Here is a 70,262-nt window from a genome sequence, read left to right on the forward strand (position 1 = left end):
TTTCCAACAGCATTGGCTCACTTCTAGTCTCTGCGTCACATTTTGGTAATTCTCGCCATATTTCAAACTTTTCCCTTACTGTTCTATTTGTTATAGTGACCTTTGAGGTTGCTACTACGACTCACCAAAGGCTCAGATGATGGTTAGCATTTTTTAGCAATAAAATACTTTTTAATTAAAGTCTGTACTTTCTTTAGACATAATGCTACTGCACAGTTACTACAGTATAGTGTAAACAGAACTTTTCTATGCAAGGGGGAACCAAAACGTTCATGTGACTTGCTTTATTTTGATATTCGCTTTATTGTGGTGGCCTGGAACTGAATGAACCTGCAGTGTCTCTGAGGTACGCCTGTACTCAATAGATGGAGGAATTGGTGTTTGAATAAATGGATGGTTAGATGGATGGATGGGTGGATAGGCAGAGGACTGGATGGGTGGTTGGATCAGTGGAAGAACAGTTGAGTGTTTCCATGCATGGATAGAAGAATGGATGGGTAAATTATCAATGGATGGAAGGAAGGAAAGATGAATGAAAGGAAGGATGGATGGATGGACGACAGATGGATGAACAGACTGAGGGACAAATGGATGGAAGACAACTTTGGGGACAAGGATCCCTTTAGTCTCAGGGCAGCTCACCATTGACCCGTAGGCCATACTGCAGCTCTGTGCTGCCTGCCACATTGGATGCCACACAGCGGTAGCTCCCAGCGTCAGAAAACTGGGCTCGCTCAATGAGGAGAACTCTCCCATCAGCTGACACCATCACTCCCTTCTGGGCAGAGACAGGCTGGTGGCCCTTGAACCAGGAGATATCTGGTGAAGAGAAGAGAGATGAAAGGGTCCCTGCCAGCCCTTCAGACTGTGCCCTGTGTCATGGGCATCCAGGAGAGGCTTCCGGGGTGGCCACGTGGTGTGCCTTTATTTCAGGCGCTGGAGAAAGCCAGTGTTCTCCAGGAAGGGGGGCGGGGCAGAACAGGGCGGCATTGTCTGAGATGGAACCGAAGGCAGAGAGGGATGCAGGCTGGGGCAGCCAGGAGCAAGGAGAGTCAAAGTCAGCCCAGCCCCTCACGTCCTCCCCCTGCCAGGAGACCACCCATGAGGGAGATCTTTAGAGGAGAACACGGCATACCCCAAAACAGCAGCCTCATAAATATGGACCAATTATAAAAAGCTACATGCGCCCCCATGTCCACAGCAGCACTATTCACAATAGCCAAGACATGGAAACAACGTAAACGTCCATCGACAGAGGAATGGATAAAGATGGGCGCATATACACAATGGAATACTACTCAGCCGTAAAAAAGAACAAAAGAATGCCATTTGCAGCAACATGGGTGGAACCAGAGATTATCATACTAAGTGAGGTAAGAAAGAGAAAGACAAATACCATATGATATCACTTATATGTGGAATCTAAAATATGACACAAATGAACCTATCTACAAAACAGACTCGTGGACACAGAGAACAGACTGGTGGTTGCCACGGGAAAGGGGGTTGGGGAGGGACGGAGTGGGAGGTTGGGGTCAGCATACATAAGCTATCATATGTAGAATGGATAAACAACAAAGTTCTACTGTATAACACAGAGAATTATATGCAATATCCTATGATAAACCATAATGGAAAAGCATATTAAAAAGAATGTATATATATATATATATATATACATATATATATGTATATGTATAACTGAATCACTTTGCTGTACCGCAGAAATTAACACAACATTGTAAACCAATATACTTCAATTTAAAAATAAATTTAAAAATAAAGTTAATAAAGAGATAATAAATAAATTAGTAACGACCGATTGTATCTTCAACTTCCTTACCTCCTGCCAGGGTCCAGCCCAGAAGAGGGTTTCCCCATGGCAGAGGGCAAATACCTCCAGGGCTCACCACCCCAGGCAAAGCAGGGTTGAGCTGGCTCAGATGGGGGACAGGAAAGGGACCCCCTTCCTGGGCCCATCCTGTCTGCTGGGCACCCACACCCAGCCGTAGCTCTCAGACCTTTGCTCAACTGCTGGTCTAGAGAAGAGGCCCAGGCCCTCCAGGTCCTGTTTCTCACCGCCAGCCCCGGGGCGGCCCCGTGAAGCCACAAACTCTGCAGAAACCCGGCAGGTTTGTTTCAGACACCAGTGCAAAGGCTCTGGGCCCTGGCAGTGACTGGCATGTAATGGGCATTGCATAAATGGCTGTTGACAAGGAAGAGGGGAATGCTGGGGAGGGAAGGGGAAGGCCTGCTGATCTCATCCTGCTTTGTCCACAGCCAGAGTGGTGCCTGTGGCACTGCCCCGCCTCTTTGGATGGGAACTGGGGTTGGCTGGAGGTGGCTTTCAGCCAACAGGAGGGGTCTTACTTACCAGGAGGGGGTACGCCTGAAGCCAGACACTCCAAGTTTACGGAGGCATTTTCCAGCACTGCCTTTTTGACCAGGCCCGGCTCGATACTGGGGGGCACTAGGGGAGACGAAGAGAGCCCCGGCTTGGAGGGGGTACAGGCTCTGGGTGGCTCATCTCAGCCTCCCCAGTGCCCCTCCCCAGCCTTCCCAAGGCAGGCTGGGCAACAAGGACAACCCTGGCGCCTGACCCCCCGGGAACAGCCAGCATCAGGCGCACCGGGGAGGTGGACCCCAGACAGTCAAGAGGAGTGACAAGGGCAAGGATTTGCCCATATACACAAGGACCTAAATGAGCCCCCAGATGAAGAGAACAAGCAAAGATAAATATGAATGAGAACAAGGCTGTCCACTGAAAATCGGGCAGAAAACAACCAAAAGCGACCACGGAGCAAATGATTTTCTACTTCTAAAGTTAAGTACGTGACATTAATTTCAGAACCCTCAGCCGTCCCCAACCCCCCACGGCAGCCCTGCGGGCCCTCAATCACCCACCACCCCAGGTCCAGGCTCCGCCTCCACCCACATCCTCACCCAACACCTTGAGCGCCACGTCTCTCCTGCTCTCCCCAGCCAGGTTAGTGGCAGCACAAGTGTAGATGCCTTCGTCCCTCAGGTCCACCTTCTCGATCTGGTGGAGAGGAGGAAAGGCAGGTGTCTGCCAGGATGCGGGTGGGGCCTGGGGTCAGAGCAACACGGACATGGCAAGTGGGCAGGCTGTTGCTGACCCCAGCGCAGGAGAAGTGAGGCAGGGGCACAAGCTTGGTTCCGGCTGGAGTTCTGAGCCACACATTCAGATTCCAGGGGATCCCTCTGGTCTTGGGGATACTCCCCTCCCCCCATTTTCTCCCTCTGGGAGCTCAAACTCCGGGGACCTCGACTAGGTTTAGGGCTCCCTTCCTTCTTCAGACCCAGCACCCCAAGGTCCACTGAACATTTCTAGGATGAGTGGACTCTGTTTGTCCTGCCCCCAGGCTGCCAGAGCTCCGCTTGGGCTCCCTGGGGCCGCTAAAAAGCAGCCCCTCCCCCTGTGCAAGGTTGGCCTGCCAGCCCTGGGGCCCTTGCACGTACCTGCAGGTTCCCCCCCGAGGCTGCCAGGGCCACACCATCCTTCCACCAGCGGAGGCTTGGGGTAGGAACCCCAGTCCCTGCACATTGGAGGGTCACAGGCTGCAGGAAAGGGGCTGTGATGTTCTCACCCCCAACTATGACCACCGATGGGAGCTCTGGGCAGAGGGAGAGGCAGGGAGGCACAGTCAGGGTCAGGAGGGGTGCAGTGGGCACCCAGAAACCTCTTCAATGCCTGCAGAGGGAGGGAGTGGCCTTGCAGGGCTGGCCTCTAGCTTCCCTCCACTCAACCCTCCAGATACCTGGCCTTAGGGTAAAGAGCACCAGACAGAGAGCCGGCAGAGCTAGTCTTTCCCTTTCAAATTCTCCCATTCATCATCCATCCATCCATCATTCATCCATCCATTATCCATCCGTATGTGCACTGAGCATCTACTCTGTGTCCCACACTGCACTATGCACAGGGACACAGCAGAGAAAGTTCTGTGCTGCCCTCAGAGCTCCCAAGCTGGGCAGTGGAGATGAACAGCCAAACGAGAAATCCCAATACAGTAGGTGGGGGGTTATGGCCATGAGAGGCTGGGCAGTGCAGATTATAACCATGGTGGAATCAAGGAGGGCTTCCTGGAGGAAGGGGTGTTTTTTAGGACAGACCTGAAAGATAGGGAGGAGCTAATCAGGCAAAGAGGAAGAATGTTCCAGGCAGAGGGAACAGCATTTGCAGGACTGGAGGCAAGAAAGCCAACGTATTTAAACAGTTGAATAAAATTCAGCGTGGTCAGCATAAAGAGAGTGAGCTGGGGTCGGCGGGAGGCTAGGGAGGGGATCAAAGGCCTGTAGACAAGTGTGGTGAGCAGATGAGACCACCCTCTCACACCTGTGTCTCTTTGGGGAGCTGGCAAGTCCAGACCAGGAATGCTGTCCAGAGAAGACCAGCTCCACGCCCTTCCCAGGTCTGTCAGGCTGGCTTCACCCACCCCAGCATCTCGGGCTGTCATTGCCCCAGAACGCCAGGCTGCCCTCACCGTGCACAGACAACTCCACTTCAGCCCCTGCAGTGCCCGCTTCATTGGTGGCCTGGCAGGCGAAGAGGCCCGCGTGGTCCAGCTCCACGTGGTCGATGCGCAGTGTGGTCCCCTGCGAGGTCAGCTGTACCCCGGCCAGCTCCTCGGCTGGGCGGCCATTCTGCAGCCAGCTAAGGTGTGTGGGGAGGGGAACGGGTCAGCCTGAGGCTAGAGAAGGTAGGCGCAACAGGACAGGCCAAGAGGCCAGGCAGCATCTCTCTCCTGTCCTCACGTCCCGGGCTCCATGGCCTCTTTCATGCTCCTGGGAGGGGAAGCATCTCCCGTCCCCACCCACCTCCAAAGCATGCTCTCTGCCTGTCCCCCAGCCCACCAGTTCTGGCCTCCACCACCCCATACGCACTGGATCGCGGGCACTGGGGAGCCTGAGGCCTGGCAGGGAAGGTCCAGGGGCTGTCCTACGAGGGTGGTCACCGGGCCCAAGCCTTCAGCCAACAGGAGCTGTGGGGGCACTGTGGGCAGGGGCCACCATTGGGTGTCTGGAGCTGAGGAAATCCCGGCCTACAGCCCTCCCAAGTCCCAGTGCCGCCAGAGCCAGGCCCAAGCTTCCCCTCACCCTTCAAGCACTCCCATAAACGGCCCCTTGTCCAGAAGGCCTTCTAGGACCGCCCAAGTTCAGCCTCCCCACAGGATCGGTCTGTTTATTCAATGTCTTCCCACCAGACCCAGGGCTCAGGAGTCCCGTCTCCCTGTTCCCTGCCTTATCCAGGGTTAATGGCTGTGAAGTGTCCGTGAAATGGAAGAAGCAGGCTAGGCGTGGGAGGAGGGGTCCACGGCCCAGGTGACTCGGGTGGGGCAGGCCTGGGCTCACCCTGCACCTCCACGGAGTACTGCAGCACGGCCTCCCCGGCAGGGCTGCTGGCCACGCAGCTGTACAGGCCTCCAGACGCCTCCCCCAGGCTCTCCAGGCTCAGCATGCCGCCGCCCACCTCCAGCCACGTCCCATTGCTCTCCGCCACGGGTAGCCCCTCGTGGTGCCAGGAGAGGGTGGGGGGTGGGTGGCCTCTGGCCACACACTCCAGCGCCAAGGGCCTCCCGGCCACGGCCTTCACCACACGGGGCCCTCCGCCAGCGCCCTCGATGGTGGGCGGGACTAGGGAAGAGGCAGGGGGTGCTCAGGGACCAGCAGCCTGGTTAAGTCCCTCACAGACCGCAACCCATGTGAAATGCCTTCTCCTCCCCTCCACTAGCTGGAACCCCTGTTCGGACATCACCTCCTCCGGGGCGCCTCCTCCCCCGCCCTGGCTGGAAGCACTCTCTCCCTCCTCTGCCCCTTGGTGTCATTCCCACCCCCCCGCACTGCCTGCATCCTCTCTCCACACCCTGCGACCCCCGTGAGCTCAGCCTGAGCAGGACGACACTTGTCTCTGTGCGTCTTCAGTATCTGCACACGGTAGGTTCTCAAGATCTGCTGAACCCAAAGGGATGGGTTCCCCAGAGCCCAAGACCAGAGCCTCTACTCCTACTACTGGTCCCCTCCCTGGCCTGAGGAGGCGAGCAGACCCTAGCCCAGACGGCCCGGCCTCTGGGGGCTCCTAACTCAGCCAGTGATGGCCAAGGGGGTAGCCAGAGGGAGGGCTTCTCTCTTCCGCTTGGGGAGGGCCCCCAGGTTGCTAAGCCCACAGAGTCATTGCCAGGAGACATGGGGCGATGAGGGAACGGGATGGGCTTCTCAACATTGCCTGGGTCACTAGCCCCACTGAAAATACAATGAAAACACACACGTGCATTTTCCATCCATTTCCAAGAGGTTCTCAGATCCCTGAATAAGAATCCCAGAGTTGGCTGCTGCCCGTAGACCCCACACACCTCAACTTCCCTTTGGGGTCCCCAGGACTCCAGCATCCAAGCCCTTTGTATCTTTGGGGACCAGAGCTCCGGAGCTGATTCCTCGAGAGGGACCAGAATGACCCCACCAGGCTGCACTCTGCCTTCTAAACTTCATCTGCTCAGACCCATCCCTGCCCTCCTACACACACCCTGTCCTCTGAGTTCTTCACATGTCCTCAGAGCCAAGCCCCTCCAGGCAGGCCAACGCTGAGGTTAACAGAGCGCACGTCAGACCCTGGAGGTAGGAACTGGGTCCTCTCACCTCCCAGCGGGGTGACCTGGACCAGCCCCAGAGCCCACCACGCTCACCCATGAGTGGGGGGACCAGGGCCCTAGTCCCTGTGCCGTGATTAAATTAGCTAGCGCTGTGACGAGCCCCAGGGGGTCTGGACCACAGTGCGTGGCTAATTAAGAGCAGTTAGTTATTAGCTGTGGTCGTGGGGGTGTGGGCGCAATTTCCTGAGAAGCCCTAAACCACGAGGGGGAGACCTGGATTCTCCACTCGGCTCCGCTGGGGCCCCGAGACAGGCCCTTCCCCTGGCGTCGGTTTCCTCACCCGCCTGAGGAAGGCTGGACGAGCTGAGATGACCCTTCTCCCTGGGTAACCCCTCATTCGCATTTTCCTGGGCCTCTGTCTGCTCCCTTCACCCACCTTTAGAGCCAGATGGAGGCCATCCCGGCCCAGACTCCCTCCCACCACTCGCCCCAGCTGACCACTGCTCCTGCTGTGACCCCGGGCCACTCACCAAAAACCTCCAGCCGGGTGGCCTTCTCCATGACCCCCACGGGGTTGCTGGCCCTGCAGGTGTAGATGCCAGTGTCCGAGCCCTGGGCCCTCTCCAGATGCAGCTGTCGGCCGCCCCTGGTGTAGACGGCCCCGGCACTTGGAAGCAGGGGGTCCCCATCCTTGAACCAGATGATGTCAGGCGTGGGCACTCCTCGGGCTTCACACAGGAGCCACATAGGGTGGCCCTCCATGACGGCCAACTCACTTGTCTCGTTGGAGCCCCAGATGGTGGGAGGTGCTGAGGACAATGGGGGGCGGGGGGCAATCACAGGGAGCCTGCCCAGCACCGAGGTGGCTGGTGTCCCACCCCTTGCAGCCCCATGCACCTGTCTGTGGGCCACAAGCACCGCACATGTCACAGGCTTCTACTGCAGGGGTGGGTGGAGGGGCAGGGGGCTCTGGGGACAGACAGGAGATACCGGCCAGGGACATGCTGACGTGGGGGGCAAGCCCGGCCATCACAAGGGGCGCAGAAAGTGGGGGAGGGGCCACAGGTCAGGCTCCGGACCCCACTTGGCCTCTGACTCGCTGTATGACCCGCATAGGTCACTTCCCCTCTCTGGGGCTCAGTGCCCCCATCTGTAACACGAGGGGCCGAACTGGATCCGGGGTTCCTACGGGGCAGGTCACACACCATGGGTGGTACCTAAGCTGACCCTCAGGGCATGTGGGCATGCATCTCGTAACAGAACAGCTACACCCTCCCCAAATCTCCTTCCTGCCTGATTACGACAAACGAAAAGGCTGTTTGGTGCGTTTGGTGCGACTATGTTCGTCACCTTTCTAGAACTTTCTACTCTGCCCTTTTTACCACATGCAGGCAGCTCACGCCTAAGGGTTTCCAAAACCCCTCTTTGGTTGCATCTGTTTTCACAGCTTCCTCCCGCGAAGGCCAAGCAGCCCCGGTTCCTACTTCCCTTTGATGTGTTAGGCATCCTTTTACATAAATGAGTTTCGGTGTAAAGAAAAGTGACTTGATTTAAACAATCATCCTGAGTGGTATCAGGAATAGGAAAACTTGTGAAGCTCAGATGGGGACAGTGGGATCTGGGAAACACTGGGCCGGATTCCCTCTGTTCTTTCCGGTCCACCCCACCCCACCGCCCCCCCAGCTTTACTGAACCGGGGGCTCGCTCCTCATAGGCCCCCGTTTGTGCCCTCGTCTTCCCTCCATGCAGTGGGCAGCCCGTGGTGGGGGCCGGGAAGGGGCTGGGCTCACAGTGGATTCTGAGCTGAAAGTCCTTGGCCTGCTGGCCGGCTGGGCTGAAGGCCACGCACTGGTACCACCCTTCATCCCCCAGGTGACTGGTGGTGATTCTGAGAACCTGGCCGTCCTCCTGCAGCTGGATTCGAGGGTCCCCCGGAAGGACAGGTCTGGAAAGATGGTCAAGATTGTCAGTAAGGCCAGCTGGCAGGGGCAGGCTACACAGAGGGGAGCCTGCTGCTTGGGAAACGGAAGCCTGGAAGATTCACAGTTGCTGATAGGTACCAACAACCCAAGGGCCCATCAATGGATAAACAGATAAACAAAAAGTGGTTCATCCCTACAATGGAATATTATTCAGCCATGAAAAGGGATGAAGTACTGAAACCTGCTACAACGTGAAAAAACCTTGAAAACTGTGCGCTAGGTGAAAGAAGCCAGACACGAAAGACTACATACGTATGACTGCATGAAATCTACATGAAATACAGGGAAATTCACAGAGACGGAGGTTAGTGGTTGCCAGGGGCTGGGGCGGGGGAGGAACAGAGCACTGAGTGCTAATGGGTATAGGGCCTCCTGTGGCGGTGATGAAATGTTCTAGAACCAGATAGAGGCGACGGATGTGCAACACTGTGGATGTACTTGTGTTTAGTACTGAACACAGCGTACTGAATTGTGCACTTTGGAATGGTAAACATCATATTGATTCCTTAAATTTAAAATACCTTAAAAAACGCCTTTGAAAAAGTTTTAGAAATGAAAGGAAGGCTGGCTAAGTGATGAGAAAACCCTGCCATTTGAAAGCAGGGTCTCACCTGGGCGATCTCAGGCTGGGGGGTGGATGTGCCCCACACCGCCCTCTGCCTGGGCCCTGGCTGGCTCGTGCAATGCCTGTCAAGCTCTAACCCTGCAGAGTTCCATCTCCCCAGAGGCCCTCTCCACCAGCCCAGGCCGAGGCTCCACCCCATCACTACCCGTCGGGGGTCACTCACTGCCCATCCTTGGTCCATTCCATCTGGGGCGTGGGGACCCCCGAGGTCTGGCACTCCAGCTCCACCCCTACACCAGCCAGGCCCAGCACCTCCTGAGGGGCCTCGGCTCCAAGCACGGAAGGTGGGACTGGGGGCGAGAAAGGGTGGGGGGAGAAAAATCCTCAACCCCTACAAGCCCCGCCTGCTGCAGGGCCTTTGCACGTGCAGGACCCCTGCCTGGTCACCCTTCCCTTCTCCTACCCGGCCCTCATGGGAAGCTCCCCAAACCCCTGGCTGGATCGGCCCCTGCTCTGTGCGTCCTCAGCTGCCGGCACCGCTCTTTCGTAGCACGTAATGCACATACATGATGCATAATGTAATTACAAGGCTAATGATGTGATTGTCCAATGTCTGCCCCCAGTTATGTGAAGACAGGGACCAGGTCTGCCACGCGCCCCTCTATGCCCCCGGCTCCCAGCCGGTAGTTTCCCTCCCCCACCCCACCTGAAAGGGGAGGGGTTGCAGGGCCAGACACACTTGGGAGCTGGGAGGGCTCAGCCTCACTCACTGAGCACAAGGAGATCGAAGTCCCTCTGCGCAGTCCCAGCCTGGTTCTCGGCCCTGCAGGAGTAGAGGCCAGAATCGCCCTCCCGGATCCTGGGAAAGTAGAGGGCCCGGGCCCCGTCCAGGAGGCGGTGGCTGCCCACCTCGGGGATCTGGGCAGAAGAGGGCAGAGGGAGCTCGTGAGCGGGGTCTGGCCACCCCGCATCCCCCATCAGCAATGAGGAAACTGAGGCCCAGGGAGCTGATTGGTGACCGGAACCCAGGGTTTCTGATTCCCATAACGGTGCCGTGCCCTCTCCACCAGGCAGCCCCTCAGGCTTCATCGTGGGCCCACGGTCTTCCATGGCCCTGAGTCCCAGTGCATCCCCAAAGACACCTGCCACTTGTCACACCTCCCCGCCACACCTGGCACATGCAGGAACCCATCCAGAAGGTCTGTACCCTATCCAAATCCCACCCACAGCCCATCCACCCCAGGGGACACCCACCTGCTGCCCATCCTTGAGCCACGTGATCTCGGGGGCCGGAAAGCCATTTGCGTCACACTCCAGCGTCAGGGACTGCCCGGCCATGCCTGACACGTTGGCCCTGTGCCCGTTCTCCCGGATGCTGGGGGGCACTTGGGAGCAAAGAGAAGCAGAGGAGCTGCCCCCTCCCAGGACAGCCACGGCCACCCGGACCCCTCCTGGGGCATTCTTCCCCACCTGGACGGGCAGCCCCAACTCCCGCCCTTCCCCAGATTCTGGGGTTCCAGGATGCCCGCCCCAGCCCCTGATGTGGCCATCAGGAGCCACGTGGACCTGGGAATGGCCACAGCGGCCTCGCCCTGGGACCTCGCGCTGGTCGTGCCCAGGAACTGTCTACGGGCTCTGACATCCAGCTTTGTAAGATGCGGGACCCCCGGGATCCATCTGGCTGTACACCCAAACTGCTGTCGTGGTCACCTAGGGGGGTACCCTCCCCCACCCCGAGTCAGAATCTCTGAAGATGGGGCCTAGGTATGTCTTTGAAACAAACTTCCCGGGAACCATAAAACTGCTTCTCCCATCCCCTCCATGAGCCCGTGTTGAGGAGAAGGGCTCCCCGCCCCCTGCACACAGCACCGGGGCGGGGGGAGGGGTACGGGCGGGAGCTGTGGGGAGCTCTTCCTGCTGCAGGGAAGAATAGGAACCTTGGGTAGTTTCAGCAGCTTCAGTGGGAGGTGGGCTCTGGGACTCTCATCTGCCCTCAGTGAGCCTTCTAAAATAAATTCACTAGACCATTTCAGAGCCATTTATGGAGTTCCAGGTTCTTCTCCTTACACTGTCTCCGTGGGGGTCTCTCTGGGGAAGGGGACGCCCATGCAACCTGCCACTTTCCTAACACCCTCAAGCCCTCCCCAACAAGCACGGGGTGGGGGAGGGCAGGGACCTGCGGCCTCCCCTGCGGTGAGCTCTCAGGCTGGGGAGCTGGCGCTGCCCCACCCAGGCATCCATGCGTACCACTGGGAGGTGTGTACAAGCCGTTCCCCAGCTCTGGGGTCCCTGCTCACCATGGACTACCAGCCTGGCTCTCCTGGATGCGGAGCCCGCCTCGTTGGTGGCCTGACACTCGTAGTCTCCACCGTCGGTGGGAGAGACCGAGGCCAGAAACAGAGAGCCTTCATCCAGCACTGCCAGGCCCGGCCGGCCACGCAGGGGCTCTGAGGACGGGCCCTTCCGCCACGTGATCTGCGGCTTGGGCGTCCCTGGCAGGGCACAGAGTCATCAGCACGAAAGCCTGTCCCCTTCCCTGTCCACACCCACACTGCCCCCACCCCCGTGCAAGTGATGCTGACCCTCGGGGTGGGGGGAGGTCTCAGGTACCTCCTCGCCCCCCAGGCTAGAGGAGCAGCAGGTGCTCACACACCTGCCACCTCCCCACCCAGTGCTGTGCGTCCACGTGGCCTCCCAGCGGCCCGAGGGCCACAGGCACAGGGGCCAGAGCCTTTTCTGGTTCCCCTCGCAGAGGCCCCACCTCATCTGCACTCCCAACCCCCTCACCTGCCCTGTGTTTTCTCTTTTGCCTGCCATCTCCAACTTTCTAATGTACCTTAGATGTACTTCTTTAGGCTTTTTTTTTTTTTGGCCTATTGTCTGTCTCCCCCCAAAAGGTCCAAAGTCTTTGCTTTGTTCCCTGCTGCACCCCCAGCTGCAAGCCCAGCGCCTGGCACACAGTAGGTGCTACCTGAATGAATGAGCCCGCCGTGCTCAGTACCCATATTGTCCCATCGGATCCGCGCATAAACGGTGGAGGCCCCAGGTGGACCGGGCCTGTGCTTCCCCTCACAGGCATGAGGCGGACACCGCTGGCCACACACCCCAGCCCCACCGTGAGCGCCGCAGTCCCCCTGGAGGCCCTTCTCCGACACTCCTCACACGTCGGACTGTGCAGCATCTGGCTCTGCCACCAGCCTGTCGGCTCACACGGCCCGGCGCACGGTGGGTGCGGGATGAACAGCTGCCCCACTGGGCCAGGGCACACAGTAGGTCCTCAGGTCGGTGTTGAAGGAATGACCCAGCATTCCAAGCAGCACACGTGCCCAAGAGGCATGGCGCCCAGTGGTCGCAGCGGGGCCTGGGTCACGTGAGCCCCAACTCTGCAGACTTGCTGAGTGATCTCAGGACAAGGGCAGCCCTTACCCACTGCCCTGCCTGCAGGGCAGGCAGCCTGCAGCCCTTCCATCACTCCCCATCGGGGTCATAATCGTTGCTAAATACCAGTTATCATGCACCACACCCCCACTTGATCTGCCGACTCCCCTGGCAGCTCAGGGCTCTTTGTAAGCACATTCTCTCTGCCTCACTTGCTCTTTTATTCTCACCTTTGGAGGGAGGGGTGAGACACCCCACCTAGGGGGAATGGGGCTGCGATCAAGATGCGGCACATCTGGGGCATCCTGGGTGTCGTCCCGTTCGGGAGGGCCCCTGCCCCCCCCCCCCACCCTGTACTGACTGCTCCTGCTAAGTTCTGGGGACTCTGCCCGCTGGTCCTGAGGGAAAAGGAGGGCCACCCATGCTCTGCGATCTTTGGGCTACTTAATCCCCTGTGTCTGTTTCCTCATAGAACCCTCTGCCGTTTCCTCTGTGTCTGCCCAGGATGCCTGCTGGAGTGTCCCAGCTGCTCCCCAGCATGGAGACACATGTGTGAACACATACACACAACACACACACATACAGCCCACAGACACACACATGCCCCTCCCAGTTCCTCATCTTTTCCCAAAGGCCCCAGCCCGTGCTCCCGCCACCCAGAGACCAGGACTTCAGAGCTGCCAGCCCTGAGGGGTATTGAGTTTTGAACCCTGGAAGCTTTTTTTTTTTTTTAAATGCAAACATCTAACCCCTAAATGAGCTCTAACCACACAGAACTGCACCACTGCTCTGTGATGGGAAGACTCCAGGGACTCAGGGCTGTTGCTAAAAAACCACTCATCTTGCCTCCACTCCCATTTTGCAGAGACCAAGAGAGGAGCAATGTCCAAAATCCTGGCCTCTGTCCCACCCCACGAGGAGGAGGCGGGTAGTGCCACCCACTGCAGGTACCAGGGCTCCCATGGGTCACGCCCTCTGTGCTCCAGGCTTTCTCCTTTCTCCCTCAGAGCCCTCCGAGCCCAAGGTCACATGGCTGGTGAATACCAGCGCCCAACACTGCCCACCGGGCAGCCACCTGCTTGAAAGAGAGAAGGCCGAGGGGGGTGGGGTGGGACGTGGGGCGGGGACAGGCAGTTGTGATGGAGGGGACCTGGCTTATGCTGACTTGGCTGAAGTCAGGCTCAGAGGACAGGCCCCTGGCTGACCAGGCTTGATGCTGGGGTTGTGAGTGACTGTGGGGTATCAGGGCAGGAGGCCGGGGCTGGTGGTCCCACCTCCTACCTCCCACGTCCCGGGAGGGCCCTACAGGTTCCTTGCTGTTACCAGATACTGACACAAGGTGGCGCCCTGGTCAAGAGCGGGACGATGGCCCCTCCAGGTGGTCTGCTCCCACCTGCCTCCTACCTGGCCCTAGCTCTGTCCCATTCCAAGGACTTCCCTGGATCCTGTGGCATGAGGAGGTGCAGTGCAGACTACAACCAGCTCTCCTGGCTCCTGCCAGGCTTTTTGTAAGCTACCACTTGCTTCTTAGACACCCAGACACCTGCCCTTCTAGAGAGCATCATCTATGCACAGGGGAGACATTTTGGCCATTTTGACCCAAAGCCAGAAGCGACTCTGGCAGCCAGTGGGATCCACTGGGTGCCGCAGGGAGATTTCACAGAACAGCAGAATCCACTCAACACATTTCCGCAAGCTCCTACTATGTGCCAGGCACGGTGCTGGGACCTAAGCTTCCTGCCGTCCACTGGGCCCACTGGGCCTGTGTGGAGGGACAGGTGTGACCCCACTGGACAGCTGAGAAAACTGAGGCTCAGAAAGGAGGTGTGAACTGCCCGGCACCGGGCAATTGACCCAGGGGTGGCTATCTCGATCCCACACTGTGCTGTAGCCCAAAGGGGTTCCCAAAGGACTGGTTTGCCCAGGACTGCGTGAAGCCATGCCCTGTGAGAAAGCCTGGGGCTTGGGGAGAGGCAGGGGCCACCAAGCACCGATCCTAGGACCCTGGGGCCTTCCTCAGCCCCAGCTGTTACAATCCCCAGGCGCAGAGGGGCCCAGGGTTTAACGGTCACTCGGGGCTGGGGTTAAAGCAGATTATACTCCCTGAGTTACATCACCTTCTGGCTGTGACCTCAGGCAACCCTCTTAACCGCTCTGGGCCTAAATTGCCCCTAATAAAAAAAAAAGAGCTAATGCTAACACCCATCCTATAGGGCTGCTGATGGGATGAAGTTCCTGGCATGGTCCTGGACAGGAGTGGGGACCCCACAAGCCTCCACACCCACGCGCACTGCCCACAGTGACCGAGGGCGCTGAAACATGGGTGGGTCTTCTCCCCCTCCCAGCCCAGGGCCCAGGGCCCAGGCTCACCTCTGGCAGGGCACGGCAAGCTGGCGTTCTCTCCTGCTACCCTCTCCAGCAGGCCACTGGTCTCATCGGCCCCCCAGTACGGCGGCTCTGGTGGAAGGTAACGCGGCCACAGTCACACACCCAAACCCAAGGCCTGGTGCTCCCCCGACCAGGAGCCCAGGGCTGGTGGAGGGGGCATTCCCATCCAGAACCCCAGCTGGAATAAGGGGGTACAAGCCCCGCGTTCCAGCCCGCAGCCTCGGGGAGAGTCAGGGCCGTGGCACCAGCTCACCCCCTGCGGGGTGGCCCATGGAACAGTGCCACGCACGACCCCGCGGGCTCGGGGGGCTGAGCTCAGGATCGTCCTGCCTTCTCTGAGTGTGTTACAAATTCATCATAGTGAAAATGCTAGCACCAGGGATCCAGAACTTTCTATGCACCGGGCACTTCACACACATTCTCTCACTGACCCCTCACATGTTACTGGACCCATGTTACAGGGTCAGAGTGTAAATGACTGGCCGATGGCTGTCCAGCTGGAAAGTGGGAGAAGCTGGCCCGTTGCTCTTCAATCACCACCTCACGGCGCCTGCACCCCACCCCGAGGACGGAGTCCCCCCCTGGGCTGGCAAAAGCGGCCCGACACGGCTTTGGGGGCTGGGAGGAAGGAAGGGGTCCAGCAGCTCAGAAGCCCAAGCTGCTGCTGGGGAAGGAGTGGGGAGGTAAGCTCTGGGGTTCAGGGGAGACTCACCCAGCACCCTGAGCTCCAGCTCCCAGGCATCCACACCAGCGCTGCTGGAGGCCTCACAGCGGTACGTCCCAGCGTCCGAGGTCCGGATGGCCACGAAGTGGACGGAGCCATTGGGCCCCCCGCCCCGCAGGGCCACCCCATCCTTGGACCAGGTCAGCTGGGGCTCCGGGTTGCCCTCGGCCACGCAGTTCAGGTCCAGAGCCTCCCCCACCAGTGCCTTCAGGAGCCGCGGGCCTGGCTGCACCTGGGGGGGCACTGACAGGGCCACGGGGAGGGCTGTCAAGGCAGGGGCCCCGGATGGGGGAAGTCACAGAGCCCAGACTTACAGAGAGGGCTCGGCCCGCTGCAGGGCTCCCCACACCCCTGGCCGTCGCCAACCAGCAGAAATCGTCATTGTGGGGGGCGACTGACAGTAGGACATCCCGTGTGGGCCCCCCCCCGCAAGAGTAGAATCAGCCTTTCCCTTGAACACACGTGTTGCCATCAAAAAATCGCTCCTTGGGCTTCCCTGGTGGCACAGTGGTTGAGAGTCCACCTGCCGATGCGGGGGACGCGGGTTCCTGCCCCGGTCCGGGAAGATCCCACATGCCGTGGAGCGGCTGGGCCCGTGAGCCATGGCCGCTGAGCCTGCGCGTCCAGAGCCTGTGCTCCGCAACGGGAGAGGCCACAACAGTGAGAGGCCCACGTACCTCAAAAAAAAAAAAAAATCGCTCCTCCGTGCTCAGCTTACTCTCCCCCCAGCCCCCACCCCCATCCCTACCCCCAGGCTTGCACCCAGCACCATTTGAGAACCACCAGCTGGGAAACACCAGCTCAGTGCTGGATGGGGACATCGAGGCCCAGGGGGCGGCGGGACTGACTCAGCCCAGGGGGCAGCATGTACAGAAGGGGAGGCTCAAATCCCAGCCCTGTCCCTCTCGGCCACAGGACCCCGCACTGGCTGGGGCCTCGGTTTCCCCTCCTCACAAAGAAGCCCTGGGATGGAATGAGATGCAGGACTAGAGCAGCCAGCAAGGAGCCTGCTCCACGGTGGCGCCTAAAACACTGCGGCTAGACTCACTCTCAGGGTTCCCAGCTCGCTCTTCCCCTTGCCTGGCTTGGGGAGGATAGTGGGTATTGTTTCTTCTGCATTTGTGTTTTTCAAGCAACTTTCCCATCCTCCATCCCAGTTGGTCCCTCCTATGGGGTGGGTGATGCTATGTCCATTTTGCAGATGAAGAAACTGAGGCTCAGAAAGGTTGTGTGACTCGACCAGAGTCACCCACTGCGTCGGCTCATAGGAGCTGGACGGGCCCCAAGGCTGGGTCTGTGTGACCAGGAATCCAGGTGGCTTCCGTGGGGCCAGACTGGATGAGCCTGGGAGAATTCTCAAAGACGAGGACAAGTGTCCTGGGCCCTCGGGGGAAGCTGAGGACACCCATTCCCTTCCCAGCTTCAGAGTAGGAGCCCAAAGATAAGACCATCTATGGAAGCTGGCCCCTGGGCAGAGATCAGCTCCCCCACCCAGAGCCCAGAGCCTCACTGTCTAGGAGCACGAGGGTATACATGCCCTGCCCACTACCCCCCTAAAAACACTTGCTGAAAACAACAGCAGTTTCCACTGTGCTGAGTGCCTGATGTCATCAATACCCTTTCTGACAACTATGGGACAGGCATTATTGCCTCCACTTTATAGAAGAAGAATCCAAGGCTCAGAGAAGCCAAGCAGCTGGCCTAAGGTCACACAGCCAGTCCGTGACAGAGTCAGCATTCGAACCCAGCTCTGCCGACTCTGAGGCCCTGCTCATCACCCTGCTTCCTGCTTCTCTGTTTCTCTCCCATGCTCACGCAAACTCATAGCGAAGCTTTGAGCCCCTCCCTCTCTGAACCTCAGCCTGTCCACCTGTAAAATGGGGAGTCAGCTTAGATCAAGGGTTGGCTTTTTCTGGAAAGGGCTTTTTCTGAAAAGGTTTTGCAGACCAGATGGTCTCTGTCTCAACTACCCAACTCTGCCATCACGGCGTGAAAGCAGCCACGGACGCTACGTAACCGAACGTGTGTGGTGGCACTCCAGTAAAGCTTGTATTTATGGACATTGAACCTGAACTCCATATCATTTTCATATGTCACATTATTTGCCTTTTTCCCCCCAATCGTTTAAAAATGTAGACATCATTCTTCACTCGTGGGCCACATGAAAACGGCATGTAGGTCAGTAGTGGCTGAGGGCTGCAGTCAGAGGACCCCTGTCTCAGACAACTCATCCCCGTGCTCCTGGAGATGACAAGGTCCCCGCCTCTTTGGTGGAGTGACTCCACTGGGTGGCTTCTGTGAATGGAACCTGGACACCCAGGTGAACATGCACTCCTGGGCCCCCACCTGAGCCAGGAACCAGAACCCCCTCCGTGGGTCCCCCTCCCAACGCCCAAGTCTCCAACGCCCAAGTCTCCAACGCCACGGGGCCCTGCCCTTTGCTCTCAGGGGGCCTCTGAACAGACTCTCCGGGCTCAACCAAGGAGTTCAGGAGAGGGGAAGAAGGGGGGTGAGGAGGAGAGATAAGGCTTGAAAAAGACAGGAAATAGAGTTGATGGAAGAAACACTGGAGGACCATGAAGAGGTGACAAAGCCTGGAGTGGAGATGGGGGAGGGGCACGAGAGGCCTAAGGAAGATGGGGGTTGGGGGGAACGGTGTGAGACAGAGGCTGCCAGCCAGGACCTTACCTTGCACCCTGAGGATGTAGTACCGAGCAGCGGACCCCGCAGGGTTACTGGCTGTGCATTCGTAGAGGCCGCTGTCACTCAACTGGGCCTGGGCCAGATGCAGGGAGCCTGATGGGAGGAGGCAATGCCTGTGGGAGTGAGGGGCACTGGTAAGACCCCAACCGACCCCACCTCTGCCAGAAAGGCCCAAGACCCAACTTGAACCAGCTGCCTCCTCCAGGCAGCCTGCCAGGACTGAGGCAGTGTCCGCCACCCACCCTTCACTCCTCCCCCTGCCCTGCCTCCACTTCCCCCAAACCACCAGGCCAAGGCCATGTCCCCTCCAACTTGCATAACAGACAAAGAGCACTAGGCTAGGAGTCCGCTGGCTGGGTTTAACTTTGAACCCTTCCCAGCTGGATGAAGCAAGTCCCTTCACCTCTTGGAGCCTCCATTTCCTCATCTGTAAAATGGGCATATTAAGAAGTTCTGTGGCCGAGGCTGGTGAACAGATTCCACGTGGGCTCAGCCCAGGGCCTGGTACCTAGTCGCCAGTAACTCTTCCTCCTCTAATGCACATGCCTACCGTCCCTCGACCCTGCCCTGAGAGTGGGGATGAGGCCTCATTTGGAGGCCCCCTCAATGGCTTCCAGGGAGAAGCTGCAGCCCAGAGACCCTCTGCGTCTAAGTGCCAGGTCTGGCCATGCTCTGAACCCAGGGCTTTTCAGTGTCCTGTTGTCCGGCGTTGTATTGGGCCCTCAGGAGGAAGTTGTAGAGGTCCCCCATCGCTGCGCTCCCCAACCTGGCCCACCTTGCTGAAGTCACCCGGCCCCCATCCCACAGGGATCTGGGACCCCCAGCCAGGCTCCTGCAGCTGGGCTGGACCCGAGGGGGCCTCTGCAGATATGATGTCACCAGCCCACATGTGCTGGCTCCGTGCAGTCCCTGCCCCCGTAGAACTGAGTGGGCAGCTGCGGCCAGTGGCCACAGCAGGGCCCCAAGTGCAAGCAGCTGGCACGGGGGCGGGGAGTGGGGGTGGTAACCTCCAAGGGCCAGCCCCCCCCCCCCCCCCCCCCGCCTATGCTCATCAGGGTACAGCTGGGCTCCAGTCCCGGTCTCCACTCCCGGCTCTGCTGAGTCTCAGATTCCTCCTCTGCAAAACGGGGATGACAATAGCCCCCATCTCCCAAGCAGGTGCAGGCCAAGTGCTGGACGTGCACTTATTAAACAGGTCAACATTGCTGGCAATTCACTCTCTGGACAACCACGGGGGACTAGCTGTGCTCTGCTGGTTTTCCGTCTCCCCATATGTAAAGTGGGCTTGTAATTCCCCTACCCAGCAAACCCTTCGTCCAGTTTGCCCTGAGCTTCCAGCAGGCACCTGGGGCAAGTTCTCTGAGGACACTTGTGAGTGATATACCAGGCAGTGGTCTCTAGAGCCCAGGCACTGGGCTGGGACAACTAGGTCCGACCCTGTTCTGCCATGTGCTTGCTGTGTGACACTGGGCAAGTCACTTAACCTTTCTGTGCCTCGGTTGTCTCCTTTTGGAAAAAAGAGACAACAGTGGTACTTAGCCCTCATAGGGCTGTCCGGAGAACGGAAAGACCTAATTCACAGCACAGTGCCTGGAACAGACGTACTCAGCAAAGGTCAGCTGTTATCATGGTGACGACAGTGTATCCATAACGATACGCAATGCAGTTTTGCATCGTTTAAAACTCTTATAGAAATGGTACCACGTGTATGTGCGTGGGTCTAATTCATTCACTCTTCACTGCTGTATAGTAGTCTGTTGTGTGATCGTACCACAATTGGATTAATTTGTTCTCCTTTTGGTGGGCATTTAAACATTCAGGTTTTCCTTTCCTCCCTCCCTCTCTTCTTTCCTTCCTTCGTTCTTTCTTTCTTTCACCACCAGAGTCCTCTGCACACTGATGTATGTGTCCCCACGCACAGGAGCAGGACTCCGGCGCCACAGGCTCACACACCATCAGCTCTCACAGGTAGAGTCCATCATTCCCCCTTGTAGAGCAGGGCTTCTTATAAGAATCCTCCAGCTATATGTGAAACATACAGATTCCCAGGCCCCGTCCAGAGACTCTGATCTGTGGGGGGAGGCTGGAATCGGGGTCTTACCAAGGTCCTCAGGGGGACCACTCCTTGGGAGTACTGCCCCAGGACACAGGGAAGTGCCCCTGCCCTGAGAAGCAGCCCGGCGGAGCAGATGGGAACAGGGCTTTGACAGCAAGTGACCCCTGCATCCACCGCCATTCGGCCTCTTGAAGGCTGACCTTGGGCCAAGGACTCCGTCTCCCTGAGCCCCGGTGCCCTCACCTGGGATCACAGGAGACGGCACGTATGGAGTGACATGGTGCACACAAAGCCCATGGTCCCTGGGACATAGTAAGTGCTCGATAAACAGCCCTGCTGCTAGTAAAAACCACGCCCCCCTCAACATGTCTGTGTTTCGCCCCCCAGCCCCCAATCAGCTGGGCAGCCCTAAGTAGGTCCCTTAATCTTCCAAAGTGGAAGAAAAAAGGAAAAAACAACACAGATGCTTTCTTGTCTCAGTGACAAGGAAACATTTCCCCTGTGTGGCTCCCCTCCCCTGGCTTGGCTTTTCTCATCCACAATTTTTTTTTTAAGTTAAATAACGTTGACACCCACCAAACACGAGCCAAATCAGTTTGAGGCTGAAACATACACACTGAGTCACACTTGGTGCAGGGACACGGTTCCCTCAGGGGACTTTGCTGCAAACCTCGACTAGCCAAGCAGGCACGCATGGGACAGCAAAAAGAGGTCTAGGCTGAGCACCAGAGTTCTGGATCTGAGGTCCAATTCTGCTACAGACGTGCTGAGCCAGCCCAGGCAGGGCAGACAACGTCTCTGAACCCCAATTTCTTCATATTTGAAAAGGCTGCTCTGGAATTCCTTTATCTCAGAGGTTGCCTTCTAGGTCTTCTAAGAACTTTAGAGAAGTTGTTTCCTCCCTCACCAAGCCCTTAAAAGGATAGGAAGTGGGAGCTTCTGGGATTAAAAAAAAATAATGAAAGAAACTTCCAAAAGTGGAAATAATTCTCAACAATAAATGTAGGCATCTTGTCTTTCTCATGATGACCCCCAGGTCATTTCCTAGAGAGGGAAGGCTGCTCGCTATACCACAAAGGAGGAAACGGAACGAATGGAAAGTCCATCTTATAAATGGTCAAGCTGAGGCCTGCAGAGCCCTCCCCATCACAACCCTCACCGCACCGGCTTGTGACCACCTGTCACCTGCGGGCCCTAAGAGGACACATCCCCAGCCATCTTATTTGCCTTTGTATCCCCAGAACCTAGCCCAGACCTGGCACAGAGCAAACCCCACTCGGACCAGATACAGGAAAAAGGTATGGGGCCTGGGGCAGACCAAACAGGACCTAGAGGTCTAGGGGTTGCGGGGCAGCCCTTCTGCACCGCCCCCGCCCCACGCCCCGGGGCGCTCTCTCTCCACATTCCCAAGGCTCCTTGGGGTTTGGGGGCTGCAGCCCCGGGAAGGATGTCAGGGGCAGGGGGGAGGTGGGAGGAAGCGGGGAGAGCGCTGCCGTGTGCCCCGTGCCTGTGGTGTAATTAGCAGCAGCCTCCCCGCTGAGGCGAGAGCAGCCAGATGGCTCCGTGTGGCGCCAAGATGAAAACATGGAGAGGTTCGAGGGGAATTTCCTGTTTATGACCTCCGCTGCACTGGAGGCTTCACTGTTGGCTGTGAGTGTCACACAGCCACGCAGATGACGGGGGACGGGGAGGGAGACCCACCTTCCCTGCCGTGTCCCCCTGGTCCTATGAGCTCCAAGGGGGATGTATCTGCCTGGAGAGACCAAAGGGCATCTGATAGAAAGTGCAAATCCCAGGCCACACCTTCGCTGTAACCCAGCTTGGGGTCCCCTCTCCAGCTCCTCTGTGGCTCAGGGAAGCTGCCCCAGCCAGACCCCTTCTCTCACTTACACACTCCTGGAGGCTTTACGGCATTTAACACACCTGTAATCACCTGTCGCTGTCTGATGGCTCGTGAAGGGAGCGGCCAGGTTGCCCAGGTGGTTCCTGCCATGTTCCCAGCGCTTAGCACAGGTGCTGGCCCACAACAGGTGCTTGATAAATATTTGATGGCAAATCCCAGCTGTCCCTGTCCACACACGCACCCCTTCCCCCCTTCGCTCACACTGTTTCCCACACCCCACCCTGTCTCAAGGCCGCTCTCCTGCCCCCAGACCCCGTTCAAGGCAGCACAGCCTCTAGCTCCTCCACGAACCCTTCCCTGACGAGCGCAGGCAGGTTACCCTTCCCCCGCTCTGAGTTCCATGGAGCCGAGTTCTGCCAATTTCTCGTACGTTCATTCATTCACTCACGTGACAAAGAGCCACTGGGTTCCAGGTGGGCCACCAGGGTGAAAGAAATGCACCCCGTCCTCTGGCTGCTCAGAATCTGTGGTTGGCCTGCGCCCAGGCCCTCTTGCTGTGTCCCATGCTCCCCCTGCTGCCCCCGTTTCTAAATGGCCCGTCCAACCTCACCGTGTGAGCAGAGCCTTCTGGGCGGAGGCTGTCAAGTGAATGAACAGCACCCCCTGCAGAACCAAGCCCACCAGAAGCTGATCCTCGACCACAGCCGGCAGAGCAACAGCGCTCAACAGACATCCACCACGTGCAGATACGTGCCGGGCGCTTGTCTGCCGGGCCAGGGTGGGATCTGAGGCTGCAGCAGGGATTGCCCGTCCCCCCTGCCCCCAGCACCAGTCAGCCTGGACAGCACCTTCAACCACCAGTGGCCGCTCTGACCCTGACCCACACCATAGACCCTTATAAGGAAGCCCCAAACGGAAACCCCAAGCTGGAGCAGTTTAGGAAGAGGGGCCTGATATCAAGGAAAGGGCCAAGCACAATATGTGAGCGAGGGGGAGAATACACATCCTCTGAGCCCGTGCAACATAAACCCAGAGGTGCTAACAGGTGACAGCTGTCTACACTCGAGCGCTTCCTATGCGCCACCGCACGGCTAAGCACTTCCGTGCACGCTGTCACTTGAAACCCTCAACAGCCAAACCGCAGATCCTACTATCATCACCCCTTTTGCAGAGACCCAGAGAGATGAAGTCCCGCTGTCCATGGTCACGCAGCCACCAGGCCAGGAATCAGATGAGCTATGAAGATCCCCCAAGGTAAAGACCCCACGAGGGGCCCCTGGGCAGTCCGTGCCATGCCACTCCCTTCTAAGGAGGAAGCAGCTTTTCTCCTGGATCGTCAGAACCCAGCTGCAGCCCCCCACCTCTCCACTGGGCCATGAGAGAGAGTGGGTGTGCCGACGGCCCTGCAGCATCCTCGGGGTGCTCTATCCTCTCCCTGTCCCCTCCCCTCCCCCGGATGCGGCTGGTTTGGCCCTGTGTGGGACCCTGGCCGGCTGCCCCCGGGAGCCAGTGCTGAAGCCAGGAGTACTCGCAGCTGTCCCAGATACACATCAGAACCAGAAACAAACATTGTTGCCTAGCAACACCACCTCGCCCCAGCATCCCTGGGCTGAATCATGGGACCAGAGCCACTAGGCACTCTCTGGCCACCATCGCCTGTCCAACCCTTTCATTTCTCAGGCGGGAAGACTGAGGCCCAGAGAGGGGAAGGGTCTTGCTCGGGTTCATTCAGAGAGTTGGGGGCAAGGCTGGGATGGGACCCTAGGTCTTTTGCTACCTGATGTCACACACAGCCAGAGCCCATGTCTTCTCTCTCCTAGACAGTTTCGGCACAGTCCTGGGCACAGGAGATGCTCAATAAATCCTGCGGACTTCAATTCTGAATTCACAACTCAAATGGTCCTTTCACAAACAGCAGTCCCACAGAGTAAGAGGCACCCGATAACCGTTCCCAGTCTTGGACTCGGCCATTGGCTTTCAGGGCTATACCCCAAGGAAATGACCCAGGAGATAAAGAGAAGCATTTGTGCAAAAATGTTCCAACAGCCCCATTTATTACCGCCCAAAACTGGCAACGGAGCATCTGCCCCAAACAGAGAAAGCTTAGCAACGATGAGGGCTGAACGCCCTGGAATGTTACCTTGCCCTTTAAATGGAAAGCAATGACGTGGGCCAGGATGAATCTAGAAAATGGGTAAATGTGGAAAAATATCAATGATAAGGGCAGAATGGAAGAGGCACTCAATGTAATTCTCTGGAAGCATCTACAAGAACACCCTGGAAGGGGTCGTGGACACAGGTGGGTGGCTTAGAGTTTCATGGGTACTCAAGCTCCTACTATGTTTTCTTTGCGTTAGGACTTTCTGACTCCGGAGGTCAAGGCTCCCTGAGTTCAGAATATTCTCTAAAATCTCCAGAAAGAGCAGTGGCCTGCCCGACCTTGGCCCAGAAGCCCGATATGTGTGTGTCCACGTGTTCTCATGTCTGCATCTCTGCTGTGTCTGTGTGCATGTCCACATGTGTTTGTATCTGTGTTTGTGTCAGTGTGCGTGGCCGTGTGTCTATGTGTGTCTGTCTGTGCGCCTGTCCACGTGTATTCATGTCTATATGTGTCCATGCATGTCTGTCTATGTCTGTGCATGTCTATGTGTATCTGTGGGTGTGTGGGTGTGCGCGTTAGGGCCCAGCCCGGGAAGTGAGATCAGGATCCCAGTTCCCCACACCCCATGACTTCTGTTTCCCCCTCAAGGCACTAGGCATGATGCCACTCAACACACCCACCTCCAGGATGGCCAACAGGAGAAGAGGGCCACCCCCCAACCCGAACAGAGATGCAGGAGGCCTCAGGGGCTCGGCCACGCTGGGGTTCTCAACCCTGATTGCACCAGAGTTACCGAGGAGCTCTGAAGAAGCACCAGTACTGGAGGTCTGTTGGTGACCCTGACCGCAGCCCTTGGCCAAGGTTGGCACAGGTTCGGGAGAGAGAGGCCCCGGGCACCCCGAATAGGTTCAGGCCTTCCCCCATCTAAGGACAGAGAAGGGGGCCACCACAGAAGAGGGGGCAGCTCAGCCAGGCAGAAGGAGCACAGAACCTGGAGGTAGACCAACACCCACGACTCATCAGAAGAAGTTCTTAAGCTTCCAGAACGGCAGCTTTGAAGCTGAGCCCTGGGGGTCCCTCGGAGAAGGAAGAGGAAGAGACAGAGGAGGTAGAGGGGAAGGGGAGCAGACAGACAGCACAGCTACCCCCGCACCACCACTGCTCCCTGCGTGTTTCCCATGGGTTTTTAAAAACCTGCATCTTCTGTCTGAACGGCTGTGGGACTAAGGGGAACCGTGTGTCCGGCAGAAAAGGGAGCTTTGTTCTGCGTGGGGAAGCTATCAGATGCCACAGGGAGAGGCCCAAAGAACGGCGGGGACCCAGAGCCCGCAAATGAAGTGTCAATACGATCAAAGGTCTGTGAGGTTATTCACCATCGCCAGCAAGTGGAAACAGCCCAAGGGTCCGTCAACTGGTGACTAAATTGACAAAAGGTGCTCTATCCAGGCAACGGACTATTATTCAGCCACAGAGAGGACCAAAGCCCTGACCCCTGCTCCAACATGCAGGCGCCTCAGAAACACGATGCGAAGTGAAAGCAGCCGGACACAGAAAGCCCCAGAGCGCACGATTCCATCTACGGGAGACGTCCCGAACGGATCAATCCAGAGACAGAGAGCAGAAGAGTGGGTGCCGGGGGCTGGGCTGGGGTCGCGCAGGGATGGCAAGCGGCTGCCAATGAGTGTGGGGATTGCTTTTGTGCAGGAGGTGCTGGAGATGTTCTAACGTTAATCGTGGACGGTTGCACAACTCAGAGTTTACTTAAAAACACAGAATTGGAAAGCATGCCATTTATATCTCAATAAGGCTTTTCCATTGAAAAGAGTTGGTGGGAATTAAATAACACATAGGATGATGATAATTTTTGAAAGCTGGAAATGATGCTTTAGTTTATAGCAGCAGCAGGAAAATGCCGTCGAAGTGATTTTCCACCACTGACAATGTACTAAGCATCGCACATCCGTCACTGTATCTTGAGAACAGGGTTTCAACCTCGTCCACTTCACAGATGGAGAAGCGGTCCAAGAGGAACCAGCGGCCACCGGAGGCCACACGACTAATACAGAACCAGCCGGGATCCACACTCGGGTCTGATGAACTCCAGGCTCTGAGCTCTTCCCCCCAGCCCCACCCTCCAGGCATATTTTCCCACCTAACGTAGGTGAACTCCTGGAATCTCAGAAATCTCAAGAGAAAGCCGTAAGCCAGCACGAAGTGGAGGGGGCCAGGGGAGAAGGGACAGAGCAAAACTCAGGATGGCAGAAGCAGCTCTCACAGATTTACGGCTCCCGGCTGATCTATTAACGCATCACAACAAGGAGGGGTGAACAAATGGGAAATGCTGTGTGCCATTTCAGCAGCAAACCATAGATAAACAAGCACCCGCCAGGCGGCTGCCAGCCGAGGAGCCAGGACCAGGCTTTCTGCGGAGAGATGCAGGCTCCCCAGGCGACCACTCCCTCCCACACCTACGACCTGGGCTGCAGAGACACCAAAGGGTGCACGGATGGGGGCAGCACAGCGCCAGCCCAGCCCCAGGACCCCAGCCGCGTGCAGGCGTGCAGGCTTCGAGGACAGGAGGGCGCACCAAACAGGTGTTCTGAGAGGTAGAGACCCACGTGTGGGTGTCAGGAGTGGGATCTTGCACAGCAGGCTGCTCTGAGACCTCCTCCATCTGGAACTTCTCAAAGGCCCCGCCAGGGCTTAGGTCACCGGCCAGAGCTGCCCCCTCGCCACAGCCCCACTCCTCGAGGGTCAAGGGTCCCAGGAGTCTGAGGCCTTCCTGTCTGGAACCACCCCACCTGACACCCCTGCCTGGGGAGGTGCAGCCAGGCTTTGAAGGATGCCCAAGCACCTCCTCCCTTTCTGCCCACTCTCAGGATCCCTGAAAGCCCCGCTGCCAGACACCTGGTCCGCGGAGCAGGCAAGGACGGCGCACGCGTCTCGTTCAGGAGGCTGTCTCAACCGTGGCGTCACTCTTTCCTAGCTGAGTGACCACACGCAGGTCACCCCACCTCGCTGAGCCTCAGTTCCGCTCAGTTCTGCTCTGCTGAGCAGACGGAAGGCGATCCTGCGCGTGCGCCCCTCGGCCGTGCGTGAAGCGCTGCGTGCGTGTTATTTCAGAGGCCTTCCCCCTCTGAAGGGCACCCGTGCTCCCTTAAAGGTCAATGGCCAAAAGTGCCGTGTGTGTAATCGGATGGCATGCCCCTGGGGGTGTCCACGGGGTCCCATACACTGGCCGGGTCACTGGTCCCCTGGAGGTCAGTTTCCTCAAACCCCAAGCTCTGTCCATCCCCAGACCCAAGGCCCCGCAACCGGGGTTACCTGTCGGTGACGGGTGGCACAGGGAGGGAGTCCTTGGCCCAGGTGACCAGCGGGGGTGGAGAGCCCTGGGCTTCGCAGTCCAGGGTCACCTCGTCACTGGCCTTGGCTGTGACAGTCAGCGGCTTGTCTGCGTCACATGACCCGTTCACAAGGATCCTGGGCTTGGCTGTAGGTAGAATCATGCAGGGGTGTGAACAGAGCAGGGAGTCAGGGGCCGCGGCCCAGAGGGGACCAGCACGGCTCCCCCAGGAAGCCGAGGTGGCACTGCCACCCCAGAGATGCAGAAGGTGGGTGGGCTCTCTTATAACGGCAGAGTGTAGGTTTCAGGGTGGGCTCGGATCCAATGGTTTCCCCTAGTCATACCCCACCCCCCACGTCTACCCCATCCTCCCGCTGGAAGCTCATCTTGCTTTGATGACCCTGACATGGTCCCTCCTGCCCCAGTGTCCCCCTCTTGCTTCTCTCCATCCTGCTTCCCTTCCCTGGGGACATTCTGGCAGGTTCTGTCCTCCCTCTCCTCTCTCTCCCTTATTCTCAGGAATAAACGGGATTAACCATCAGATGATGCCCAGTCTCCCTTTGTGCCAAGGGCCCCAGGGAAACACTGGTTCCAAGCAGTTCAACACACAGGTAATTATTTAATCACAGGTGTGATGGGCACTAAGAAAGGGACATTCCGGAGAGTTCACAGCAAGGTGATTTGACACAGCCTCAGAGATCAGAGAGAACTGAGATCTGACTGACGGGAGAAGTAGGCTGGACCAGGGAAGGGAAGGGCATTCCAACAGAAGGAACTGCACATGCAAAGGCCCTGAGGCAGGACGGATCATTTAAGAAACTGAAAGGAGGCCAAAGGGTCTGGGCACAAAGAGCTGGGGAGAAAGGTGGGCGAAGGGGGCTGCCAAGGTGGGAGGGGGTCCAGTGTAGGGCCCTGGGTCTTTCCAAGCCTTGTTCATGTGACACTTTCCCCCCATCCAGTGGCAAAGGGCTGAGTTGGAACCTCTCTTAGAGCATGCCCACACTACAGGGGACAGTGCTCTGAAGGACAGCTTTGGTCTACATGCCCTTCAGACGTGAGAAATTTAGAGGCAGGGTTGACGAGATGCAAGGAGGATGCAGGTGAGGTCAGACTGTCCATGACCCTGCCTCAGTAGCTGCCAAGCCCCTCTCCCAGGACAGGGGTGGCCCTCACTCACTGTTGACAGAAAGCTGCATCTCCTGGCTGGAGAAGCCCACAGCGTTGGTGGCTGTGCAGACATAGGCCCCTGCATCCTGGGCAGATGGCCGGGCGATGACCAGGGTACCATCCTTGCTCACATTGTAGTGGGGATCCCTGGAGGCCAGGGCATTGGTTTCCTGTGGTAGAGTCACAGGTGACATCAGCAGAGCCCACACCCCACGGCAATTTGCATCATTCCTCTCCCCATGATGCACTGGGCCTACCTCTCTGGTTACCTTTGTGGCAACAGGCTTCACCTACCTTGGTCCAGGTGACGGTAGGGGTGGGCACTCCTGAGGCTACACAGGGGAGAGAGGCTGGAACGCCTTCATTGGTGATATGGTGGGTGGCCGTGGGCTGGATTCTAGGTGGCACTTTTAAAAACAAACCAATTTCATAAACCAAAGTTCATAGCAGCATTATTCACAACAGCCCAAAGGTGGAAACAATCCAAACAGAGGGGATGGATAAACAGAGTGTGGTGTGTTCATATGGAATATTATTCAGCCTTAAAAATGAATAAGCATCTGATACACGTTACAGCATGGAGGAACCTTGAAAATGTCACCCTAAGTGAAATAAGCCAGACACAGAAGGACAAATGCTGTGTGATTCCACTTACACAAGATACCTAGAACAGGCAAATTCATAGAGACAGGAAGCAAAATGGTGGCGGCCAGTGGCTAGGGGAGGGGGAAATGGGGAATTGGTGGGTACAGAGTTTCAGTTTGGGAAGGTGAAAAGGTTCTGGAGATGGACGGTGGTGATGGTTGTGAAACCGTGCCCTACAGGGTTAAAAAAACCCATCCTGAAACTGTGCCCCATGGGGTTAACAGAAATTCCTGGCTTGTCTTACAGCTTGCTAAAAACCCCTCTGCTTGAGCCCCGCCTTCACTTAGCAAGTTCGCTTAATTGTTTTGTTGCAAATTGCAGACCCTCCAAGCTTCATGTAGCCTAAATAATAAGATGTTTGTCTGAGTTGTTTTCCAGGAACTTGGTGTCTAGTTCGAGCTCAAGCCAGCTAAGACTGCTTGGGACCACAGACCCTAAAACTGGGCCTGCACAGGTATCTGGTGAATGACCTTTTGACATCAGAGGGCCAAAGACCCCACCGTCAGATCATGCTAGGCGCCTCCATTTTTGAATATGCATCCCAGGAAGAAGCAAGTAACCCAGATACGCCTGCACAGAACATTAATTACCTCACCTTTTCCCTACCTGCAATCACCTTTCCCCACGCCTAAGACCACCCTGCTTCCTTATCCCATAAATACCCCAAGCCCCCGGCCTCTGGGGAGGTGGACCTGAGGCTTGTTCTCCTGTCTCCTCGCTAGGCTGCCTTGTGAACACATCCTTTCTCCGCTGCAAACCTCGGCGTCTCAGCCCTTTGGCTTGCTGTGCATTGGGCAAACGAACCTGGTGGCACAACAAGGTGAATGCCACTTACGCCACTTCATTTATGCCACTAAACTGTAGGCTTTTAAATGGTTAAAATGGCAAGTTTTATATTATGTATATTTTATCATGATTGTTAAAATTTTTTTATTTTTTGGCCATGCCATGTGGCCTGTGGGGTCTCAGTTCCCCGACCAGGGATCGAACCCGTGCCCCCTGCAGTGGAAGCACAGAGTCTTAACCACTGGACTGCCAGGGAAGTCCCTATTTTATCATGATTTAAAAAAAAAAACAAAAACAATTTTAACAGAAGAAGACAGCCACCACTGCTGTAAATTCATGCCCCAGACATAGGACAGCCTGTGTTTAGGAACCAGCTGTGCCGTTTCTTAACTGTGGGACTTTGGATAAACCACTTAATCTTTTGGTACCCGTATTCCTTGGTCAGCTAAAAAGCTAAATTAACCCTAATTCCCTGCTCACTCTCTGGGGATGGACGGATGAGAAACGGCAGAAAATAGTGTTCACAGGACACAGTGAACTTGAAAACAAGTGCAAAATCTGTCCTGGGCGCCATCCAGAGCTGCAGGCATTAAAACAGGGCGGGAGTGAGGGATGTCTCCAAGAGGAGCAGGGGAGGGGGAAACGGGCATGGAAAAACCAGAACCAGGAGGGAAAGCCAGAGGCCAAGGGCTCTGACGGTAACACTCAGTTCCTTTAGGGTGGGAAATGCCCTTCTGGATTTTCCCAGGTGGCAAAAGCCAGCAAGTCGATTAGCGTTTGTTGAACGGAAATGAAATTAGCCAAGAGAGATGGGCTCGATCTCCACTGCACAGAGGACGCTGTGCGCAGGGTGGGAAGTGAGGGCGTGAGGCTTTCTACAGAGGCAGCCTCTGCTGATCCTGTGACTTGGTGAGTTACCTCCATCCCGGAGCCTCAGCTTCCTTAAAGTCAAAGAAGCTGGAGTCTTTTAAACCCACCTCTTGGAGCAGTTAGGGAAATTAAGTGAAACCTGCACACAACCTCTCAGAGGTCTGGCACATGACACATGCCCAACCTTTGATCGCTCTTATTAATTGGAATTATGAGGAGACAGGACAGCTGGGTTCTAAACCCAGCCTCTTCTGCACCTCAGTTTTCCTCTACAAAATGGGGAATGATGAGTTCTTCCCGCTCATCCCTCGGGGTCTTAATAAAACAAGTGAAACAAACAAACAAAAAGAGGATATTAACATATGCGGTAAATGACAAAACATAACCAGACTTAATTTAAACTTCTTGTTTTACATTAAAAAGAACGGTGGTACCTGGTTGGGTGGGTGAAGGGAAACAGGGACTCTCCAACGCTGTGGGTGGGAAAGTAACTGGACAAAATACACGAAAAGCCCTAAAAATGTGCGATCTCTGTGAGTCAAAACTCAATTCCACAACCCTAGTTTATCCGCGGGAAAGAATTGGTCACGTGGGCACAGGTGGAGCATGAAGATTTTTTTGTTGCCGGACGCGCAGGCTCAGCGGCCATGGCTCACGGGCCCAGCCGCTCCGCGGCATGTGGGATCTTCCCAGACCGGGGCATGAACCCGTGTCCCCCGCATCGGCAGGCAGACTCTCAGCCACTGCGCCACCAGGGAAGCCCAAGCATGAGGATGTTTATCCCCAGGTGTTCATGCTGGTGAGAAACAGGACACTAGGGGACAGGTTAGACACTCCTGGCTCAGCCAAACAGGGGACATGCAGCCTTGAACCACTGCTTCTGAGTATTACTGACAGAAAAGAGTCATAAATATTGTCACAAGAAACACTCAGGTTGCAAGACAGTAATATTACCTGGTTCCAGTTGGTTTCTAACTATTTCTATGTATGTGTACACAAAGGATTTATACCTAATTTATATAAAGAATATATATCATGCAAAAATAATATACAACATATCTAAAGAGTATATATAATGTATATATTATATAAATATATACAGTGTGTGTATACGTACATGTGCAAACTCATGTGTGTATAAAGTATGAAAGATACACACCAAAACGTAAAATTATTCTGGTTCTTCTTAGCTACTGGTATTAAGGGAGGTTGCTTTTTGTTTGGTTGGTTTTGTTTTGGGGTTTGTTTTTTTTTTGGAGGCGGGGGGTTGTCCAATCTCTAAATTTCCTACAGTGAATATGTATTATTTGTGCAATTTGTTTAAACAGAGATGTTCAAGGTCAAGCTCCCCCCGGGTGCCCTCCCCCATCACATCCTGCCCCCACCACCCCGGGACTCACCCTGGACAACCAGCTGCACGTCCCTGTGCTGAGAGCCGGCCGTGTTGCTGACCAAACAGGTGTACCTCCCTGCATCCTCCAACAGCGCCTGGTCAAGGTGGAGACTGCCATCTGCTCGGACAGAATGCTGGCTGCCCGGTGGGAGCTGGTGAGGGCGAGGAAGCACCAGCTTGGGCCGAGGGCCAGCTGAGAGAGAGCACCCAGAAACCTCACCGCCCACCAGGCCAGCAGGGAGCAGCCTGGCCCAGGAGGCCAGGGGTTTGGAGAGGGTGGGGGAATCTGGGGGGGGTGGTGATGCTCCTACCCCTTCCCTGATATTCATCCACCCCCCCACAGACCCTCAGGGCCAGGTGGGCCCGACCCCCGGGCCCCCGCTGACCCCACTCTCCCAGGGCCAACTGGGCCAGGGCAAGACACCTGACCCGAGGGGACTGATGGGAGCCTCTCCCAGGAGTGCAGGGTTGGAGCCAGAGCCTTTACGAAGTCGGGGCTGAAGCTCCAAGGCCCTTGCACGCTGAGGCCACAGAGAGGAAGGACAGCCCGTCTGTGGGGAGAGAACAGAGCCATGCAGAGCGGAGCAGAGGTGTGGCCGCATCGGATGTGGTCCCAGGGAGAGAAGCAGAGAAAGCCACTCCTGATGGGTGCCCACGTCTGTCCCCATCAGGACCGGGGTGGGGCAGGTGGCGCTGGTCCAGAATGGGGCCTGGGGCAACCTCTATAAAGATGTCCAGCCGGTCCATCCTTGGTGAGGGGCCCCAAAACCTTTCCACCAGGCCTGAGCCCGCTTTAAGCCTCCCCGTCCCTGTTCCACGAACCCAACCGCACATTCTGCACTCCGGTTCCGGGAGAGGCTCCTGGGCTGTCTCGGTACCAGGCCCTTCCAGGCTGAGTGAGCTCGAGGGGGGCTCTGCTCCTCGCACTCGGCAGCTGGGCAGGCGCAGGTCCACCCAGTACTCCCACTGAACTAAACGAGCTCTGCGTCTCCAGCCACTTCCTGTCCTGGTGTGGACAAGGCCCAGGGCCACCCCTCCCCACGTGCCCATCGGAGTCTACTGAGGAAGGCTCCTCACTGCCCCAGCCTACGTGCCCAGGCACAGTCCTCCTCGGGGTCACATCTAATCACACAGGCTTTGCCTCGGCAAAGCCTCCCTGCTCCGGGAGCTGGACCCTGTCTGCACCGCATCAGGGACCGGAACAACAGGCCCGGGACCAGGGCAGCCACCGGGTCACATAGTCACTGCCTCTCCGGGTGTCCAGCGTCTGCTGTCTGCTGGGACAAGGGCACCTCTTTTATAGCTTCCAGGACACAAGGACCGCGGGATGTCTGAGGATAGGCCAGAAGGATGGAGGAAAAGGGAGAGGCGAAGGAGTGAATGGCAGAAAGGAAATAGAGGGAAATAAAGAAAACCACATGGATGGGAATGGGCGAAGCAGCCCCTGTGCAGCCAGCAGTGTGCCAGGGAGCCAGGCAGATGCTCAGCCGCTCAGGTCACGTCTCTGCCCTGGAGTCATCCGAACGGGGGTGGCGAATGCATTGCGTCTGTGCCCCCGCCCACAGCACTAACGGTGCACAAGCTCCTCTGGCCAAGGACTCTAGAGGGGGAAGGATGCTATCAGTGCGTTATCAGAGAAGGTTCTGGAAAGAAGCAGGAAGGAAGAGGACATTCCAAAACAGGGGAACCGCAAGCAGAGACCGAGGTGTGAACATGACAGCGCCCTCCTCCCCTGCACCCAGAGGGGCCCTGCACTCACGGGCTGGCCGGCCTTGAGCCAGCGCCTCTCGGGGCGGGGCCTCCCAGCCAGGATGATGCAGGGCAGGGACACGGGCTGCCCCTCCAGCACCCGGACGGTGGAGGCACTGCTGGCGATCTGTGGAGGTGCTATCGGGAGAGGAGACAGTGTGGGTACACGAGACTCCTGTGGGTGGGCATCCGGGGGACAGAGGCCTCCACTCCCCACTGTCTCCTCCCCAGGGAACCAGTGGAAGCATCAGGATTGGGGACCCTAAAGGGTCAAAGGACACACTTCTTGGGGCACACTGCCCAGGAAGTAGGGGTCCAGATGCTCCTCCTGGAGAACCTGGCTGTGGACACACCTGTCCCAAAGGATGGGTAGTCATGGGGGGGTGTCTCTGAGGGTGCCTGGTGTCCCCCCCAAACCCTCCTCTCCAGATCCACCAGCGAACCATGGCCAGTCACAAGGAGGTGGGCCTCTGCCTGGACCTTCCCGAAGACATTTTGAGCTTCACAGATATACGGGGCCTGGTCTTCAGGAATCACACCTGAGGGGCAGGAAAGAGGCAGGCCTGACTGTCAGAGCACATCACGGCTCCAGCCCCCACAGGCTCCAGCTCCCCAGGCGCAGACGCGCCCTTGTCACAGTCTGGCCCTGCGGGGGTTAGGTAGGAGGGCTGGGCTGGCAGGGAGGAGAGGGCTGGGGGATACAGCCAGTCCTTGGAAGGGTGAGAAGGCCTCGGCTTGTCCATGGGTAGCATGGGGATAACTTATCAATAACTGCACACTGTAGTGTGACTGGGAGGGGTCCATAGATAATGCAAATACAGCGCTCAGCACCGGCCTGGCACACAGTAAATAGGAGCTGTAGCAGTGACGATGATGATGGTGGTGAGGACGATGGTGGTGATGGTGAGGATGGTGGTGATGGTGAGGATGGTGATGGTGATGGTGGTGATGGTGAGGATGGTGGTGATGATGGTGGTGATGGTGGTGATGGTAATGATGCTGATGGTGAGGATGGTGGTGATGGTGAGGATGGTGAGGATGGTGATGGTGATGGTGGTGGTGGTGGTGATGGTGGTGATGATGATGGTGATGGCGGTGATGGTGAGGATGGTGAGGATGATGGTTACCACATATGACACTATGTGTCAGGAACTGTGCTAAGGGATTTACGTGTATTATTCACGCAATAGCTCCTTAAGGTGACCTGTTAGTAAACCCAGGTGGTACGTATTGTCATTATCAGTGCAGAGTAGTGGGATGACGTGACCAGAGTCACCCAACTGAAATATGACCCTGCAACAGCCTGACCTATGGTCAGCACTGGGGGTCAGGGCCCTGCTCCCGGCCACCCAGTCTGGGGGCTGAGGGTGTCGGAAGCCATTCTGTCTCCCCAGCCCACTCTCCCTCAGCCCCAATCTCTTACTTTCAAAGAACAGCAGTCCTGAATCGGGCCGCCCAGTCGTGCTGCCCCGCCCGGGCCCCAGTGGCTGGCCATCTCCACGGCGCCAGGTGACCATAGGGGATGGGCGGCCCGTGGCCCGGCACGCCAGGAGGGCGCTCCTCCCCAGTTCCACGGTGACATCCTGGGGCAGCTCTGTCAGCTGGGGCGCATCTGCAGGGAGGTGAGCGGTCAGCCTCACCCAGCCCCCAGGGCACTGTTTGGAGGCCTCTGCCTCCCCTCCGGTCGCTGGGGGCGTTTCCCTCTTCCAGCCGCGCCCTCATGAACCTGACGCATATCCAGGGCTCCCGGGGCCAACTTAAGTTTGGCAGGTCCACCCTGAAGAGCTCCTGAGGATGAGGAGGAGAGCAAGTGCCCTTTGGCAGGGTGAAGTCCTCACACCCTATGTGGGGTCTCAGGGACCCCACTTTGCCCAGCCATACGGGGGAGCAACATTCCTGCTTCTGCTCTTTGCACCTCCTGGGAAGCCCACCTCAGAGGGGCTGCAAGTCACCCTCCGCCCCAGGAGCCCCACCAGCTCTGCGCGTCACCTCCCTTGCCCTCTTCCTGGGCCACGGGGGCTTCCTTTCACGGGTCTCCTAGACTCCGGCAACCATTTCCCAAAGAGCCAACTTCGTGGGGAGGTTCTAGCTCATCTTTACCATGCTTCATCCTTCTCTGCTGTTGAACATGTTGTAAGAAGCACATAAATCTCTACCACAACATCAAAAGAAGCCTATAAAGAACTTGATCTTAAAAAAAAAAAAAAGAACTTGATCTTATACTTTATGGTCCAAATGGGACACTTAAGAGTGAAAAGAGCCATATTAATAATTACACCAGGATAACAGATGCAAACAAGGGCAGCCCTGCTCACCTGAGTTATAAAACATCCAAGCAAAAAAAAAAAAAAAAAAAAAAAAATCCAAGCAACACACGACGATTTATTTCTTTAACTTTTGCTCCACACACTCTAAATCCCGTGACCTTCCACAAGGTAACCACTGTTAATGGTTTGTAGTGTTTCTTCCAAACTTTTTTTCTAAGCATTGTCTTACTTTTATGATGGGGGGGGGGGCGGGCATGGAAATAGGTTATTTCCCAAAACAGAAGCTCATGATCCTTTCCACCTTTCTGCTGGCCAGAAGCAGGTCCAACACCAGACAGGTCCAGGCCCTGTTCCCTGTGGCTTCTGGGCACTGTCCTCAGGTCCCTGTCCCCAGACCCGCAAACAGGAAGGTCCCCGGCCTGTTTTGAACCCATTGCGTCCAGCATTGTGGAAAAACCTCCACCTCTTTTGTTCTTGCTGTCTCTCCCCAGAAATCTCCCCCATCCGTCCAAATCATGACATCAAATTTCCCTCTTGGCCTCAGGGAGTAGGGAAGTTCCAGGGAGATAGAAGCACAACTTGGAAAATCACTGCAAGGAGGAAGACAGTCTTGGACCCAACCTCAGACACCACCCGCGAGTTGCTTTTCTTCCTCATTTGGGGCCTGGCAGCTGCCTCGGCTCAGAATCCAAGAAAGCCTTCCATCCAGGTGCCTCAGATGGCGTCACTGGTCCTGCAGAGCCTTGGCCCTGGGGGCAGAGCTTTGCTATTCCCCTCTTCCCATCCTGAGCAGAGCCGTGGCTCAGCTCCAGGGCCAGGTACCCCCAGAGCCTGCCTCCCCGGCTCTGCCCAGCCCACGGCAGGGCACAGCTCAAACCTCCCTCCTCCAGGCAGGCCTCGTCCTGAATTCCTCCCCTGAGAGAGGACAGCTGACTTATAATAGTAAGCAAATAACATGTACAAAGGGTAGCATTTGGAAAACCTTCTAAGTGACAGGCATGGTGATGGTGCTTTTAGAGTTCATTCATGGCCTCAATAAACTCATGAAGTGGGTATTTTCACAACCCCATTTTACAGATGGGGAAACTGAGGATCAGAGAGATTAAGGAACCTGCCCCAGGTGCAGCTCAAAGTCAGTGGCAGAGCTGGGATCAGAGCCCAGGTCTGGCTGCTGCTAAGACCCAGGCTCTCAGCCACCGCACCCCCGTACCCCCTAGTACTCAGGGGTAACCTGGCATCTCTTCCATCTTTTTTCAGAGGTGAATCCCGACTTACATCCTGCCCAGAAAACTGTGACTCCGTCTCCTGTGCAGCCATCCCCCTGCTCCTCATTGAAGTCCCCCAAATAAGGCGGGACCTCAGAACCCTGTACACCAGAGCTGAAGGTGCTCTGGTCTCCTCATTGTGCAGATGGGAGAATGAAACCCGAGGGAGGGGCGGGGCGGGGGCGGGGCGGGGGCGGGGCGGGGCCCACCCTGATTCTGTGGGGACGGGTTCCCAGCCCCATGCCCTTTCCAGGGTCCCATCGCGAGGCTCAGCCGCCTCTGCTTTCAGGCTCGAAGACCCCTCCTCACAGACTCAGGTGACCTTCGGCAGGGAGGGCTCGTGAGCTGGCCTCACAGCCACCGGATTTCCCCGTGCACAGCCCTTTCTGCCTTGACCTTGGGCAGGTTTCCGGGTCAGGAGCTGCAAGTGCCCAGAGACAGCCAGACATCACAGCAGCTGCCGCGCCCCCTGGAGAGGCACAGGTCTCATCACCTGATAGCTGCAGCGCTTTTGCGGGGACGCAGCTCTGTGCGGGGGAACCGGGAACACCACAGAAGACAGAAAAGCCCCACCAAGGATGCCAGCCACCAGGCTGGGATGGGGCAGGACAGGAGGGTGTGGCCAAAGGGGAGACTTCGTCTAACAGCACTGCTGGGCCACTCCCTCCACCCCCAGGGATTTCCCAGCAAAGTGAAATTGACAGAGGTGATGCCGTCCCTTCCTCTTACTTGGGCCCCAGGGCAAGGGACGCCAGCCTGAAAGCCTGAAGCCTGGGCAGGGCCCCCCTGCTGCCCCTGCCCCACTGGACACCCGCGGATGAACCCCTTCACCATTCTGAGCCTCAGTTCCCCATCCAGAAAGAGGTAACCGTTTTTACCCTGACTCCAGTATCTTAAAGTTCCAGGACTCTTTATTTGTCTGGAGACCCTGTAGCCCCCCAGCCTCCTCCACCATCCCCCCAGTTCCTGTGGCTCAGAGCCCTGGGGCAGAGCTGGAGGGGATGCACCAGCTCAGGAAGGAGAGCTCCAATCAGTCCTGACTCAATTCGGTCAGAAGAGGGACGGCGTCTCAGGCCCAAAGTCTGTGTAGCCGGGCAGGGTGGCCACGGGAGAGGCTGGCCTCAGGCCCTGCCCTGCATTTAGAGGGAATTCCAGGGCATCTGTGAATGAGACAACGCTGGGGATGGCCTCCACATCCACCTCCCGGGAAGACTCCTTTCCCCATAGAAAGATCGTTCAGTCGAGCCTGGAGCCATAGGCCCATTGGCCAGGGCTGCAGGATGACTTTACTCCCTAAATATAAATATATATATATATATTTTTTTTTTTTTTTTTTTTTTTTTTCGGTACGCAGGCCTCTCACTGTTGGGGCCTCTCCCGTTGCGGAGCACAGGCTCCGGACACGCAGGGTCAGCGGCCATGGCTCGTGGGCCCAGCCGCTCCGCGGCATGTGGGATCTTCCCGGACCGGGGCACGAACCCGTGTCCCCTGCATCGGCAGGCGAACTCTCAACCACGGCGCCACCAGGGAAGCCCCCTAAAAAAATATTTTAACTGATATTTTATGACTGTTTATAAAGACAAACACAATCCGGATTCGTTTTTAATCTATTTATTATTCTTCACTTTTTTCTTCTGATGGCAATAAAATCAGAGCCCTGTCCAGCAGCCCTAAAAGTATCACAGGCTCTGGGCCCTTGCCTGTTGTGCCTGATAGAGAAGCCACCCAGATACTGACCACACTGGCCACAGAGCCCAGCTCTGCTTCTCTCCTGCTCCCCCAGGCTAGCCAGAGGGTCTTTGCTCCCACAAAAACACACCCCCAGCTCCCCTGCTCACTCACCCAGCAATCAGGGGCTTCCGAGTTGGGAATAAGAAGCAGAGACTAAAATGAGAGGATAGAAAGAGGGCTGAGTGAACACCCATTTAGAGAGAAATCCAGCAGGGCAAAGGGAGCTTAGCTCAGGGCAGTTTTGAAGTAATAGAAAGAGTGGGACTTCCCTGGCAGTCCAGTGGTTAAGACTCAGTCTGTACTTCCACTGAAGGGGGCATGGGCTCGATCCCTGGTCAGGGAACTAAGATCCCGAACGCCGAGGGGCGTGACCAAAAAAAAAAAAAGAAAGTAATAGAGCACTGAGCTCCAGGAGCGGGTGCCGACCGTGGAGGCCAGTCACCAGCCGTGTGATAATCACTCCGCCTCACTCTGCCTCGCCAGGCCCTTGTCAGCCTGGTCCAGCCCACAGGCCGTGTACTGATTAGGTATTCTGTTCAAGCCCTGAGGGAAGCACATTATCTCATTAAATCTCTCAAGGACCTTGTGAACAGCCGCTATCAGTATCATCCCCATTTTACAGATGATGAAAGTGAGGCTCAGAAAGGTGAATAACTTGGCCAGACAAGCAGCAAGACCAGGACATTGATCCAGGACTCTTATCAGCCACATGCCAGGTCCAGAGGGGATGCAATATCACCTCGCAGGCTCGGTCCACAAACAAGGCACCTGCTGGCAGTACAGGAGGAGGCTGCCGTCCTCCCTGTGCCCCAAATACCACCAGGAAGCCAGTTCCCAGCTGAACAGCAGGAAGTGGGCACAGCGCCCACGCGTTCTCAGCCCTGGCAGGCTCTGCCAGCCTGGCCAGGAAGGCTGCAACACAGCTGCCACCCAGATGGGCAGGAAATTGAATTTCCCACCACTGCTGCCAGGCCAGCTCGCCCCAGACACACAGGTGTTGGGCCACTGTCCATGCTGTCCCTGACCTCAAGGCCAGAGGCCACCAGTGGCCCCGTGCCCCAGAAGCCTGCCTCTGGGATGCCAGCCATCCCCCGCCCTGCCACCTCTCACCTGGGGAAATGGCCCCAAGACCAACGGCTAACAGGTGAAGGAACAGGCATGTCAGCCTGGGCCCCAAAGACATAAGGTTTTGCTAGACAGAAATTAGACACAGAGCAAAGGATGACTGCTTGTAACAATGCCAAGGGCAGCCCTCCCTGGAGCGCCCTCTCTGCTCACCCAGAACCTACTGACTAATCACAGTGACAGTGACATTTTTCAGAGCCCATTGTGTCCGAGGCCTTTCTTATCTCTCACTCACACAACATCCAGAAATATCCTGCAGGTGAGGAGCCCGAGGCTCACAGTGGGGAAGCAACATCCAAGCCCTCCTTGCTGGGAGCATCAGAATCAAGTCCAGGGGCTAAAGGCCCGGACCCTGGGTTCAGATCTCAGCTCTGCCACTCACCAGCTGTGTGACTTTGGGCAAGGCACTTAACCTCTCTGTGCCTCGTTTTCTCCATCTATAAAAGGGATAATGTAGAGCCCATCTCAAAAGGTTGTTATAAGGATTATATGCTAGTACATGAAATGTGCTTAGAGCTGGCCCGGCATGTGGCAGATTTCATGGAAGACTTATTATATTTTTATTATCAGGCTCTAGGCCTGTGGCTTTCCATACCCACCCCACCTCAGCCACACAGTGCACTCTAGATAGGAAAGTCTGAGCACATCAGTCTCCTCCTTAGAAACCTCTTACCGCCTCCACGGAACAAAGCCCAAACTCCACCAGCCTCCCTAGCCCAAGGCCGGAAGTGACCCACAACTGGGCAGCTGCCCCAGCATCCCCTCCCCACCCTCTCTATGCCTCACTCGCTGCCCTACTCCTCTTGCCACGGGGAGATCGGCACACGCTGTTCCCTCTGCTTGGAACACTGTTCCCTCTGCCTGGAACACTGTTCCCCAGCTCGTCACCTGACTGTTTCTGGGTTCAGCTTAGACATCACCTCCTCCAAGAAGCCTTCCCGGCCTCCACTGTTGGCTTAGCCCCCTTCTCTGGGCACAGGACCCAAGGATGCCACTTCCAAATTCTCAGTACACTGAGTATTCTAACGGTCTGTTTACCATCTCTCTTCTGGACACCAACAACAACACAAAGGCAGATGCCGTTGTAGCCCCAACACAGGGTCTGGGGCACAGGGCCTGGCTACAAGGTGACCACATGTTGGAGGAACAGATGATGGAACAGATGGGGAGGATCCCCAAGCCTGAGTTGGCCAGACCCTCCCAACTGAGCCTCACTGCACTTCCCTAGAACTCCCAGCACCTGTCTTTCCCGTCATGGCCACAGTCAACCCTCAGAGTACAATCTGCCCCGGCTCAGCACACCAAGGGGCTGTGCCCACAACTTCCGAGCAATTCCCAGTGCCCAGGATCCAGGCCTGGAACTTAGACATCATGACAATCACAGCCAAGGCCATGTACCAGCCACAGAAGGATTCAAACCTCCCATCTGTAAAAAGGGGATAATAGCTTCTCCTTTTATTAAGCACTTACAATGGGCCAAACCCTGTGCTAAGCATTGTGTATCTGATTTCACTGAAGCCTCACAGCCACCCAACAAAGGAAGTAGTGTGGTCAGCTCCATTTTACAGATGGGGAAACTGAGGGTCAATGATTTGACCAAAGCACATAGATGGTAAGTGATGAAGACGAGACTGGAACTCAGGTCTCAGGGATGACGACACCCATGCTAGAACCAAACTATCTCTGTGATGGGCGGTGACCCCTGCCTCTTGGGATTCTCACACTTGAGTGGTCCCTTCCACTCACCACATACCAGTGTTGGTCTGTGTGACCAACAGAATGTAGCAGAAGTGATGGTATGTCACTTCCAAGACTGCGACTGGTTATAAAGACTGCAGCTTCCACCTTGGATGTCATCTCTATCTCTATCCCTCTTGACTCACTTTCTCTGGGAAAACCCATGTCACAAGAAGCCTTCTGGAGAAGCCTATCTGGGTAAGGAACAGAGGCCTCCTGCCAACAGCCACATGAGTGAACTTAGGGTAGATTCTCCAGCCCCAGTCAAGCCTTCAGATGACCACATCCCCGGCCAAGGTATTACCTGCCATCCCATGAGAGACCTGGAGCTAGAACCACCCAGCAAAGCCACTCCCAGAATCACAGAACCATGAGACAATAGATGCTTATTGTTTGAAGCCACATAGTTTTAAGGCAATTCGTTACACAGCAAGAGGTAACACATACACCATCTCCCTCTAAAATCCCCATCCCACGCGCTCTGGATCCAAACGATGCAAACTCCCCACTGGCAGGCTACGTGGTACCACTCTCTCCTCCCTGCTCAGAGATAGGGCAGGTGGTGGGGGACGGGGAAGGGGGAAGGCAGGAGGGGCAGGGCAAGTGGGGACAAGGTGTACACTCACGTCCAACCTCCAGCCGGATTTCTGCAGAGGCATCGCCCAACTCATTGACAGCTCGGCAGGTATAGACGCCAGCGTCCCTCTCCCGAGCCACCGGGATTCGCAGCATCCCAGAGCTGGGGCCCTCAGAGGCCAGAATCATTTCAAGACCCTCTGGACCAAAGATGAGAAAACATCAGGCAGGTACCCATGGTTACCACAGGAGGCCAGGGGATCAGGCTGCCTTCCTGACCCTGGGTTCCTGCAGCTCCACAAAGCAGGGACCTCGGAGGGGTGTGGGTGAGGGAAGGATTTCCCCCCAGAATCAGGACCCCTATTGTTTAATGAGTACAGATTTTTAGTTTTGGATGGTGGTGACGGCTGTACAACAATGTAAATATACTTAGTGCTACTGAACTGTAGACCTAAAAATGGCTAAGACGGTAAATGTTACGTTAGGCGAATTTTATCACAATTTTAAAGTCAGCACCCTTGGGTCCAGCTCCCTGAGCCCCTTTGTTGACCACGAGTGAGTCTCAGCCTGTTCCCCCGAATGCGACAGGCTCATCACCCAAGAACTCCTTGCCTGGCCTCCCTCCTGGATCCCCACCCTCTGCTCAGGTGCAGACGGAGGCTCGGATCAGCTCTGGGAGGAGCCCAGGGTCACGGAGATGACCAGTCGCCCCCCCAGTTCCGCCTCTTTGAGGCCTTATTCTCATTTCCCTCGTGCACTGTTCCCCCACCCCAACTCCAGGCCTCCCCCTCCTGAGGCCTGAGGGACCACGCTGAGTCTGAACTGTTTTTACAACTTAATATTTTACACTTAGAATTGTGCTACATACATATACATAACACAAAATGTTACCATTTAAAGCATTCTGAGTGTCCCATTCAGTGGCATTGAGTACATTCACATTGTCATGCAACTGTTCCCACCACCCATCCACAAAACTTTTTCATCTTCTTAAACTGAAACCCTACTTATTAAACACTAACTCCCCATTTCCCCGTCCCCCAGCCCCTGGCAACCACCATTCTCCTTTCGGTCTCTATAAATTTGCATATTCTAGGCATCTCATAGATGAGATTCCACTCAAATAACTGGAATCATTTAATACTTGTCCTTCTGTGTCTGGTTTATTTCACTTAGCATAATGTTTTCTAGGTTCATCTGTGTTGTGTCAAAACGTCATTGCTAAAAAAAAAAAAAAAAAGTCATTGCTTTTTTCCAAATTAAGAAAAAATTTTTTTCTTTTACTTTTTTACTACTTAAATACACCATACTAGAGCAAATGTCTCTGAAAATATCATAAATAAAAGATTTTTTTCTCCATTCGGCAAATTAGAAGTAGGGGGAAATTTCTACACAGCAGCTGCTATGAGCCTGATTTTTTTTCCTTTTGTTTTTGTTTCTTTTCATTCTTTTTTTTTTTCTCTGCCATAGGAGTCAAATTAAGAAAAAATTTAATTTAATTTTAAATAAAACTCATAAAATGTACTATCGTGACCATTTTTAAGCAGTAACTGTATTCTCATCATTGTACGGCTTGAATGTCATTCTCTTTTAAGGCTGAGCACCATTCCATTGAGAGATCCCCCCTTTATGAAGGGGCTCCCAGGCTGGGCTGGTAGAGCTCTCAGCCACCACAGGCAGTGACCTGAGCACAGAGTGAGGAGTCCTGAGGCCTCTGCCACCGCTAGCTGGTGACCGTGGACAAAATGCTCAAACTCTGAGCTAACTCTGCCTGTCAATGTCAAGGTGAGGCTCTGACAAGATCACAGACAGGTGCTGCAAAGGCTGGAGTGCATCCAGGTGGGAGGTGCCTGTGCGTGAGAAGGAGCCCAGTGTTCTGCCCCTGGAAAGTCTGAGGCAGGAGCCCCAGGACCCAGGTCCACTGGTGTGGGCGCAAGAGCAGCTCCTGTTCAAACTCCGGCTCAACGTCTGGCGCAGACAAAACCCTCTACACTCGTTAACTCAGGAGAGCCTCAGAACAGCCCTCTTAACGTTACTGCTAGCTCTCAGATAACCACATCGCCATCGTCACCATCATTAAGAACACCGAGCCCTGCCCGTGCGCCAGGCTCGTGGTAAGCAATTTGCACATGTGGACTCATTTAATCCTCATCCAACCACCTATCTTTGACTTTCCAGCTAAGGAAGCAGGCTCAGAGATACCAAGTCACTTGTCTGAGGTCACCCAGGGGAGCCAGAATTCAAGTCGAGGTCTATTCTAGATCCTTCTCCTAACCACGGAGCCAACCTGCATTAGCTGCGTGGACGCTGGCCTGGGGATGGGAGTGGGGCTGCCAGAAACGGTCCTCTCTCTCCAGACACCCCATTCGGAGTGCCCCCCACGACCGTCCTGGAAAGCTGACCCTCCAGAGCCCCAGTGGGATCGCCCACGGGCCGCTCCCCCCACCCAGTGTACCTCGATACCAGATGACCCGGGGCGGAGGCACCCCGGACGCCTCACACGCCAGCACAGCCTCCTCCCCGACGGCGGCCAGCACCACAGCATTCGTGGCCGAGACGGACGGTGGGTCTGTGTGGGGAGCAGACGGGGAATTGGGGACCAACCCACAGACTCCCTGGAGAGAGAATGCAGCTGGGGGAGGGGCGGCGGGGACAAGGTGGGGCTGAGCACCTGCCTTCTCCCCAACCCCCACCAACCGGGACAGTCACCCCAGAAAGATGTAGCCTCCGCTGGTTTCTACAAAGCCAGTTACTACCGGGACCAACCCCGCTTTTGTTCCTCATTGATCTTGAGATAAAAGCCGAAATCCTACAAGGTTCTTAAAGGCCCTACAGGGGCTGCCTGCCCCTCCCCCGCCCCCTCACTCCAGCCAGCCTCCTTGCAGCCCCTCGGGCAGCCGAGACTCATTCCCACCTCCAGGCTTTTGCCCCACCCGATCCCTCTGCTTGGAACGCTGTTCCCATTCCCATCTGCGGCAAGGGTCTGGTCCTGTGTGTACCAGCCGTTCCCCTCTCTGCCCAGGGGCACGTCACTCCATCACACCACCCTGCTCTGCGCTCCTTCTAGTATCTTCACCATCTGAAAGTACCTTATTTATCTGTTTGCATGTTTGCTTTGTGCCTCCCCATTAGAATATAAGCTCCACCTGGATGGAGACCCTGTGTTCACTGCTGTAGCCCCAGTGCCTGCCACAAAGTAGATGCTCAGTAAGTATCTGGGGATGGGAGGGAGTGAGGGAGGATGGGCTGGAGATCCTTCTCCTGCAGATACCCTTGACCCGAGTACCTGCATAGTAGAGGGTGACCGTCTTCTCGTCTGTGCCAATGTCATTAGCAGCCTGGCAGCTGTAATTCCCAGCATCCTCTGGGGCCACTCCCTGAATGATCAGGGTTCCCTGGGCATCCACGCGGACTCTGGAGTCGTGCCATGAAACGTGTTCAACAGCAAGAGGCTGGTTAGGTCGGGTCACATGGGGTTGCCCCAGTCCTTATTAATAACAAATTAACTAACGACATCACTGGTGACACCGTTCTACACTGACCGCTTGCTCTGTGCCAGGCTGTGTGTTCAGCACTTTACGTATGTTCTTTTTTCATTCGTGGGGCTCAGAAAAGTATGGTGACTTGCCCAAGGTCACACAGCCTGAATGGCAGAGGCAGAATTCAAGTACAGGTCTGTTGGATTCTGCAGCTGTAGCTCCTGACCCCTGAGCCCACACTGTTACGTTTCCCAAGTGATGTGTCTCCTCAGCCTCAAATCAGCCCAGGAAGAATGCAGGGCAAATGCTACTCCCCCATTTATATTAATAGTTAAGAAGACTGAGGCTCAGAGAGCTCCCCTGGGAGTCCACCTGTTCCCAGTCCCAGACCTCCAAGCCCTGAGCCCTCACCTGCTGTCCTCTTGCAGAGCATGACCCTCATGGCTCCAGGAAATGTGGGGTGCAGGGTACCCAGAGGCCGAGCAGCGGACCCTCATCTCCATGCCCTGGGAAAAGCGCTGTGACCTGGCGTGGATGCTGACCTGTGGGGCCTCTGCAGTTCAGAGAGTGGACAGGTGGGGAGGAGTTTGTCAGAGCACTTGTGCTGTCCCAGGCACCCAGCCCTGGGCCCCCGGCCCCTCCCGGCAGCCACAGCCAGTGTAGACAAAGGAAGTAGAGGTCCCAAGGGGCCTGCATCCTTGGGAGGGGCTTGCTGGGGAACTGGGGAGTGTTGCCAGGCAGCCTCCCAGGCACATCTGCAGGCCACACGGGGACCTGAATTCCCAGTACCCCCCCCCAGTGGGAGCCCTGAGCTCCCTGGATTTCTGCTGTGAGCTGAGCACTTTGAAGAGGCTTAGGGAGTTGTCGAGATGCCAGGGCTGGAGACCTGAGTGGACCTCAAGGTCTGCCCAAGTATTGGCTGCAAACGTAGGTTCTATCCTGGCCCTCGGAAAGCTCACAGCGCAGCAGACTCGTCAGGCTCAAACAGACGTCGTGGGCCATCTCATCTAGACATGGCAAACACGCCCCTCCCATACCAGTGGTCTAGATACGGCCTCAAAATCCTTCTCAACACACTCTAGGCAGTCAATCAAAAGTCACTAGCATAAGGGAGAAAACTTGTTCCAACACACTCACTTTTACACTTGGGGAGATAGCACCCCAGGGAGGAGGATCTGTCTAAATCCTGGGTGGACCTAAATCCTAGGTTCGTATCTAATCCAGGCACCAGCACTCCCGACGTGGGTTCTTCCCACTGCCTCCTCCACCCCCATCTGGGCGGCGCTACCCAACCCCTGCCGAGCATGTCTGATCTCTGGGCTTTCGGAAGTTTCCACTGTTCCATCTCTCTGTCCTGCATATTGAGAGGGGTAGGTAATGGAGGTGTTCAATGGCAGGCGAAGAGGACAGGACTCAAGGAAATTGGCTTGGTCGACAGCAGTAGAAATTTAGGTCAGATATGAGGATGAACTTCCCAACAGTGAGAACCACTACACTTAGGCTGGAAGGCTACAGAATCCTCTTCCTCTGAAGGTTGAGAAAACACTGAGGGGGCTGACATTGCCCGCCAGAGGTGATGTCTGGGCAGAGGGATGGATTGATGGACTTTGGAGGGAAATGCTAGGTATTGTGTTGAATTGGGAGGACGGCAGCCTCACCTCGCACCAGGAGCCAGACGGACGCTCTCGTGACCCCGTTGGAGTTGCTGGCCATGCACTGGTACCGCCCGCCGTCACTGGGGGTGATGTCCCTGACCTCCAGGGACAGGTTGGCCAACTGGGTGACTCTGCCCGTCGAGGCCGACAGGACTCGCCAGTCCCGGACCCACGTCAGGTTGTAGGGGGCCTCGCCCAGGACCCGGCAGGACAGGATGGCGGTCTCTCCAGAGGACACGGTCACGTTGGGGACAGGGACCACCTGCGGCGGGGGGTCTGCAGGAACAGGAGTACAGGAGGCACTGAGGGGTTGACACAGGGAGGGGGCCATCCTGCATGCCCTGGTGGTGTCCAGACCCCGGAGCCCACCGCATTCCTCAGGACACATCAGCCAGCAGAGCAGTTCACCAGCATCTGCTCACCATGCCCGGACAGCGCCACCACACGGCCATCACACACCAGTCGAGGAGGCTGCGTGCGTGCGTGCGTGCGTGCGTGCATGCGTGCGTGCGCGTGCGTGTGTGTGCGCTCGCGCACGCGCACGCACATGTGCACGCACGCGCGCGCGCCTACCTTCCACACAACGCCCAACTGCAATATTTAGCAAGAGCTACACCACTCTTCACACCCTTTGAACCAATAATTCTGCCCTGGGGGATAAAGCCTCGGAAATCACCCTCAAGAGGGAAGGAGTAACACGTACAGAGCGATTCTCTGTACAAGTAGCAGCCAAATGTGGAACTAAGGAAGGCCACTGCCCCAAAGGAGGAAAGAGCTAAGAAACCCTCCCTCTCCACAAGAAAAGGTCGTAAGAAGAGACAGGTCAGAGACCGTCTATCCAGGGACAGTCTGCAGGACCTGCAGGCAAAAAGCTGCATCCACATGTCAATGACCGTGATGTGCAAGGATACTAATGGGGAGATTTGACTCCAGACAAAATTAAGTAGTATTAAGGCATTACTTATTATTCATTTTATTAGGTGTAATCATAGAATCTATTATATGGGAAAATCTATGTTTTTAAAAGAGATATATACTGAAATGTCAGGATGCCTACAATTTAGTTTAAAAGAGTTTAGCCATATCTGTGATAACCTACAAGAGAAAAGAATCTAAAAAAAAGAATGAATATATGTATAACTGAATATACATATATTCAGTTATATGTAGATAAAGAATGTATTCAGTTAGATGTATAACTGAATCACTTTGCTGTACACCTGGAATTAACTCAACGTTGTAAATCTACTACACTCCAATAAAATTAAAATTTAAAATAAAATAGTTTGGCCATAAAATGAAAAGGCAAGTATGGCAAAAGATTAGCAATCATTAAGTCTAATAAATGCACGTGCAAATTTCCTTATACTGTTCTACTTTTCTGTACTTACCATTTATAGTAAAATATTTGCTGACCCGCTACAGTGTTAGGTGAACAACAGATCAGGTTGTTTTAAGAACGTGTAATATTATCCCATTTTTGTTAAAATGCACACATAGATAAAGGTCTGAAAGAAAGTAAATCAAAATGCTATCAAGGTCATCTCTAGAACAGAGGGATCACGGTCATTCCGATCTTTCCTGCTGGTTTATAGTTTCCAGTCTTCCTACAGGGAGCATGCGTGATTTTGTGTGAGTTTAGGACAACTTAGAGCGGCTGATCTCTCCCTGGGCCCCTTTTCTCCTCTTCAAGACAGCTTAGGTTCATTATTTTAAAAATAAAGCCCATTCATTTTAGGAGGGTCTGTGGCATTGCCAGCCTCCCTGAGGTCAATGGTGCCACGGCGGCGGGACCTGGAAGCAATAAGGGTTGGGAACGACGGCGGCCCCTGTGAGGGCCTGGCCAAGAGGTCAGGGGTGGGATTGAGGCTGGTGGCGGCGGACATAGTCCAAGCTGCAGCTGAGACTCACAGGCCATTCATGGGTGAAACAGCCCAAACGGGGAGGGGGGGCGGGGAGCCAGCAAGCAGGTGCCGTGTGGGCATCAGACTCTGGATGACGGACAGGCCCCAGCAGTTGGCTGGTATGCTTGCCCACAGATGGAGAAACCCTGGGAGGAAATCCTAGAGGGAAAAATCAGGAAGTGGGTGGGGAGGGGATATGCGGACAGGCCCAAAGAGACAGACCTGTGACGACCATCTGGGCCTTTGCTCGTCCGGTCCCAGCCCCGCTGACCGCCGTGCATTCGTATGTGCCTTCCTCAGCCTTGGAGGCTCGCGGGATCTCCCAGCTGCTGTTCCCTGACCCCCTGTGGACAACGAACAGCTGGAGATGGTCCCCCAGCCTCGTCCAGACACTGGGGGGCTTGGTCCCCTGAATCTTGCCCAGAAGGGAGGTCGCAAATCCTCCCGGAGACTCGGTAAGAAGAGGCAGACGGCCAAGGACATGCAAATCCCATGATATGCTATGTGACTCTAAGTGCCTTCCCCTCTCTGAGCCCTGGACTTCCAACCATAGCGGGGAGGTTCTCAAGAGGGTCCTTCCTGCCCTGACCAGCACAGAGCTGGGCCTGCATGGCTTGAGTTTTCAGAAGCTGAGGAAGGCCCATGGCTCTTCCAGCAGCAGTGGGAGCCTCAGGGAACCACCCTCCCCCATCCCTGGCCTAGCTGGGAGGTGCCCAGGAGGACAATATGACTGAGACCAAGGTCCCACTCCTGCCACCCACTCCCCTTAGATCCCTCCAGGACATCAGGCCCCCAGGAGCCCTGGGGCTGGGAACAACGGGCGGCCCCGAGCCACTCACTGAAAGTGCCTCTCCTCGCCCAGCCTGGCTCCATCCCGCCGCAGCTGTAGCCAGAAGGGGAGGGCGCTGTGCACAGAGCAGGAGACCACCAGGGGCTGGTGCAGGTAGCCGTGGATCCTGGGGGGCATGCTGACCAGGGGGGCACCTGTGGGCAAGGACCAGCACTCAGGATCCCTCCAGTGACACAGAGACCCACAGGGATGAGCCGAGGAAAGAAGGCCGGGATACAATCTCTGGCACCACCATCCAGTGGTCACCAAGGGCAGGTCGCGTCGCCTCCTGAAGCCTCAGTTTCCACCTCTGTAAAATGGGGTTAATTGGGTGACTGACCTCACCGTGTTGCTGTGAGGAGCTGGTGAGAGATGGGGTGTGGAAAGCACCTGGCACATGCATGTGGCAGGACCGGCTCCGTCAATGAAAACTCATGGGGTTTTTATGGTTTGTGAGAAGCCTGGCCAGGACGGACCAGCCTGTGCCACCATTTTAGCAAGTCTGTGGGGCAGAGAAGTCAAACCAGCCCTGAAATCTGACGAAATGCTCCCCAGACAGGACTCCCCGGGGGTGTGGGTAGGGCTGTGAGGCTGTTCGTCTGCCTGGAGGGTCAGTTTTACCCAAAGTTGTGGGAGGGAAACCTTTTTTTATTGAAAAGTAAGCATACTTGGAGCGTGGCTGTGAATACAAAATTCACATGCATTTTTGAGATAAAATAAGAGATTTCCACGAAATCCCACAGCTTGGGATGAGCCTCTTGGGAACCCCATCAGATGCCACTGCCCCCCTCGCCTGACCCTGGCCTTGGGGTGATACATATTCTCTCCCTGGCTCTTGGAATTACTTCAGTGGAAAAGTTTGAGAACTGTCCCCCAGGGTCAGTCTTGGACTGTCCATGCCTCACTGGGCGATCACGGACGTGTGCTGAACCCGCGCGCTGCCCTCTCCCCCATCCCCACCAGAAATGCTCCGAGGCTGAGGCAATGTGCCAGACCTCCTCTGAGCATAGAGCTGGAGGTGGGAGGGTGGCTGGTGACATCATGCTACAGGCTCCCTGCCACATCCCAGGGGAGAGGGGCGTTGGCCCATCCAGCCACGTCCTCAGCTGCGTGCCCAGCAGCCACCACTCACCCCCACGCACTGGAAGCCTCTGCCGGGCCAACTCCGGCTCCCTCTTCCTTGAGCTCGAAGAGCCCAGGGACCTGAGGCCCCGCCCTCCCCACCCCCATGTCTCCAAACCCAGAGCCTCCTTCTCTCAGTCAAACTCCCAGCCTCCCAGACCCGGAAAGTAGGGGAGGCACATCCCGCCCCCAACCCCGCCTCCATACTTTAATCTACAGCTGACATGGAGACCAAAAGCCAGCTCTAAACTCAGAACTCTGGGAACCATCTGAAAGAACAGGAGAGAGAAACGGAGGCTGCTGAAATTGCTTCCTGAAACTTCCTCCTCAAAGCTGTAAAAAAAGGCCAAGGGAGGAGAAGCCCAGGGGCCACAGCAGGGGAGTGGAGGCCAGGAGACGGAAAGAAGGGGTCCCAAGCCCCCGACCCCACCCTGCCCGATTCGGGTCCGCCAGGTCCTCCACGTCGCCACCGGCACATTGGCACCCTCCCTGCATCCTTAAATGAAGTGGGATGACCCCCAGCAAAGCTGATGATGGAGTGCCAGTGTCATCCACCTCTGAACTCCTCCCCGGTCACTGCCAGGGGAGGGGGGAGTGGGCTGGAAGAGGCAACAAAGCCCAATAAGGAGGCCGATGGCCAGTGAACTCAGACCCCACCCCACCCCAGCACCAGAGGCAGATCTGGAAAGCCAAAGACTTTGCCCTGCCCTCTGGGAGCTTCCAGCCCAGATGGTGAGACCTCAGGGACACACGGGAAACCAGCAAAAGCCACACACATGGGAACCAACACAACGTGACCTACAATGACGTCACAGTAACAGCAGCTGTGTGGAGGGTCCCGGTCCACGGTTCCCATGTCCTGTGTGCAGCCTCTTGAATACCCAAGAGCTGTCTTGTTATGTGCGTTAGCTTACGGAACCCTTCGAACAACCCTATAAAATGGGTGACCTCGGCTTCCCCAGCTATAAAATGGGGACACATCTCAGAACTTGTGTAAGCATTCAATGAGCTAATGCATGGCAAGTGCTTGGCCTAGGACTGTCCCATGGAAAGTGTTCAAAATGGTGACTAGATGAGTATTACCATGATTTCGACTATGATAGCAATTATGACTAGGGAAGGGCATACCCATACCCACTGCCCTGCCCACTGCTGTGTCTACAGTGCCGAGTACCATGACCGACACAAAAGGAATGGTGAACGCACAGGTGGATGGATGGACAGATAGATGGATGGATGCGGGGATGGGTGGATGACTTTGCAGCAAATCCTGCAGCTGAAAGCTACATCTGAAGATCTCAGTATTTGGCATAATGTCTTGCAGAGCCTGCTGCCCAGAGAAGTTTAATGAAAAAAATTTCCTAATCTAATCTAATTTAATCTAATCTCATCAGAAGAGCCTTCCGGAAAGAAATAAGCCTCCAAGGGAACCAGGGAGCTGGGGGTGGTACGAGCCAATCACTCACCTGGGGCCACCCCACGGTAGGAAACTCCAGAGACGCGGAGGAGGGCGTTTCCCTCATGGTCCTTGCCCTTCACCTTGAGGTAGAAGCGCTCCTGGGGGGTGCGGAAGGACGGCCCACCCCACAGCTGATGGGTGGATCTGTTGGAGAGGAGCTGCATGGGCAAAGTCAGGAGGGACCGCCCTGAGCTGTGTGAGAGCTCCATTGAGTCCAGGTGGCCAGGTGCCTGCAGGCCTGTGGAGTTGATCACCAGGGAGATGGGCACCCCTGCAGAGGAAGGGCGAGGAAGGAGATGCTGCCATCTGTGCTGGGCTCCACGATCCTCCCCAAGCAGGGGCTCTAGGACCACAGTCAGAGAGCAGCCTGCCTGGCTGACCCTCACCCGCTCCCTCACCTTCTCTTCCCTGGGCTAACTAATGCTGGGTGGGATAAGGAGAGAAGTGGGGGGGCTTGCTACTGTCCGTGGTCCTGAAACACCAGTGTCCCTTCAACCCACGGCTTCCCATGGCTACATCCCCTCTACTGTGCAGACTGGGGCGCTCACTGAGCAGAACTGGGAAGGGGTACCCCCACCCCTGCCCCACCACTAACTGCTGGCTGTCGTCAGGCAGGCTCTGGGACCGGCCGAGGTGAGACACACGCCCCGGTTTGGGAAGGCTGACTCCTGCCCATCCTTTCCCCATGCTCATCTTTCCTCTGGTTTCCTTTTCTATCTTGTTGAAATGCACTTTCCACGCTATCCCAAGACAGACAGAACTGGACTTGGGTTTTATAGTCTCCTAAGCTGATGTGGGAACAGTCAGGTCGCTCCCTTGGCAGGTGGCTTTTCATTGTTTTTTTCCTCTCACTGATCATAAACCAGGGACCAGAGGATGTGGTCCAGGAAGTGCCTTCACATTTTTGAAAAAGTATCAAACAACCTGGAAGGGGCACATACAAATCTAGAAGTCCAGATTCCTTTGAAAAATCAATGTGTCAGCGCTGGGCGCCATTCCCGCATTGCAAGAAGCAGCCAACGGCGTGCAGCAGCTGTGGCCCAGACCCCCACTGTCCAGTTAGCCACAGCCTCGCCCACTCCCTGGTGCCCCTGGCACTGAGACCAATCGCCATCTATCATTTGCAATTGCCCTGCTGTTTCTCTGTCTCTTTTGGATGTCTGGGACCCACATCTTTATCAAAAGCAGAAACCAAAGAGGGTCACACCCTTCACCCTCTTCCACTGGAGACTGGCCAGTTTTCAATCCCTACTGTAACACTTCATGTAGGATTTCTTTTCTCTCTTGGCTTTAGAATAGGAGCTAAGTTTCTCTGCCTCGGGCCCTCCCTCGCACTGGCAGAAACAAACACGACATGAGCACACAGACCCCTTTTTCACTTTGAAGATATTACTGCTGGTCCTGGCAGGGAAACCTACAAGGGCTGACAAGAATGACAGACATTAGAGGAGATACAGACTAGAAAGAAAGCCCTAAGGATCCAGCACACACCATTTAGGGGTCACTATTCTGTGGTCCAAAGTTAGCCTGACCTGGTCTAGTCGCCCCCATCTCTGCTCAGCTGGTCCTCGCAAAATCCTCCGGATGGACCCGTGGCAAGACACCATATTTTCCAAACTATAAATGGGGACCCTGGTCTGGCTACCAGGTGGCATTTTCTGGCAAGAAGCTCTGGCACCCTGAGCTAGAAGTCTCTGCCTGCTCTGGGGTCCAGCTTCCTCCAGGTGGAGTCATGATGGGGTACGTAGGCAACCTCGGAACCCAGTGCGCGGCTTCTCATTGGAAAACTGATCCTACGCCTCCAACGTCCCCCCAGGCTATCAGCCTCCAGGAGCATCTAAATGTCCATCAGGACACTCGTTCCCTTGGAGTGAGACACTGGTCCCCCTTTCGGGGAAGGTGTCCACTGAAGCACCTCGGAATGTATTGGACCAGCCTGACGTTCACTGGAAGAAGTGGGGCTCTGGACAGACAGGTCTCGACAAAGAGCAAGGGGAAGGAGTAGTAAGCGGGACTGCGTGAGGTCCTGGAGGCCTTGGGGGGCAGGGAGGAAGTTCTAAAGGTAAACGGTCCCAGGGTCACCTGGGCTGGAGCCGACAGAGGGAGTGCTGGCCCTGGGCGCAGTTCACGGTGATGTGACAGAGAGGCTGGACCCAGCCTCTGCAGGCCCGTTCCATAGTCACACAGTCATGGCTCCCCCCAGAGCTCCCCCCACTTCCCAAAGGCGAGCCCCACCTCCGCAGAAGGCGGCCCTGAATCGCCCTGGGGCCAGGAGCACGGTACCTTGCAGGGGCCACTCGATGGTGTGGCTGAGGTCCAGGGAGGGCTGAGTGGAGAAGCCAGCTCGGAAGTCGACGTTGCTGATGCCCGTGATCCTGACCGAATGGCGGCCGCTGCTATAGACCTAGCACAGGCCCAGGCCCACGTCACCGGGGCATCCGAACCCAGCACCCCAGCTCCAGGCAGGAGGCGGGCGACCCGACCCGGCCTGGAGTCGGCAGCTGGAATTCTCCCGCCGTTGCATACAGGTGGGCAACTTACCCGCTCCCTGGGGGCCCAGCACGATACTCCCCAAATGAAGTGGAAGAAACCCAGCTAGGGCACTGTCCTGAGTAGCACTCTCGAAGCTGCCCTGCCTTTCCCACGACCACCGCCCCCAACTCCCGCGGGTCTGGTCTGTCCCCCTGCACGTCTAACCCCTGCCTTGGCATGAGAGCTCTTGGCTCAAAGATGCTCAGAGTTTGAAGGATAGCGGTGCCTGCAGCACACAGCACTGTGCCTGGCGCCCAGCAGGGGCTCCGTACATTTGCCTGATTGGCAAGAGTCCTATCCTCCTGAAGCAGCAGCCTGCCCCGTCCCAGGATACTCTGTCAGGAGCCCAGCCTGCCCCCAGCACCTTGCCGATTACAGCAGACCCTGCTCCCCCTGCCACTCCTGTCCCTCTGAGCCCAAGGTCACCCTTGCTGCTTCTGTGCACTCTTCACAGGACACCCACCTGCACACTCAAGTGGTTTCTGTAAGTCTTTCTTAGAAGCTCCCTAACTAACCCCAAACCGCTCCACTTCCTCTCACTGATGCAAGGCGGAATACTCCTCCTCTGTTCTTGACCCTTTACTTCTATTGATATGCCCACTTCACTCCACGCTCCAGCTCTCAGCTTCGCAGCGCCCGGCGAGAGGGAGGTGGTATCTCGGGTTGGTGAAGCTGGTCTCCCCAACCCCAGGAACCCCAGGCCCCCTACCTTGACGGACCACAGCCCAGGATGCTCAGGCTTAAAGGCCACAACCTTGGCCGAGTCAGGGATGTTGAGGAGCACGTCGAGGCCCTCGTCCCTCTGCAGGATCCTCCCTGTGGAAGCCCCAAGGACCGCTTAGTCCCCAGCCACTTCCTGGGGGTGGCAGCGGCCCACCCTGTCCCCTGGAACCCACAGCGCTCCAAACACCAGCCTCGGGCTTCCTAGAGGAACTGACAAGAGGCCTTCGGTGGTACCCGGGCCTCTATCTTACCCTGATCGCCATCCTCATCCCTCCCCAGGTGCCGGCTGTACCCCTGGCCTCTGGACCTGAATACTCAGGACATTCGCAGAGCACCATGGGGCCAGGAGACCGGGTCCAAATCACACTGACCCTGGGCGACCCGACAAGTCACTCCACCTCCCGGAGCCCCAGCTTCCCATCTCTATGATGTGCCACTAATTCTTGCCCCCACTGACTCTCCAGGCCACCGAAGAGCTCCACTGAGGGAACACAGGGAAGATGCCATGTGATCCTTGAAGCTCAGGGACTGTCATCATTTTAATTCCCCTTAGCCGGGCTGCTAACGGCCTTCCTGTTTCCTCACCTACCACAGGTACCCTCCCTGCCCTTCACTTGGCATTCCCCCTACCCTCCTCGCTCCTGGAGCCTTATGTCCAAACCCCCTATCACCCCAGGGCCTCTCTCTCTGTCCATTCTGGACTCCCAGCTCAGTCTCAGGGCCAAGGTGGAGGCCAGCCCTGGGGCGCACGTACCCAGCGGGTCTTGGACTTCGATCTCGGGCCCCGGGCCACTCAGGGAGATGGTGACCTCCTTCAGGCTGGGGTCAAAGGGGATCTTCCACGTGTGCTCGCCGTCTTCCTCGTGGTCCGTGGACAGCAGGTGCACCTTGGAGGTCTGGATTGCTGACTCCACCCACTTCAGCACCTGGAAGGCAGGTGTGAGAAGCTGACACTAGCAGGTGCCCGTGATGTCTTGCTTGTGCCTGGCCCACAGGAGGTGGGTCCCTAACACGCTGCCAGTTGTGTGCAAAATCCGGTCCCCCAGTGGATTTTAGGCAGCATACAGGCTTTCCAGGTCACCTGAGGCCACCCCACTCCCCACTGCCCTATACTAGGCCCGGTTCACACGTCACTACCCTCTTGGCCTGTGGGCTCAGAACTGTGACACCTGAATGAAGGCATCCAGAGGACTCAGCTGGGCCAGAAGGAGCAAAGGGTGCCCTCTGCTGGGAAGACTTCCCTCCTTCCTCACATGGCCAACTTCTGTGACACCCATCACTTCCTCCAGGAAGCCCTCCTGATGCCTCCTACACACTGATGAACTCTGGAGATCCGGAATCTCTCCCAGAGCCATGTGGTTCACCATCCCCTGCCCAAGGGGCCTCAGACCACACCCTCACCTGGACACCATGCTCTCTAAGCAGGACCATGTCTCTAAGCAGACAGCAAAGACAGCCCCCTCCTGACCCTTGTCACAACACTGAGAAATCTTGTGTCCTTTGTTTCTACAACTGCTTTTATTCATTCTAAAATCTTCCTCTTTCAGACAGGTCCCATTGAAAATCAGGTAACAGGTAACTCTCTCTCCAAAGTACCATCCCACTTATTTTCCTGAATAAGGAAACAATCAGATGAATCCGCAACACGGGACACTGTATAAGCAATACCTCTCCAACAAGTTAGTGGCATGAAAAAATGGCGGACTACTTCAGATTTAAGGAAACTTAACAGACATAAGAACCCAATGAAATGCACAGCCCTTGATTAAATCCTGATTTGACATTTTGAGGACAAGTAGGGAAAGTTGAATATGGGCTTGGCATCAGCTGATACTAGCAACGTACTAGTCATTTTATCAGGTGATGTCGTGGGTTACGCTGGAGTCTATCTTTTTTTTGTTTTAATTTATTTTTGGCTGCATTGGGTCTTCGTTGCTGCGTGCGGGCTTTGTCTCTAGTCACGGCGAGCAGGGGCTACTCTTCGCTGCAGCGTAAGGGCTTCCCATCGCGGTGGCTTCTCTTGTTGCGGAGCACGGGCTCTAGGTGAGTGGGCTTCGGTAGTTGTGGCACTTGGGCTCAGTAGTTGTGGCTCATGGGCTCTAGAGCGCAGGCTCAGTAGTTGTGGCGCACGGGCTTAGTTGCTCTGCGGCTTGTGGGATCTTCCCGGACCAGGGCCCGAACCTGTGTCCCCTGCATCGGCAGGCGGATTCTTAACCACTGCGCCACCAGGGAAGTCCCCGTTTTTACTTTTCTATATCTTTGACACTTCTCACAGAAAATGTTTAAGCAAAAATCAATTGAAAGGAACAAGTATGCCTTTACAAGCATGACTTTAGAATATACCTGAGCCACCATAGGGGTATCCTGTCGCTTACCAGTTCTAATCAACAGGAAGTGACTTCCTGGAATACTGTTTTGAGAAATGTGAAGCCACGTTCAGCCGCAATTAGAAAAAGGTCTGTGATCGAGCAGCAAGTCTGCCGTGGATCTGGAATTAGAACGTGGTGTCTGGCATGCTACACATTGGCCATCCTTGCTCTCAATGACAGTCCTCCAGCTCTGCCTACCATGTGATCTTCCGTGGAAGGGAAAGGGTACAGAAGGGAATTGGAAGAATTGCTCGAGATTTGGAAAATGAATATGTTTTGGTCAGACTGAGCTGGAACATGTGCGCCTAGATTTTACAGCTAGATTTCAGTTATCACTGGACGAGAATTCTGTGTTCTGAAAACTCCTCTGTTTTTATATTTGGGGCTACTTCATTCTTCTGTTTCTGCCTAACTTTCTAAGGGATGTTTCTCTTGAAAAGATCCCACCTATTTTGGTTAGGAAATGAAGACGAGGCTCTTCGTCCGTGTGGAGGTCGATCAGAAGCGGCAGCTAAGGCTCCCGGCTAGAAAGGCAGACAGAAGCTGGTGAGGTAAGTGAGGCAGCTCCCCGACAGCAAAGCAACAGCTCTGTGACCACTGTCCTTCTCCCCCCGGGGCCAGGCCTTCTCAGGGGTCAGGAGGCAATCAGAAATGAGCAAAGCTGCCAGAAGGGGGTGGCAGCACTCGTTGACAATTACCCAGATGGGTCACACCCGCTACTGTGTTGCAACTGTCATTACAAGCTCTTTCTAGGATTTTTTGATGGAGAGAAGATGCCCAAGAGCTCAGGCTACTGCACGGAGAGGAGACAGGAGGCCAGCGACCCCATCAGGAGGCAGCCCGCCCACGAGGGCTGCCCTGTAAGCACATCACCACTCCAGAGCTGGGGGAGCTGACCCTCTTGCCCACAGCAAGGCCAAGCGGCTGCAGGCCCAGGCCTGGGGGCAAAGGCTTCTGGGCCTGGCGATGGCCCGGGGACTCAGAGAGGAATCGAGGGAAACTTCTGAGCAGACAGCCTTCATCGAGCAATGTTTATTTGCGAAGGTAATGGCTTCCAGATGTTAGCAGGACAGGGGGGCCTGGGAGCCAGCAATGCACTGGGGCTCATCTCTGTTGCTGATGGGGAAAGAATGAGAGAATCTGGCGCTGCAACCCTGGCCAGATGGTTGCCGCTCAGCGGTTCACAGCAGATAAATCATCCCCCGAGTCTCCTCCCAAAGCATCTGACAGTCGGGGTGAGGAAACAGGGCGGGGAAGCTGGGGCCGGGGGCGTCAAATGGGCCTCGAGAACCACAGATCAGAAAACTGAGGGCCCTTGACAACTGGGCACCACGGGGCACTGGGCCCAGCCTCTACCTTCCTGAGAACCTTTTCCAGAGAAAGCTCTTACCCCTGAGGGGGCTTCGCTAGAGCTGGGGTGTGTGTGTTCTGCGCTCCACACAGAAGCGCAGGCGCTGGAGGTACGGCCACCACTAACCCTCCCCCAGGGCTCCCTGGTGCCTGGCCTCATGCAGAGGTCTTCCTCCTACCCTTGTCACCATCTCTCCAGGCAGTAGCCCTCATAACCCAACGGCGCAGCTGAGGAAACAAAGGCCCAGAGACGTTAAGTGCTGTGCTCAAGGTCACACAGCAGACAGGTGGCAGAGCTGGGGTCTGAAGACAGCATGTGACCTTAACCCCCTACCACCCCACCTCCTCTGGGAAGGGTCCAGGATGAGGTCATCTCCAGGGCCTGTGTCTCCTGATCTGTTAATCCAAACCACCTGTTAATCTGACCTCCCCTCCCCCTCCCCCTTACTGTCTTAGAGGGCAGTTCACCTTTCCCCTGGTTAATGCCCAGATTCTGAGCAATTTGTCATATTTGTACCTGCTGGTGCTGGACAGGGAAAGGGTCTGAGCCCCCAGAGTGGGACTTCCCAGGACCCCAGAGGGCTTCAGGATGATGGGCTCTCCCAGAAATTCTGACCGTTCTGTTGGACCTGGGGACAGGACGTTGAGCTGGGTCTGAGCTGGGGGGAAGCCTGTGGGAAAGATGTGCTGGGGCAAGGAGGTTCTTGGACCTAGCTAAGTCCTAATTAAAAATGCACACCTCTGGGACAGGCCCAAGGGGTCACGCTGCCTGCTTCCCCTGTCCGCCGAAGGACGGCAAAAGCTACAGGTTACCCCTCCCAGGGCGAGAGGATCTTCACCCTCCTTTAGTTACGCTGGAATCTCAAAGGTGGAAAAAGCTAAACGCCTGAAAGCACAGAGACGTAAGATTGATGGATAATCTCTCAGCGCCCAGCACCTAAAGCTGCACCAGCGCAGAGTACGTGCTCGATAAATGAAGGGAAGAGAGAACGCGCTCGATAAATGAAGGGAAGAGGGAACGCACTCTATGTGTCGTTCCTGCCATACTGGACACACTTTGAAATGGTCAAAGAACTGACTACACAGGCGGGGTTTGGGGGACTTTTGCAACTTCTTCTAGCCGGAGCCCCCTTGGCTTGGGCAAAGACACTGTTCCCTCTCCTGGGGGGATGACCACGGCCCTGGCTGCCCCGGCTACCTTCCCAGGCTTGCCAAATGTCTGGGGACATCTGGAAGGGGCCAGGTACAAGGCATGAAGCTAACGAATGACAGAGCTCTATTCAGGGAGGAGCGGGATCCAGGTCCCCAGCCAGGGGCAGCCAATCCTGGCCATCGGATGTCCTACCACGTCAGACGTGTCCTGCCCGGCCAGGCTGCCACGGCAGAAGGCTGGCACCACGGCCAGGAGCCAGGGGCTCGCCCCAGGTGCCATGGCTCGAGGGAGAGGCTAGGAGAGTCCAGCCCCACACCTGAGCAAGCGGTCCTCCACCGACCCACCCAGACGCCTGACGTCTGATTTGCCCCAGCAGGAACCCAGTTCCCAAGCAACTGCCCAGGTAGGACACCGCCAAAACAGGGACCAAGCCGTCATTCCACTCTGAAATGCCTCCCACCCTTGCTTGGGTGGCTTAGTACCAGAGCACGCTGACACGCCAAAAGAAATAAATCCTAATGTGTAGCAGAGAAGCATAAACGCCATCTTTCAACAGGGAGCGAAGGCGCTAACCTAAACACGGCCCTGGAGATCATAAACATACAACATACCATACCCTCTCCCGGAGGCAAGAGCAGGGCTGGCCCGAGGCCGCGGTGGCCTCAGAGATGCTGTTCCTCTCATCTTCCTCTTCCTCACGCACAAGGGACTCCATGTCATCCCTTCACCAGCTACTTACCAAACACCTGCTCCCTGCTGCTGGCTGTACCAGGTGCTGGAGATACCGTAGCAGACAGGACCTTAAGGGCCCTGCCCTCAGGGAGCTCACAGCCTAATGGCATTAAATAATCGCACAGCTGCAAAACTATGATTCTATAAAGCAGTACAGAGAGCTGGGAGAGGGTATGATAGGAGACTTAATTTGATGGGAAATCGAGGAAGGTGTATTTCAGCTAAGACTGGGAAGATGAGGGGCCAGGGGAGGAGACGCTGGAAAAACAAGCCACACGAGCAAAGGCCCTGGGGGAGGAAAGACACGGGGCACTGAAGAAAGAGCAGAGAGGCCAGCAGGGCGGCAGCAGCGGGCAAGGGGGAGAACACAGGCGATAGGCTCCGAGAGGCAGAGCTCAGATAAGGGTCTGGACCTGTTCCAGGGGACAATGGGGCGGGACCCGTTGGTCGGATTTGTTTTAGAGGGTCCAGTGGGATGCAGGACCAGCTCATACAGGCTCAAGAAGGCCGATTATGAGCATCACTTCCCACGCTCTGTGACTTCATGACGGCAGCTTGAAACCAGCCAAAGTAGGAGTATTTACACCATGGAAGTGGGCATTCTTGTTCCTTCCAGAGAGAGATGGTTGTGAAACATTTACCAACATGCCACTGGAAGGATCCCTCTGGCTCCTGGGGAGGAATGGATGTGCTGGGCAGAGGGAAAGCGGGGAGAGATCTGAGCAACTGATGGAGCCTGGAGGGGAGGAAGGGCAGGCACCTGGTCCAAGACCGAGATGAGGACGCAGACACCTGGTCAGCGCTGGGGCGTCAGCAGCCCTGCACATCAGGCTTCAGGGCCGAGCAATCCTCTCCCTGCCAAGTCCCCAAGCTCGACTTCCTGTCCCAGCAACACAGCCCAAACCTGATGGCCGCCCCCATGCTCCTCCACCCACTCCTGGGCTCCTCGACTCTGGGGAGAAGCTCCCCCCGCTCTGCCAGCCTTTGTTAGATCTATCCTACCAGCCTGGACCTCCTGGGGGACCCGGGCTAAAACCCAGGGTGCTCCTTCAAGCCCCAATCTTTTTACGGGCGAAACTGAGAAACCCGCAGCACCTGCTTTGGGGGCGAGCGAGAGGGTTTGGCCAGATGATGCCCAAAATCCCTGAGCACCGGGCTTCCTGCGCTTCCTGCTGTGGTGTGAGCGCCCGGCACCGCTCATCCATGACGGCAACCAACCCATGGGCCGAGCCGCCCAGAGATGCAGCACGTCAGGGCCGGCTCACCTCGGTCACCTGCTGCCTGTCCAGGTGGAACACCTGCCCGGAGCTGGTGGCAGCAATCTCCTCGTAGGCCAGGTAGCCAGGATGAGTACGGTCACCACAGTCCCCCGTCAGCACAAAGACCACCTAGAAGAGAGACAGGCAGCCTGGCTCATGGCTCCTCTGCCACCTTCTACAGGTATGAGTAGCAAGGCCAGAACCAGGGAGGAGTGACCTGGAGAAAGCCCCTTCCTCTCTCTGGGCTCAGGCGATGCATCTGTAAAATGGGAATGATAGGAGTTCCCGCCCCGTGGGGGTCAGGACTGATGCAGGTCACGTGTTCACCACAGGGCCAGGAATACAGTAGGTGCTCAATAAATGGGAGCCGTCATCAAATCTACGAGGAAGGGAATGGAAACCGACTCTGCTCCGAGTGGCCCCTGGAGGCCGCAGAGCTAGAAGAACCTTGGAGAACCCGAGTTTGTTCCAGAGGGGAGAGCAGAGAGGCGTCCCAGCCCTTGAGGTCTTTCCCAAGGATTCCAGTGGGCGGGCCCTCCTTCCTTCCCTGCACACATCTCCTTCCCAACCCCTCTCTGTGAAAGCAAGAAGCAAAAACCCCAGCACGTCTTCCAGACCCTTAGACAATGCAGAGGCGACGCCAGGAGGAAGACGGATTGCCCGGGCTCTGACGGGGTGTGAAGGGAGCAGGGCGGTGTGGTCTTTATCAAAAATGGGTCTCGCCAGGGAGGCCTGCGGCCTGGCAGACGGGGCAGGAGCATGAGAACACACTTGGACTTCACAGCCCAGCTCAGTCAGTGGGCTGGTCGGCACTCCTGGCGGAGGCTGGACCCAGAGAAGCAGCAGCTCAGCTCTCCGGCGGGGGGTTGGCGGGGGTGGGGGGTGGAGGGAGGGAGGGGGGCTTGGGGCGGCCCTCGGAGACCCCAGCTTCCCCGGCACCCCCTCGTGGTGGCTCACCCGTGACTGTTTAAGCTGCAGCAGCTGCAGCACCTCGTCCTTCTTGTGGTAGTCCTTGGCGCGGGCGTCCGAGAAAACGTAGATGAAGGAGCCGGGGTTGGCGACCTCCACGGCAGCCTTGATGGCCCCCATGCTCATCTCTGGGCAGTCCCCGCCTCCCTGCAGGACAGGGCGGGTCAGCGGCCGCCACCCACCTCCTCGCCGTGGGCACCACCCAGGGAGGTGGGGGTCCCCTCCAGTGGCCTCTGTCCTGCCCATCCAGGGTCAGGCCAGGGCCCCAGCCACTCCCTTCCCTGAGACACAGTGTAGCATCCAATCTGCTTCATCTCTCATTCATTCACTCATTCATTCATTCCTTCATTCACTCACTCATTCCTTCATTCACTCATTCATTCACTCACCCATGCCCGAGCGACACGGTCCCTCCCACAGAGTCTGGATGGAAGGCAGACCTTACATTAACAAGCACAGCACAAGCATTTAGTTACCATTGTGAGGAGTGCTACCAGTGCGATAGGAGGGATGGGAGCCACCGGGACATCGAACAGATACGCCAAAGAAGCCACGTGTTAGCCAAGGCTTGGAGGATACAGGGGTAGAGGGGTCGCCCGGAGAAGGAGAGGTGAGCGGTGGGCAGAGGAAAACATTCAAAGCCGCCTCCTCAGATCCTCTCTGTGACCCGCCCTGGAACCGATTCCACATAAACACACAGCCCTCCCCTCCCCGCCCACCGGCCAGGAGCTCTCTGCTCCCCAGGTTCGCACACCCAGCACTGGAAGCAGGGTGTGCACGTGGTAACTTCAGGAAACGCTTCTCTCTTTGGTTCACTCATCCCTTCCGTGTGCCGGGCCCTGTTCTGGGCCCTGGGGGACTTGGCGGTGAGCTAGACCGATCCGTGGGATCCCTGCCTTCAGGAAGCTGGGTGGGGGAGACGTATGCTGAACCAGGGTGCTCAGTGGCCCAAAAGCCGAGGAGGCCATGGGACATCTGACCCAGTCTCGGGCCAGGTTTTGGGGGTCTGAATTGACCCCTCTTGAATCCTCCCTCAGCTGCCACATACCCCTCCTTCCAAGCCTGCATCCATGCAGTAAATAATAACTACCTTCTACATGCCAGGCTCAGGGACTCCTGTAGGTACTTGGTTCACTGAATAAAGGAAGGAATCCCCCAAAGTACAAAATCTGCAGGACCCCCAAGCTGGGGGGGGAGCCCCAGGCAGAGCTGGGAGGCAGGTCATAGCGGTCGCAGGAAGTACCACCTTGGCCCCCAGGTGGGGCAAAGACCTTGGCCTCTGGCAGGGACTGGGCAGAAGGACACAGAGGGCCAGCAGCTAGGGGCGGGGCGGCCTACCTGCACGTAGAGTTCTCTCAGCTCCCTCTGAAACACCGCTGGGTCGGCCGTGAGGGTCACCGGGCCAATATCTGCAGGGAAGAGAGAGAGGACCAGGTGAATTTGGACCCCCAAAAGCATAGCCCCCATGGGCTGGGTCAGCAACTGCATGATGTGTCACCATCAGAGGGGAGAGGAGCTGAGACCTGGACCTCAGAGACCTCCACAAATGGGGACGTGGTAAGGGAGCAGCTCCCAGGGCTGCCAGGGTCAGATCTGGAAGGGAGGTCAGGCCACTTGGCCCTCTGCCCACTCCAAACTGGACCCAGAGCTCCAGGGGAGCAGAGAGATGGAGCAGGAGGCAAACCTCCAGTCCCGCCCCCAGACCCACAGTTCCCGATCGTTTGTGACTATGACTCCCCTAGAAACCTCCCCTCTACCAGCCCACCCAGCCCCCGCATCAGTGGGAAGGGAATTCTGGGAAGACAAAGAAACAGAGAATTGAGCAAATAAAGTTTTGGACCACAGAGCAACTGGCCAACAGCAGACTGACCCACAGAAGCTAAACCTTCCAGAAACTGCATCCATATATTAGCTCACTTGAAAAGAGCGGGATTAATTACAAGGGCTGTGATCCCAAATGTTGGCAAGGATGTGGAGTAACTGAAACTTTCACGCACTGCCGGTGGGAATGCAAAAATGGTTCAGCCGCTTTGGAAAACAAACGGAAGTTTCTACAAAGTTAAACGTGCACCTGCCACAGGATCCAGTCCTTCCACTCCTAGGTATTTACCCAAGACAAATGAAAACATACGTCCACACCAAGACTTGTACTCCAATGTTCATAGCAGCTGTTTTCACAATAGCCCAGAACTGGAAACAAGCCAGCTGTCCATAACTGGTGAATGAATAAACAAACTGAGGTACATTCGTATAATCAAATACCACTCAGCCAGAAAATGGAACGAGCTACCAATACAGGCAACCAGATGGATGAATCTCGCAGACACAATCCTGCACGAAAGAAGCCAGACACAGAAGGGTGCCTACTATACGGTTCCCTTTACAGAAAGCTCTGGAACTGGCAGAATTAATCAAAGGTGAAAAAACTCAGAACGGAGGTTGTCTGTGGGATAGGGAGATCCAAGGAACTGTCTGGGAAGGCAGAAACGCTCTATATTGTGATGGGAATGTGGGTTCCGCAGGTGTATCCGTTTGTCAAAAGTGTAAAGCAAAGATTTGCCCATTTCAATGTATGTTAATTTTACCTCACAGAAAAAGAAACGTAAAAAATGATCATCGTTGAGTAGGGGAGTGGAGGGTGGGAGGAGATACAGATGAAACAAGAATGGCAGATTTTTTTGAATATTTGGTGATGCTGGGTGAGGGGGATATAAGAATTCATTATACTATTCTGCTTACTTTGTATATGCTTGAAATTTTCCCTAATAAATAGTTTTTTATTCAAGAGCAGTCATTGAAAGCCACAGCTAACATAAGACAAGGCTACCAGTGCACTGAGAACATGGCCAGAATTCCAACTCGCCATGTGGAAATGTGCACAGTGCGGGTTTTGGAAGATGATGTGGACATCGGATTTCTTCAGGAAATATTTCATTTGAGTCCTTGGTGAACTCTAGTAATGGACTATGTTTAGTTCAAAAATTCTATATTCCAGTCACCCTAAGAAAAATTCCCATACTTGGCAACTCGTCAACAGACCTAGTCCTTCTTAGAAAAGGAAGCACATGGAATTATCTGGCATTCATCCACCATTACCAAGGGAGGGTCTGGACACCAGCTCCTCTGCTGTATACTTTCAGAATCACCACCTGGAGGGCCCTGCCTCTCTGCTCTGTATTTATTCCCACATCCAACGGCCCCTTCCGCACCTGCTCTGGCCTTTACCAAGCCTTCTCCACTGGCTTCCTCCTGAACTCTGCAGTGACTAATTCAGTCAAACCCTCACCTTTGACGTCAGGCAGAGCTGACTGGAATCCTGGCTCCACCCTCCACCAGTCGTGCGGCTTCTCAGAGCTTTCTTCGCCGTCCCAAGCCTCAGTTTCCCCATCTGTAAAATGATGCATTTCTCCTAGCTGAGAACCATCATTGTGAGAATCCATTAACACAGGGAAGGAAACACCTCGCTTGGGTTAGAGCAAAGGCTCCGCAAGCAGGAGTTGGCCCTGCTGATCTGAACGTACAATGCTTTTTTTTTCTTTTCTTTTTTTAAATTTTATTGAAGTATAGTTGACTTACAATGTTGTGTTAATTTCTGCTTTACAGCAAAGTGATTCAGTTATACATATATATATTCTTTTCCATTATGGTTTATCACAGGATATTGAATAGAGTTCCCTGGGCTATACAGTAGGTCCTTCTTGTTTATCCATCCTATACATACTAGTTTGCACCTGCTAATCCCAAACTCCCAGTCCTTCCCTCTCTCATCCCCCCTCCCCTTTGGCAACCACAAGTCTGTTCTCTATGTCTGTGAGTCTGTTTCTGTTTCGTAGATATGTTCATTTGTGTCATATTTTAGATTCCACATATAAGTGGTATTACATGGTATTTGTCTTTCTCTTTCTGACTTACTTCACTTAGTATGATAATCTCTAGGTCCATCCATGTTGCTACACATGGTATTATTTCATTCTATTTTATGGCTGAATAGTATTCCATTGTATATATAAATATATATCACATCTTCTTTATCCATTCGTCTGTTGATGGACATTTAGGTTGTTTCCATATCTTGGTTATTATGACTAGTGCTGCTATGAACATAGGGGTGCGTGTATCTTTTTGAATTATAGTTTTGTCCCGGTATATGCCCAGGAGTGGGATTGCTGGATCATATGGTAACTCTATTTTTAGTTTTTTGAGGAACCTCCATACTGTTTTCCATAGTGGCTGCACCAATTTACATTCCCACTAACAGTGTAGGAGGGTTCCCTTTTCTTCACACCCCCTCCAGCATTTGTTATTTGTAGACTTTAATGATGGCCATTCTGGCCGGTTGAACACACAATTGCTGGGCAATCTCACACAAGGCAGACAGGCAAAGACAGTCTTTTGCTCCAATGAGGTCCTCAAATTCTAGTTTGACTGAGGAGAGTAATAATTTTACTCAATGTTGGTTATTTCTTTATTACATAATAATATACATTCATTAAAAAATATATAACATTAGGGCTTCCCTGGTGGCGCAGTGGTTGAGAGTCCACCTGCCGATGCAGGGGACACGGGTTCGTGCCCCGGTCCGGGAAGATCCCACATGCCGCGGAGCGGCTGGGCCCGTGAGCCATGGCCGCTGGGCCAGCACGTCCGGAGCCTGTGCTCCGCAACGAGAGAGGCCACGACAGTGAGAGGCCCACATAACGCAAAAAAAAAAAAAAATATATATATAACATTAATGATTCTGACATTTCCTAAGTACTTACTATGTACCAGCCTATGTGCTGAGATGCTTCCTGTGTATTAGCTCACTGAATCCTCCCTCCCACCTGTTAAGTCCAACTCTTACCCACATATTACAGAGGAGAAATGAAAGCCCAGAGAGGCTAGGTAACTTGCCCAAAGACACACAGTCAGTAAGCAGCAGAGCTAGAATATTAGCTTAGGTCTGTACAACTCCAGAATCTGAGCTCTTCTTTTTCTTTTTTTAATTAATTAATTTTGGCTGCATTGGGTCTTTGTTGCTGCACGTGGGCTTTCTCTAGTTGCAAAAAGCGGGCTTCTCATTGTTGTGGCTTCTCTTGTTGTGGAGCACGGGCTCTAGGCACACAGGCCTCAGTAATTGTGGCACGCAGGCTCAGTAGTTGTGGTGCACGGGCTTAGTTGTTCCGCGGCATGGGGGATCTTCCTGGACCAGGGCTTGAACCTGCGTCCCCTGCACTGGCGGGTGGATTCTTAACCACTGAGCCACCAGGGAAGTCCCAGAATCTGAGCTCTTGACAACTGCTCTCTGTGAACTGTACATAGAAATTCCTCACATGCAGAAAAAGAAGGGAATTCTACCAACCAGAAATACTCTTATTTTTATATATAACTTTCAAAACTTTCATGCATATTTGTAAATCTTATATAAGTGCACACTATTTGAAGCAGAATTTCTATTTAAATATAAATAACATACTATTTTAAATTTGACTCTTTTCACTGAACAACACATTGTAAGCGTCCTTCCAGAAGGTCAAATACTCAGTTCAAAATAATTTTTAATGGCTACAAAGTATTTCCTTTGTATAAATGTCCAATAGTGGTCTTGACCATAGTGTTTTGTTTCCAATTTTTATAATGAACAATGTTATTCAGAACATCTTTGTATCCGCTACATTCAAGCACTAGTTCCATTGTTTCCTTGGGATACACGCCCATAAGCAGAATTGCTGGGCCAAAGGTAAGGGCA

The 70,262-nt window shown here is 55.5% G+C and overlaps 2 protein-coding genes and 1 long non-coding RNA gene across 3 annotated transcripts in view; all 3 read right to left on the bottom strand.

Moving 5' to 3' along the window:
• LOC113619390 (hemicentin-2-like) overlaps window positions 1-1,133 on the bottom strand; it is a 15,050-nt gene extending 13,917 nt beyond the window's left edge. Inside the window, exons 1-2 of the mRNA XM_027104101.1 lie at window positions 1,076-1,133; window positions 643-819 (exon numbers count right to left, since the gene is read on the bottom strand). Coding sequence (XP_026959902.1) covers window positions 643-819; window positions 1,076-1,133 — 235 coding nt within the window. The remainder of the gene's footprint in view (window positions 1-642; window positions 820-1,075) is intronic.
• A 1,238-nt stretch (window positions 1,134-2,371) lies between these two features.
• On the bottom strand, window positions 2,372-4,666 carry LOC113619587 (uncharacterized). The gene is made up of 4 exons (XR_003432441.1): window positions 4,503-4,666; window positions 3,481-3,635; window positions 2,944-3,040; window positions 2,372-2,470 (listed from the first exon to the last, which is right to left on the bottom strand). It is a non-coding gene; the product is annotated as an uncharacterized LOC113619587 (long non-coding RNA).
• Window positions 4,667-17,453: 12,787 nt separating this feature from the next.
• Window positions 17,454-50,358, bottom strand: LOC113619391 (hemicentin-2-like). Its single transcript, XM_027104102.1, has 15 exons — window positions 50,260-50,358; window positions 48,137-48,409; window positions 46,890-47,031; window positions 46,286-46,413; window positions 45,455-45,568; window positions 43,050-43,199; window positions 35,722-35,910; window positions 34,742-34,837; window positions 34,309-34,436; window positions 32,557-32,701; window positions 29,150-29,262; window positions 28,866-29,025; window positions 27,670-27,835; window positions 18,331-18,458; window positions 17,454-17,512 (listed from the first exon to the last, which is right to left on the bottom strand). Exons 1-15 carry the CDS (start codon window positions 50,270-50,272, stop codon window positions 17,454-17,456), a joined length of 2,004 nt encoding a protein of 667 aa, XP_026959903.1. The 5' UTR covers window positions 50,273-50,358.
• Between the last annotated feature and the right edge of the window lie 19,904 nt (window positions 50,359-70,262).

The sequence above is a fragment of the Aethalodelphis obliquidens genome, unplaced genomic scaffold (genome assembly GCF_003676395.1).
Source record: "Aethalodelphis obliquidens isolate GAN/ISIS:26980383/991018 unplaced genomic scaffold, ASM367639v1 scaffold7, whole genome shotgun sequence".
In the NCBI taxonomy this organism is placed as follows: Eukaryota; Metazoa; Chordata; class Mammalia; order Artiodactyla; family Delphinidae; genus Aethalodelphis; species Aethalodelphis obliquidens.

Coding starts and splice junctions, on each gene's coding strand:
- LOC113619391 (XM_027104102.1), bottom strand. Junction 29,026..29,149: donor CTACCGTCACCTGGACCAAG/GTAGGTGAAGCC, acceptor ACTCTACCACAG/GAAACCAATGCCCTGGCCTC. Junction 18,459..27,669: donor GTGCCACCCGTCACCGACAG/GTAACCCCGGTT, acceptor TCACTCCCACAG/GCATTGCCTCCTCCCATCAG.